At 50.1% G+C, this 64,525-nt stretch overlaps 3 protein-coding genes across 3 annotated transcripts in view; all 3 read right to left on the minus strand.

Annotated features, from left to right (window-relative positions):
• Window positions 1-1,415: 1,415 nt before the first annotated feature.
• On the minus strand, window positions 1,416-22,567 carry PPP1R2 (protein phosphatase 1 regulatory inhibitor subunit 2). The gene is given in 6 exon segments (XM_056851144.1): window positions 1,416-1,459; window positions 7,820-8,002; window positions 10,711-10,797; window positions 13,453-13,553; window positions 19,426-19,533; window positions 22,359-22,567. Coding segments are annotated over 6 exon segments (732 nt in total).
• Window positions 22,568-30,212: 7,645 nt separating this feature from the next.
• APOD (apolipoprotein D) lies at window positions 30,213-34,470 on the minus strand. Its single transcript, XM_056852089.1, has 4 exons — window positions 34,348-34,470; window positions 33,567-33,688; window positions 32,267-32,355; window positions 30,213-30,448 (listed from the first exon to the last, which is right to left on the minus strand). Exons 1-4 carry the CDS (start codon window positions 34,468-34,470, stop codon window positions 30,213-30,215), a joined length of 570 nt encoding a protein of 189 aa, XP_056708067.1.
• Window positions 34,471-54,348: 19,878 nt separating this feature from the next.
• The window catches only part of LOC130478902 (zinc finger protein ZFP2-like), a 21,158-nt gene continuing 10,981 nt past the window's right edge, over window positions 54,349-64,525 (minus strand). Inside the window, exons 2-7 of the mRNA XM_056851146.1 lie at window positions 61,957-62,144; window positions 61,677-61,725; window positions 59,570-59,643; window positions 57,142-57,268; window positions 55,474-55,607; window positions 54,349-55,392 (exon numbers count right to left, since the gene is read on the minus strand). Coding sequence (XP_056707124.1) covers window positions 54,349-55,392; window positions 55,474-55,607; window positions 57,142-57,268; window positions 59,570-59,643; window positions 61,677-61,725; window positions 61,957-62,144 — 1,616 coding nt within the window. The remainder of the gene's footprint in view (window positions 55,393-55,473; window positions 55,608-57,141; window positions 57,269-59,569; window positions 59,644-61,676; window positions 61,726-61,956; window positions 62,145-64,525) is intronic.

Raw genomic sequence — 64,525 nt, forward strand, 5'->3', positions numbered from 1 at the left:
GCAATAGTCATTTTACCCACTTTCAGTGAGCCCCTCGGTGCGAACTCCCCCCCTCTGCACCTGCCACCTACACAAAGCCCAGTAAAACTTTAAAATTAGTTTCAGTATTTTATTCAGACTTCACACACACACATGGCAGACAATAAGTTACCTTCAGTAAGATCCATAAAACCGTATGGAGATGGACAGACCAAATTTCAATCAAAATTAAGGAACGAAGAGCCAAAGCAGAGCTTTCTACACTTGGGAGTGTTTGTGTGTGTGCGCGTAACTAGAATGTGGTGAAACCAAACCCTCACCCACCCTCCCCAAATTGGACACCACTGCTTGGGGTCTGCAACAGAAGGACCTTCGACCTCTCCTCGCCCAAATCCTGCTTGCAGCTTCTTTAATAGGTGTGCATTTCCCAAGCCGGTTGGACTGGCCATGCGCGCATTCAATAGAGGGACAGAAGAGGCTGGCAGCTCTGAGGAACAGACAGGTACTCAGGATTATCTCAGCGTTTTCTTCAATGTGGATTGTCAGAGCTGGCTTCCCTCCGGAGGCTAGAGAGATGCTCGCCGATGTGGAAGGGCACACGTCCAAGGGATTCTTGAGTGGCGCGTGGTCTGGATGGAACAGCATGATGGAAAAGCCACAAACCAGGAGTCCAAACCCAAGCCCACCACAGACAGAACAGAGGAACAAATGCAACGCTGAATGCTGAAGTCTTCCCACCGTTTTCAGATTTGGGTTATCCCACACCAAGCAAGGGGGAGGGAGGGCCCAGGAACCATTGAGGGCCATGCAAAAACCATTCTTTTTTTTAGCCACAAACATGAATGCAGCCCCCTTCTCTACCTGAGCAGAACACCTTTAGGGCATAGTGGCTTGCTTGATTAATAAAACGAGGGGTGAGTGGGGGGAAGGGTGCTAGGAAATTCTACCAAAAAGGAGAACTACTCTACTAATCTAATCCCTTCTTTAGTAGATCTTGAAAACTGCCGAGAAGAAGTTCAAATACACGTGCAATTATGCTTGGCTGTACAGTTGGGCGCATCAATGCCGCCGGCCCTTCTGAGTCATGCAACCGCTTTAAAAACAGAACAGAACACCAGAGTGACTGTTTTGCGTGTTTCAAAACCAGAAAGAGGAGCGACATAGATGTTCCAAGGTCACCAACTCTGCACCACATTCTTCTGCAGGTGACGGACGACGCAGTCCTCTCTGTGAAGAGGCACAAGGAAAAACCAGCGTGGCAAAACTCCCACCTGCCCGACAGACAAGCCCCCAACAGTCCCCCACCATTCTTGGCAATGCAAAAGTCAGAACGGACATGCCCCTCAGTCCTTGAGAGCCATAACTGCAGAGAAGTCAAGCCGGGAATACAGACGTACGGCCCGAGGAGCAGTTATGAGTCCCCAGCAGACTTCTTCTCAGCTGCGTGGAGCGTTCTCGAGCGGATCGGTAGGCGCAGACACTGCAGAAAAGAGAAGAGCAGACATGGTTTCCCAGGAGGGAACGCTTGCTCGCATAACAAAACGGCGGCACCTCTTTGGGACACGGTAGCCGGGCCTGAAGCGGGTCCACCAGTCTCAACAGCTGGCAGGTGAACTTGTTGTTGGAACACAGTAGAAGGGGAGCCCAACGTTTGAAATGCTTGAAAAATAGGAGCATGGATCCTTGCTCCTCTCTGGGACCCAGATCTCCCAAGAATGAGCCTTGACTCAGGTGGAACCAAAGCCCAGGTCATTTATGCATGGGTACTTTCACTTACGTTCGCCCCCAGTCTGTCTCAGTTGTTCCTTGGGAGTTATGCATCCGTTAGAGATGACCTTGCTGCCAGCCCTCACAAATCCCGGGACTTCCCGTTCCTCTGTTACCCCGATTCTTCCCTCTCCCCTGAGCTCAGCCCAGGTGAAATCTCCATGCATTAGGCAAAGAACGTGACACAGAAGCTTGGTTTCTCTCACAGCCAATTACAAAGCAGCATGTCCAGAGGTGGGGATTTAAATGCTTCCTCCTTCCTGGGAGCTCTTTCTGAGCAGAAGAAAAGGCTTTTTAAAACCAAGGCTTGAATCCCCCCCACCGCTTCCTTTTAAAACTGAGGCTTGAATTTCTCCCTACCCCTTTCCAATTGCTCAAATGTTTGTTTTTTGTTCTTAAAATGCTTTTTTATGTGGCAATTGGGTTTTGTGGGACCCTTACTTCTCACAGTAAGGACTACAAAGTAAGCCAATTACAAAGCAGCATTTAAAGGGGCAGGGACTTGATCTGAGCTTGGAGATTGCTGGTGCAGAGATTCCCAACAGGAAAGTGTGGGTCCAGCGAGCAACGAACTTCAGGTAAAACTCCCATGCATAAACGACCCCAGTCTCCTCCTATACCTTTATCAACAAGTCCACAAAAGTTCTGAGCATCACTGAATTAAGACTTCTGGCTACACAGCAGCAGATCCAAGAAAGGGAACACATCAAACAGGAAGGGGTTTAGAGCTCCTCTTCCACTACCTTAACCTACAACATTTACATCATGCCCAAGGTCAAGGCCACTGACCGGTGGGGGACAGCAGGCAACGCAGCTGCCTCCCAGGCTCCTGAGAAACCGCTTGTGCCGCAGGTAAGGAGGCAACATCCAACGGCAGAGCTCTCCGCGCAATCAGACACAGAGGAACACCACCAGACATCTCCTTTGGCTTGCAAAAGGTGACATCTTTACACCAGCTGCTCTCCAGTTCTCACCAAAACTCCAACCCTGCTGCAAGAGCATAGAACTCCAGTGCTGAAACAACTGCACTGGCTCCAGTTGGAGCATCAGATCAGGTTCAAGGTGCCGGTTTTAACCTTTAAAGCCTTACACAGTCTGGGACCATCGTACCTACGGGACTGCCTCTCCTGGTACGCCCCCCCAGAGAGCTTTACACTCAGCAAATAACAACTTACTGGTGGCCCCCGGCCCGCGGAGTGTGTGGCTGTCCTCGACAAGGGCCAGGGCTTTTTTGGCCCTGGCCCTGTGGAACAGTCTTCTAAGTAACATCAGGGCCTGTAATCAGTGAGGCTTGTAGGGGGCAGCATTCTTGGTGGGCCTGTAAAACAGAACTCTTCCGCCAGGCCTACAACTGAGGGCAGCTTCCCAGAAGCCATGGCCTCCCTTCCCCAGCCCGGCATGAGGCCAGACTGAAAGGTGTTCGAGGAGGTGCTTAGCCCCCCGCCCCTTCTTCCAGCACCTAGCCAACGAAGGCGAAATCTGCTCAGCTTTCTTGGGAAAGGTTTGGTTATTGTCGAAGGCTTTCACGGTCAGAGTTCATCGGTTCTTGTAGGTTATCCGGGTTGTGTGACCGTGATCTTGTTATTTTCTTTCCTGACGTTTCGCCCACAGCTGTGGCAGGCATCTTCAGAGGAGTAACACTGAAGTTACACTGAGAGACACCATCCTTCAGTGTTACTCCTCTGAAGGTGCCTGCCACAGCTGTGGGCGAAACGTCAGGAAAGAAAATACCAAGACCACGGTCACACAACCTGGATAACCTACAAGAACCGGTTTGGTTATTGTTTCCTTTAGTTGGGTCAGGAAAGAGACCCTCCGTTAGAGCAGCGTCGATAAGCTGGTCACGGGGCACTCTCGCTTTCTCAAAAGGTGATGTCACCAGGAACCGGACGCAAGCTGCAAGGAGGGGCCCGCACAGCCCCTAGAGAATCTGAGCGATGCCGATCAGGGATCCCAACGCTGTCCAAATAACACAACGGTGCCTCAGGCTCCTCTGGTATACAACGAATCTGCATCCCAGCTGCTTTAGTTGAGGTTAAACTCCAAGAGATGGATTGGCTCTAGAAAGGAAGCCCCGGCCACCAGTTTGCAAGACCTGAGCAAGGCTGTTAAAGACAGGATGTTTTGGAGGACATTGATTCATAGGGTCACCGTGAGCTGGAAGGGACTTGACGGCACTTAACACACACACAAACTGACAACTTCCCCCCACAAACACACACATTGCTTGGAGACCGAATGGGGGCAAGTACCCGCATGCCCCCCCCCCAAGTCAACATTCCTCCCACCGCCATACCTCCATCTCCAGTGCAATACTCACTCTAATTGTTTAACCCAGCTGAAGCCTCGCAACCCTCCGAATAACCAAGGCCTGGCCTGGCCGATTGCTAGAAAGGGCTTCCCAGCCCCAGCCCCCCAGTCAGAAGGGTACGCAGTACCTCATTACGGTGGGCCTTTAGGTTAGCACTGCAAGCTCTGTGAAGGGGAGTTTTCTTATAGATGCCGTCAATACAGACTTACTCAGCATGAAGCCCTGCAAAGCTCATGAGGACCTCTGAGCCAGCTTGCTAAGGACTGCTCTGCTAGTGATGTATCTTTCCCCCACATGTCCAGAAAGCTGGACCCCGTGCTCTAGCTGAGATCCTGCCAAAGTAACCGGCAGGAAGCCCCATGGATTGAAGAAAAAGAAGAGTTTTTATATGTGGACTTTCTCTACCACTTAAGAAGTAATCAAACCGGCTTACAATCGCCTTCCTTTCCCCTCCCAACAGATACCCTGTGAGGTGGGTGGGGCTGAGAGAGCTCTAAGAGAGCTGTGACTAGCCCAAGGACACCAGCTGGCTTCATGTGGAGGTGGGAAACCCGGTTCTCCAGATCAGAGTCCGCTGATCCAAACGGCTGCTCTTAACCACACCATGCTGGCTCTACACCGTGCTCTTAACCAATACACCACACTGGTTGGTGCCTCTGCTAACACTGGCTGCCTATTGGTAATGCCCGGCAGATGCGGCAGACCTGCCCTCTCTCTGGCCAGGTGGAAACTCTCCGGCCCTCCCTACCAGCTGGTACTGGAAGGCTGCTGCTGCAGTACTTCACCATCACACTGATTTTCACAGACCCTTTAAAGGTTCCCAGTGCCTTCTCCAGCCCAGTTTCCCAATTTGGGTCCACTTGTGACAAACAAGATACCTCCCATTTCTAGGCTCGGGATACATAGGAACAAGTCCCAGGTGCACCTGAGAGGGAAGACGAGGGCGCTCCAGGCGTAGTAAAACACTGGAAAAATGCCAGCAATCCCAACGCTGCTGCTACTCCTGTATTCGCCGAGGAGCAGGGTTTGTGGGTGAGACTACCGAGCTGGTGCCTCTGTAGAGGCCGGACATAAAAACATAGAATCACAGAGTTGGAAGGGGGCATACAGGCCATCTAGTCCAATCCCCTGCTCAATGCAGGATCAGCCTAGAGCAGGGGTGTCAAACATGTGGCCCACGGGCCAGATCCAGCCATCTTGCCCAGTTCTGATTTGGGCTAGCGAGGAAGGCCCAGCCAAGTGACATTTGTCATGTCCGTCCCGTGTAAGAAATGAGTTTGACACCCCTGGCTTAAAGCATCCCTGGCAAGTGTTTGTCCAGCCACTGCTTGAAGACTGCCAGTGAGGGGAGCTCACCACCTCCCTAGGGCAGTCGATTCTACTGCTGAACTACTCCTACTGTAAAAAAATTTCTTCCTAATGTCCAGCCGTACCGTTCCGCCCATGACATGCACCCGTTATTACAAGTCCTATCCTCTGCTGCCAAAAGGAACAGCTCCCTGCCCTCCGTATTTTTATTCCACTGACATTCACCCATTGACTTCTCAAGAGAAAGTGCTCAGTTTATTCACGCCAACGAGGCTCCCAGCAGAGAATGAGAAAAGAAAGGGAGTCAAAGGACGGGGGCATGGAAGAGAAAGTTCTTTCCCTCTCCAAACGGCAGAGCTTAAGATAACAAGCGGACTCAATTAAAGGTGAAGCAGAAGGAGACATTCCGAGGGCGGGAGGCTGCATCTGGAACGTAAATACAAACGTGAATGGTGTGTTCAGAAGACAGACGCCAGCCAGTTCTGAGGCGCAAACTCGGTCTCTGAGTGGGAGGAGCATTCACGTGCTGACACGTGGGAAGCCTTGCCTCTCTGAGCTGGAAGGGGAAGCTTTGGAATTGACTGTCCTAGGGAGGTGGTGAGCTCCTCCTCGCTGGCAGTCTTCAAGCAGCGGCTGGACAAACGCTTGTCAGGGATGCTCTAGGCTGGGGGTGTCAAACTCTGAGTTGGAGGAGCAGGAATTCATGTGCGTCCTGCACAACTCCCCAAACCCCAGGCCCACCTCCCAGGGGAAAATCAGAATTGCTGTAATCTCTCAGCCGCCGTCTCCACAGCTTCCCCTTCCTGCTCAGAGAGATGAGGCTCCCTACAAACTGTCAGCTTGTTGGCACAGAAGCGGAGCTGGTCTGGAGACAACCAGGATGCCAACTCCTGGGCTGGCAGAACCAAGAGCACCGGCCGGACGCTTAGCAGCACAGACCGAGAGAGGGGTCTGGGCTGGAAGGATCCAGGGTACCCAAGGTTGGGTGGGATAAATAAAATATACAGATAGTGAAAATATAATTTAGGGCACTAAGATAAAAATTATTTTAAACAATTGTTAGAACAGCACAATGGCATCTCCTAGGGTTGATATACTATAACCACACACCAGACGCGTTGCGATCTATTTATATATATATATATATATATATATATATATATATATATATATATATATATATATATATATATATATATATATATATATATATATAATTATATAATTATACACACACACACACACAGCCCGGATAACCTACAAGAACCAATATTATATATATTGTCTGTACATGTTTATATATCTGCAAATATATGTGTATGTTTTACATGGGTTTCAATTGACCACTGAGGAAGGCCAAATAGGCCGAAACATGACTGGCATGTGGTTACAGTATCAACTTTAGGAAACGCCATTCTGCTGTTTTAACGATTTTTTAAATTTTTATCTTTAAAAAAATTATTCATTTTTATAAGGGGTACAGAAAAGAGAAGGGGACAAAACAAATAGGGGAAGTTTACACTTCATTTTATGTCCGTGCCCAGGATGACCCGTCTACATGTTCTTACCCCAGAGTAGAATCTCTGATAACAAATATAAAATCTAATATGATTCATAACTCTAGTACTTCATTTCTATTTTCTTCTATACTTCACTGATCATTGCTAAATAACTATTATAACTATGAACTTCTGCCCTTGTGGCAACAATTGTATTGAAATGGTTGCTCATGTCTTATTTTATTGTAGTTTCTACACAGAATCTCGCAACGAACTTTTAAGCCCCCTGTTGGTTAATAGAAAGAAAGTCTCAGATTCTTTTATCGTTTCCTATTTACTGAACAATTGTTTGCCCCATATATTGGAGACTGTGGCACAGTTTTTAAAGTTTGTTTTAAAAGCCCAACAAACGGTTAATTAGATGGCAGTATTAACAGACAGCGGTATTTGATGTTACTGTCTTTTAACTATTCCATAAAGGGCACTTTTTAATATCTCCATTCTTTTTGTACCCTTTTTGTATTATGTTTTTATGCCAATAAAGGAATGATGATGGGTGTGATGATGGGTGTGAACTATGAACTTAAACTAATAACTAATTCACAACTCCCTTTATAAGAAACTGGACCGATTATTAAAAAATAATTTTTATCTTGACATGGCGCCTTAAATAAATTATATTTTCATTATCAATATATTTTATTTATCCCACCCAACCTTGGGTACCCAACTTCTGTTTTCTAGGTTGGGTTTCATTCCCCTTTTCTCTTTTTTCTTCTGGGAGGATCCAGGCCAGGAGCTCGAAGACCTTACCCCGGCAACGAGCAGCATGGAAGTGACTCCCACCCGCCCTGGGCTCTCCCTGGCCGCTTGTGGATTTCAAGGGGCAGAAGCGAGAGGAAAATCCTCTCAAGTTCCTAACCGAGAGCGCTTGCTTCGAGAACCAAGAGCTCACCAATCTGTGGGCTCCTTTGTCCTGAGTTTGGCGCATCCACCATCTCTTCATCCTCCTCATCCTCCTCGTCCTCCTCGGCTGCGTCCCCCCGCAGTTCCTTCTCGATCAGCTGCCGCGCCAGCTTGATGTTCTGCGCTTCGTTGTAGTGCCGCTTCCGCTTCATTTCGAATTGCCTCTTTTTCTCTGCGGACACAAATATTCAGTCACGGCATTCTTCGCCTATTCAAAGTGCCCCCCACCCCAAACCACGGCTTCCACACTCCACGAGGTCTCACTCTCTTACACCTGGCTGCTGTCAAAAACAGGACACTGAGCATGAAGAAAGAGAGAGCTGCCATAGCAAAAGGCGGTAGCCCAGGGGGCGGGAAATGATTAGAGGAGACTAGAAGAAGAAGAGTTGGTTTTTTATAGGCCGACTTTCTCTGCCACTTAAGGGAGAATCAAACCGGCTTACAATCACCTTCTCTTCCCCTCCCCATTAGGATTACTCCTAATCAATGAGGCACAATTGGAGCATATGCATGATAGGACTGGGCCAAGTTCTTAAATAAGATTCTTATTTACTGCCGTAGACTAAGTAGCCAGTCAAGGATCCAAAGTAAACAGATCAGGAAAACAGATCCAAAGTAAACAGATCAGGAGTGGTGTAGGGTTAAAGACTTTCTCTGCCACTTAAGGAAGAATCAAACCGGCCTACAATCACCTTCCCTTCCCCTCCCCACAACAGACACCCTGGGAGGTAGCTGGGGCTGAGAGAACTGTGACTGGCCCAAGGTCACCCAGCAGGCTTCATTTGGAGGAGTGGGGGAAACAAATCCAGTTCACCTGATTAGCCTCCACCGCTCATGTGGAGGAGTGGGGAATCAAACCCGGTTCTCCAGATCAGAGTACACCGCTCCAAACCACCGCTCTTAACCACTACACCACGCTGACTACCGGTAGATGTGCCTCCATACCAGTATCCGTATGGATCATCTATTCCAAGGCTAAGGACAGACACAAAACACAGCCCAAAGCAAACTGCACAGATTACATTACCATTAAATCAAAATGAGAATCAAATTTCCATTTCCCTACTCTTTGCAGACTTTAATAATCCCCAAACCCGCACCAACAGGGAGGTTTTGCAAAGCGTCTGAAAAGGTACTCAGACCAGGGACTACGATCAGGGAGACGCAGGTTCAAATCCCCACTCTGCTACGTAGCTTGCTGGCCCATCACTCTCTCTCTCTCAGCCTAACCTATTATATTAGGTGCTGTGGAACATAGGCAGGATGGTGCTGCTGCAGCCGTCTTGTCTGTGGGCTTCCTAGAGGCACCTGGTGGGCCACTGTGTGGACAGACTGCTGGACTTGATGGGCCTGGGTCTGATCCAGAAGGGCTCTTGTGAGAAAACGAAGAGGGGAGAACCACCTACGCAGCTCTGAACTCTGTGGAAGAAAGGAGCCAGCGTGGTGTAGCGGTTAAGAGAGGCGGACTCTAATCTGGAGAACCAGGTTCAATTCCCCACTACTCCACATAAAGCCGCTGGGTGACCTTGGTGACCACTTTTCTCTACCTTTTGGAGTCTCAAAGTGGCCTACAATCACCTTCCCTTCCCCTCCCCACAACAGACACCCTGTGAGGTAGGTGGGGCTGAGAGAGCTCTAAGAGAGCTGTGACTTGCCCAAGGTCACCCAGTAGGCTTCATGTGGAACGGGAAATCAAACCTGGTTCTCCAGATCAAAGTCTGCTGCTCTTAACCACCATACCATTATACGCTGGGTTTAATCAACTAAACCTTCAAAACAGGGGTGTCAAAACATAAGGCCCGTGGGCTGGATCCGGCGCCTCGAGAGCTCTTATCTGGCTCGCGAGCCAGCCCCCCCCCCAAACTCTCGATCTGGACTGGCAAGGCATGGCCGGGCCTGACCAAGTGACGTTGATGTGATAGTCGGCCCTCTTAACAACTGAGTTCAACACCCTAACTTTAACTTTCCATATGAACAAAACATTTTGAAAAACACGCTCACGCACACAATGGCATCATGGCAAGCAACATCTCATCAGAGGAGAGGGAATGCCAAGGATGGAAGTTGTCGGCCAGGGGCTTTAAGCCAGCGTGAGCCAGCATGGTGTAGTGGTTAAGAGCAGTGGTTTGGAGTGGTGGACTCTGATCTGAAGAACCGGGTTTGATTCCCCTCTCCTCCACATGAGCAGAGGAGGCTAATCTGGTGAGCTGGATTTGTTTCCCCACTCCTACACAGGAAGCCATCTGGGTGACCTTGGGCTAGTCACAGCTCTCTCAGACCCACCTACCTCACAGGGATTATGGGGAGGGGAAGGTGATTGTAAGCCAGTTTGATTCTGCCTTAAGTGGTAGAGAAAGTCAGCATATAACAACCAACTCCTTCTTCTTCTTAAAAGTACTTCCCCTTAATGAAGAAGAAGAAGAGTTGGTTGTTATATGCTGACTTTCTCTACCACTTAAGGCAGAATCAAACTGGCTTACAATCACCTTCCCCTCCCCATAATCCCTGTGAGGTAGGTGGGTCTGAGAGAGCTGTGACTAGCCCAAGGTCACCCAGATGGCTTCAGGTGGAGGAGTGGGGAATCAAACCTGGTTCTCCAGATCAGACTGTACTGCTCCAAATCACCGCTCTTAACCACTACACCACACTGCCCAGGCAGCTGACTAGTCCAACCCCACCTCTGAACTTCATTTGATGGCCCCAGTGTACCCTCTGCCTCAATTTCTCATCTGAAAAAATGGGAATCATCATCGCGTTCCACAGCTGCTGTGAGGACGACCCAACAGAACTCTCTGGCTCTCGGCACTCTCTTAGTGCTCAACGACAACCTGCTTACTGTTTCCCGGCTGCTCTTGCATGGCGGCTAGCGACAAGACGTACCGAGCTCTTCCGGGGTTAGCTCTTCCTCATCATCCTCCTCTTCGGAACTGCTCTGATGCCGAGCGAGGACCTTTGGGCCCTTCCCTTCTGCTAACCTGCACAAACACATCACAAGAAGGAGCTACAACTCCTGACACAATACAGGCAAATGCGATCTTGGGCTGCATCAACAGAAGTATACTGTCCACATCACGCGAAGTGATGGTATCGCTTTACTCTGCTCTGGTTAGACCTCACCTAGAGTATTGTGTTCAGTTTTGGGCACCACAATTTAAGAAGGAGGTAGACAAGCTGGAACGGGTCCAGAGGAGGGCAACCAAGATGCTGAGGGGACTGGAGACCCAGTCCTATGAGGAAAAGTTGAAGGAGCTGGGTATGTTTAGCCTGGAGAGGAGAAGACTGAGAGGGGACATGATAATCATCTTCAAGTATTTGAAGGGCTGTCATACACAGGATGGTGCCGAGTTGTTTTCTGTTGCCCCAGAAGGTCGGACCAGAACCAACAGGTTGAAATTAAATCAAAAGAGTTTCCATCTAGACATCAGGAAAGATTTTCTGACAGTTAGAGCGGTTCCTCGGTGGAACAGGCTTCCTCGGGAAGTGGTGAGCTCTCCTTCCCTGGAGGTATGTAAGCAGAGGCCATCTGTCAGCAATGCTGATTCTATGACCGTAGGCTGTTCATGAGAGGGAGGGCATCTTGGCTATCCTCTGGGCATGGAGTAGGGATCACTGGAAGTGTGTGTGTAGGGTAGTTGTCAATTTCTTGCATTGAGCAGGAGGTTGGACTGGATGACCCTGGTGGACCCTTCCAGCTCTATGATTCTACAGAGCAGAGAAGGGGCAGGCAGTTCCAGGAGGACACCAGTCCCACCCAAGGGCCAAAGTAACGGTGAGTGGCTGCCAGCGGCAAACACAGCACTGCTGGGTGACCTGTGGCACAATGCAGGAAATTCACAATTACCTCCCCACTACACCCCCAGTGACCTCTACTCTGTGCCCAGAAGATCATCTACACCTCTCACCAGGTCTTGAACCCTGCTCAGAGCCAAGTCCAAGATCACTACACCTCTCGCTGGCTCTGTGACCGACTGTTGCAGTATCTGAAGAAGTGAGCTGTGACTCACGAAAGCTCTTACCCTACCAGGAACGTTGTTAAGCCTTTAACATGCTACCAGACCCTTGCTCTTTTCTGAAGTTGCACAGTCATTTATGAGGTCTAGCAATCTCATTTCTACAGCAGGATGAGCATGTGTTTACCGGGTCAATATGAAGGTAACTGAAATCACCCAGTATCACAACCTTATCTGCTTTAGCCACCTCCCTTATTTCCTTCTCCATATCGAGATAAGCCTCAAGGGTTTGATCAGGCGGGCGATAGTACACCTCCTTTTAGGCAACCCTTAGAGCCCAGTATTTCTACCCATATAGTTCTGTTGGGAAGCCATGACGTGGGTGGCCCAGGCAAGATCTCGGAAGCTAAGCAGGATCAGCCCTGGTTAGTATTTGGATGGGAGACCACCAAGGAAGACCAGGGTTCCTGTGCAGAGGAAGGCACTGGCAAACCACCTCTGTTTGTCTCTTGCCTTGAAAACCCCATAAGGGGTCGCCATAAGTCAGCTGCAACTTGACAGCACTTTACACACACACACACACACACAGAGTTATGTTGGGAAGTTCATTCCCCTTACATTTTCTAACCTATTTAATTCTGTGCCCTCTTTGATGCATGATGCAAAACCTCCCCTAACCATTCCATCCCTGCCTTGCCTATGGAGCTTATACCCAGGGACAACTGGATCCCACAAATTTTCCCCATTCCATCAAAAGAAGCAGTTCTGCATGGCATGTGAGCTTCACTACTGAGGGGGGGCTTGAGATGAGGCGCCTGAATTACATCAAGGCTGCATTGAGTAGCTAAAAGCCAGGGTAACAAAGCTGCTCTTCTGATTGGTTCGCATCCTCATTCAGAAAACAACAGGGAGAAGAGCAGCGGAGAAGGCAGCAGAGCATCTTCTCAGACAGGGAGAGGTCCCATGAAAAAATGCAGTTTGCCTTTTTGGATAAAGCTGGTTACCCCTGGAAACGTGGACGGAGTCAAAGACTACATGGAAGAGGAGGGATCCTGAGGAAGGGACACAGTCGTGAAGGAGTCACGAGATAAAGAACAAGAAGAGTTGGTTTTTATATGCCGACTTCTTCTACCACTCAAGGAAGAATAAAACCGGCTTACATGCACCTTCCCTTCCCCTCCCCATAACAGACACCCTGTGAGGTAGGTGGGGCTGAGAGAGCTCTAAGAGAGCTGTGACTAGCTCAAGGTCACCCAGCTGGCTTCTTGTGGAGGAGTGGGGAAACCAACCCGGTTCTACCAGATTGGCCTCCGCCGCTCATGTGGAGGAGTGAGGAATCAAGCCCAGTTCTCCAGATCAGACTCCACCACTCCATACCACCGCTCATAACCACTACACCATGCTGGAAGAGACTGCAGCTGAAAGGTGTTGAGTTGGAGGCATGAGGATCAGGGGGTGGGTGGGTTGAGGGATACAAATAACCCTTAAGCCTCAAGACTAGATGAACTTATCCCGAGGGGAGAGCAAACAGGAAGAGCTTCCCTTGGCGGAAATTTCAAGTGAGCCACTAGACAGAAAGCAGGACAGCCAGCAAAGAGCAGAAATTCCCAGGAGCCAGCGATGTGAAAGGGGTGAAGAAAAAAGGGGGTCAGTCCTTGATCTCAAGCTCAACCCGCCCCGCTGCCGAGCGCTTACTTTTTTGCCAGCACTTCTGCTGTCAGGGCCTCGCCGCCTTCACTGTCGCTGAGGGCATCCTCGTCGTCTCCCACCATGCTAACAAGATAGAAACAGATACACGGTCAATTGGGTGCTGAAAATCATATGTGTCAAAAACCAAAAGAAGTGCTCCACGTTCCTTGATTCCATCAGGTCACCTGACAGGTCGTGGTGACACTGACGTTCTTGGAATTTATTTATACCAAATCCCCCCCCCAAAAAAAGGATTAAAAAAAAAACAGTCGGGTTTAAGCATACACGTAACCACAGAGAACCAGCAGAAATCAGCAGCCTGGGACAACTCAGTCCTTGGTCCAATGCAAAAAAACCCAGCTAATGCTGGAGACGTTTATAGAAGACCTGCGCCTGAACGGAGACCCCTTTCAAAAAGGGCAGGAAATTTGTTAACATGTGCTGGAGGACTGGTTTGTAGAGCTCTGAAAACACCATAAATTATTTACAGGGGTGGGGTGGGGAAACTGATTATGCACATTATAGACCACCAAGGGCAGGGGTCGGCAAACTCATTAGTCAAAAGAGCCAAATATCAACAATACAACGATTGAGATTTCTTTTGAGAGCCAAATTTCTTAAACTTAAACTATATCGGTAGGTACACTGTTTATTAACTTAATAAACTTTAATTAAAGTTTTAAGTCTTAATTAAACTATAGCTACACTGAAAAAACTTGATATCATACTTAATAGTGATCTTATTTATTGATAAAAATTAAATTGTAAGTCCCTGCCATTTCCCCCTCCCCGTCCGTAGTCCTCGTCTGGAGGCCACGTCTACCCATTGGCTTTCTTGGCAGTAGACCTGGCCTCCGGAGGCCCTTAGAAGCCAATGGGTAGATCTAGCCTCTGAAGGGGGACTTTTTCCCCTCCTCGGAGTCCAGGTCTACCGCCAAGAAAGCCAGTGGGTAGACATGGCCTCCCAATGGGACTCAGCCGGAGGCCAGGTCTACCAAAGGAAGCCCGCCCCGCCCAACAGCTGATAGGCGGGGGGGGGGGCAGGAACCGCCGAGCCGCCCGCCCAGCAATCACGCGGCTAGAGGGGAGGGGAGGCTTTAGCCTCCCAACCATTGAGGGCAAGGGAAAGGGGGACCCGGCCATTCTCCACGGCGGGGGGGGGGGGGAGACAGTGCGCCCGCTCTCTCGCTCTCAGGCGCGCCAGCTCCGCAGCCCGGCTGCCGGCACGAGCGGGCGCAAGAGCAGGGGCTCCGAACCAAGTTCGGAGAGCCGCACTCAGCGGGCCAAAGAGCCGCATGCGGCTCTGGAGCCGCAGTTTTGAGACCCCTGACTAAGGGAATCACGAGGATTTAAGACGTCTTTAGCCCACATAATCCCAGTGGCTGAACTTGGGAGAAAAAAGAACAGCTTTCTAAAAAGCAACAAGAAGTCTTGTCAGCCACACTCTCTTTTGCCACATGGCAGGACAAGGACCGCACAAGTCTGAGTTTTCCCACAAATGGCACAAGCGAAGCGGCGCACTGAACTGTCTCCACACCCATCACTATCTGTCTCTCACGACGCCAAGAGAGCCCCAGCAACTAAGATGCACAGGGTTCAGGCAGACTCAAGTTCTTCATGCCCGGCTGTTAGTTAGATCACATCTGTTTATGTTGTGGTACCACATGATTTATGTTGGTACCACATAAATCCACCCTATTCTTAGAGCAAGGTGACTGTATCCCAGCCCATGTGCACAACCAGAAACAAACAACAACATTCATAATTTTGAAACCACCAATTAGACATTTAGCACTTCCGGTTGGAAGTCGTTACGATGCATGGAACTCAAAGCACCGCATAACAGAAATCCTCAACAATTTTCAAACATTTCAGAACTTCAATGAACAATTTGCTAAGTACAGTTCAAAGTGTTACCAAATTTGGGCAGGGGGGGCCACACACATTCCCTAACTTTTCAGATTGTTTAAACAATAGACAAATCCACACACATTCACCACATCCCAGCACTGACGCAGAGTGCCGTACACAAGAAGGTGACCATCTCCACGCCATTTGCAGGAATTAAATTATTTATTATTTATTTTATTGGATTTCCCAACTAGTTCGGGCTCAGAGCGCCTTACAACATTTGAACAATTAAAACAATGATAGCATTTCAATAAAACTATCAGCAATTATGTGCTTATGCCCTGTACTTAGATTCTCAGAAAAACCTATGAGTTTTTTTTTTACTCACTTCAATGAGAAGAGTTGGTTGTTATATGCAGACTTTCTCTACCACTTCAGGAAGAATCAAATCGGCTTACAAACACCTTCCATTCCCCTCCCCACATGATACCCAGTGAGGTAGGTGGGGCTAGAGAGTGTGACTAGCCCAAGGTCACCCAACTGTCTTCATATGTAGGAGTGGGGAAACAAATCCAGTTCACCAGATCAGAGTCCACCGCTCCAAACCACTGCTCTTGGCTTTGGGATGGGTGCTATTTCATTTGTGCATAAATGATTTGGAACTGTATCTCAAAAAGGTTATTGCAAAGGTGGGAAAAGTACAGAACGATTAAAATGTTGGAGCGCCTTTCCTGTGGGGACAGGCTGAAGAGTCTGGGACTTTGTTTACCGATGTGCTAAAAGAAGGTTGCAAACCCATCAGAGAACCAATGGAAGAAGACTCAAACTGAATCAGAAATGGAGCACGCCGGAGAGCTCATGTGAAAGAAAGCCCTTGAAGTGACAGTAAAGAAATCAGTCTTTTCTGCTGTGACAGCGTCAGCAGAATCTTAGCTGGTTCAATCATTCAAAATTGTGGGTTGCCTGGCAATCTTAGCCATGAGCTGGCTGAACTGGAATCTGAGATTAGCAGTGATGTTTTTGCCAGATTCTTTGCAGATAAAAATCTCACTCCTTTGGTCTAGCTTGGACTCCAGATCAGGTGGCAGAAGCACCCTCTGGCCACACTTCTCTGCCTTCCATGACAGATGTTGACCAGAACAGACCACAGGAGTTGTAAAGCTTGTCCCAGCAGGCAGGGGAGGTGTGTGCATGAGAGCTCACCCCACACGGGGTAGTCCGGGAATGCCACTGCCCAAGTGGATTCATCCTTTCCCTCGCGTACCAGTAGTTTGGGGCTACCTGGTTGAGCTCCCTGTGACTGCATGAGTGGGCTGTGGCTGCTCCTAGATGCCCACTCCCATTTTCTCCTTTTCCTACCCAGTCATAAGAACATAAGAAAGGCCCTGCTGGATCAAGTCCAGCAGTCTGTTCACATAGTGGCCAACCAGATGCCTCAGTCCAGCCTAGCCAGGAGATAGTAGCTTAAGGCATAGAAGAATCAGTCAGGTGTGCAGGCGAGGCTCCTTGAAAACCGTCTCAGCTCTTAAAAGAAAAAGAGCTTTATTTACTATAACACAACTTTACACTCTAGAGCACAAATACACAGGGAAAAAGTATACCACAGCACTAAAGGACTACAGCAGAACTAAGAAAGAAAATAAACCACGGACTAAGTTTAAGTCACAGGTGTTACCCTAGCATCCCATCCTCGGGATGGACACAAGCCTGCTGGAATTCATGAAACAAGCGAGTCAGGGCAGGAATCGCTATTCCCTCCCTGGTTCCTGGCCTGAGCCACTCTGACAGGGTGGCCGGGTCTTTTAACCCTTCCTGCCCCACCCGGGTGGCCTTCCCTTCACTAAATTCTTAGTTTGGGGAGCGAAGCCCTTCGCGGGTCTCTCGGCACCCTTTCCCCCAATCAGCTTGGAGCGCACGTCTCCCTCCTTCACCGCCTCACTCAGGTCACAACAAACGTAGCTTGCTGCAAGTCAGAACCACGTCCATCCTGGCTAATTAAATAACACACAGAGAAATGGAAGGTTCTGGTGGCTCAGTTCTTCCCACGACCTTTGAAGGAAAACAGGACATTGCGAGAAAAGCCCTCCATGACAGAGAATGATCCGGCCAGCCACAGGGCAGCCTCTCACCTACCCTTGTATTTTAATTTATTTATTGCATTTATCTCCCGCCCTTCCTGGCAGGCTGGGCTTGTAGGGCAGGAAGATAAACCGGGGAGTTACAGGCTCCTCCTGGAGGACTCCTCTGCCTTTCTCAGCCTGCAGGCCACACTTTAGGACAGAGATGGCACTAGGGGTGTCAAATGTAAGGACTGCGGGCCAGATCCGGCCCCTTGAGAGCTCTCATCCGGCCTACAAGCCAGCTGAAGCAGCACCCCCACACACACACACACACTCTCAATCTGGCCTGGGGAGGCAAGGCCTGGCCTGAACAAGCGACATTTTTGTCATATCCAGGCCTTGTAACAATTGACTTCGACAACCCTACACTAGGGGCTCTGGGAGACATGCTGTGTACGCAGCTAGAGAGAGGGATGCTTCGCTGCTGATTTTGTTACATCCGTTGGTGGTGTACAATGCAGTAGATCATGAGATCCCTCTGTATCACCTGGCACACCAGGTGGGCATTAGAGACAAGGCCCTGAAATAACTCCAATGTTTCTTCCCTTCTTGGCACAATGAGGGGAGATGTGGAAATGGTGCCCCGGGAGTTAACATGCCCCAGAATACAATAGTTAACTTATCTGCCAGCATGGCCAGATTTGCTTGGCTAGCAATGAAAATAAGGCAGAAATTGCTTAAGACTATACAATAGCTGAGGAAACAGAGAATGGGTACCGTATATATCTATCTACTTAATGTATGATTATTTTTGATAGATTTATCCTAGCAATCTTTTGCTATTATCAAGCATTCCAATTTTAATAATATACAGCATTCGTTCTACTTTAATTAGCCTCTGCAACTTTCCCCATTTTTAAGCATTTAAGTTTTAATTGCATTTTATACTTGTTTTACCCTATATTATTCAGTTATGTACATTTGCTTTGCTTGATGATCTATGACTGTAAATAAAATGATGACGATGATGACATGCCCCGGGGTCCATCCAAAGCTGGGGGTAACTGTAGATCTGAGAAGGATAAATGTACCACCACTGAGTGGTGTAGTTGCAGCTTGGGCAGGTTCATTTAAGAGTCTGGGGGCATTTCTGAACCCGACCTTGCAAATACAGAAGGCACTCAGTCACGTGGCTGGGAACATTTTCCCTTCAGATACAACCTGGTTGAGAACCGAGACCTTGGTACTAGCTGGACTGCCTCTGCCTTGGGACGTGCCCTTGAGCATGCAACCCTCATCACCACTAGGGATGCTCATAAGTCCCACCCCGGCTGCGTTGGCAACAGCCACAGACCTTTGGCGAGGGCTGCCCAGAGGAGAGAAGCGGAAGGGAACCGGCAAGGCTGCATGATTTAAAAGGGCCTTTGGCCCTGCCGTTGCCTTGAGTCCCTGAACCCACTGCTAGTTTTTTTTCCTTAGCACTAGTTTTTAGACTACTTCTATGATCTGGCTAAATGAGTCATATACCTAGGGTCACTAAGCCAGTTCTTAATGACATATACTTAAGGTCAGTAAAGCAGTTCCCAACAACATTAATTATTAATATGACACATAAATAGAGATAAATAGACAGCTAAAAATTAGATCTCTTTAATCTCGTGTGAGATTAAAGGGACTCTAAGAACTTGTGACTTGGTATGTATAATGACTACTTTCTTATGATAGATATTTGCATCAAGATCTCTTCAACTAGTTTACATGTAGGGTTTAAAACTTAATAGAGCTTGCTCGTATTTTGTTATATAGTTTTTAAGACTCGTACAAATATTCACATTGCACATATATTCTGTTTGAAGCTTTGACAATAAAAATAACTTATTTCAAAAGTCGTGTCCTGCTTATTGTAGATGGTTAAGCTGAATAAGATAACATATCTTTTCTCAGGAAGGGGTGATTCTATGAGCCTAATCATTGAAAAGTATAGATCGCTTCAATATCTTTGGAACCCCCTGTGCATGGGAACCCTTTCAAAGGCAAAACGGCACCTGTGGTAGGGCGTGCTGGGCTCGTCGATCTTCATCAGGCCGTAGTCCTTGCCAACTGGGTGGTAGGTGGCCAGGATGTTCATTTCGTCCCATTTCTGGCTCTTCTTCCTACAAGGGAAGGAAATTGGAGGGGGGGAGAGAGGAGGAGAGTCTCAATCAGCCCTCCCACCATGGTGGGGTCTCACAGGGCAGGGGCAACCACTGCCGCCAACGACCGGGATGCCAGCCTCCAGGTGGGACCTGGGGATCCCCCAGAAGTGCAGCTCCTCACCAGACTAGAGATCAGTTCCCCTGGAGAAAATGGATGCTTTGGAGGGTGGACTCTATGGCATTTGTAGCCCAACAAGGTCCCTGTCTTTCCCCAGGCTCCATCCCCAAATCTCCAGGGGTTTTCCCAACCTGGATGTGGCCCTATGGCCTCATCCCCCGCTGGTGGCCAGAGGGGACATGGCAGCGTCCTGGGAAAGAAATCAGAAAGAAAAGCCAGAATCCAAGTGGGATTTGCAAATGGAGGGGCCATGGCTCATTGGAAAGAGACTCTGCTTGGTATGCAGAAGGTCCCAGGTTCAGTCCCCGGCATCTCCAGTTAAAGGGACTAGGCAAGTAGGCGATGTGAAAAACCTCTTACCTGAGGCCCTGGAGAGCCGCCTGCCAGTCTGAACAGACAAGACTGACCTTGATGGAGCAATGTCCTGTATAAGGCAATGTTCATAATATGGGGAGGGGCCGTGTCTCAATGGAAATCAGAAAGAAAAGCCAGAATCCAAGTGGGATTTGCAAATGGAGGGGCTCAGGCTCATTGGAAAGAGACTCTGCTTGGCATGCAGAAGGTAGGTGATGTGAAAGACCTCTCTGCCTGAGACCCTGGAGAGCCGCTGCCAGTCTGAGTAGACAATACTGACTTTGATGGACCGAGGGTCTGAGTCTGTATAAGGCAGCTTCATGTGTTCCTGCATCCATTCTTTGGGCTGTAGCTTAATGGCAGAGCATCTGCTTTGCATGCAGGAGGTCTCAGGTTCAATCCCCGGCATCTCCAGTTAAAGGGACTAGGCAAGTAGGTGATGTGAAAAGACCTCTGCCAGTCTGAGTAGACAAGACTGACCTTGATGGAGCGATGACCTGATTCAGTATAAGGCAGTGTTCATAATATGGGGAGGGGCCGTGGCTCAGTGGAAGATAATCTGCTTGGCCTGCAGAAGGTCCCAGGTTCCATCCCCGGCATCTCCAGTTAAAGGGACCGGGCAAGTTAAAGGGACTGAGACCCTGGAGCACCGCTGCCGGTCTGAGTAGACCAGGGGTGGGGAACGTAAGGCCCGGGGGCCGTTTAAGGCCCGTTTAAGTCATTTGGTCTGGCCCTTCATGGGTCCTGGCAGATCTCTAGCACAGAAGGATCTAAGACTGGCAATCTGCCCCCTCCCGCGGACAGGAATAGCCTCTATTCAAGGCGGATGTGAGTTTGTTTTGCTGAGAAAAGGAACCTTTTTTCCCCCTTGAAGAAGAGTCCTTAGCTATGGAGCTGCAAGGACCGCCCAAGAAAGCTGCCTGCTTGGGGCTCGGTTGGCTTTTTTAAGTTGATAATTTTGTATGGCCCGCGAATGATGTTATAAAAATCCAAATGGCCCTTGGCGGAAAAAAGGTTTCCCACCCCTGGAGTAGACAATACTGACTTTGAGGGACCAAGGGTCTTATTCAGTAGAAGGCAGCTTCATGTGTTCAGAACTCTATTTGGGGAAGGGGCATGCCAAGAAGAGGCCCTGTTTGGTAGAGCCTCTGCTCAGCATGCAGAAGGGCCCAGGTTCAATGGCCGACATCTCCATTTAAAAAAGGGCCAGGCAGTAGGTGCTGAAAGACCTCTGCCTGACACCCTAGAGAGCCGCTGCCAGTCTGTGCACACAATACTGGCCTTGATGGACCAGTAGCCTGAAGCTGTGGCTCAGAGGTAGAGCCTCTGCTCAGCATGCAGAAGGGCCCCAGGTTCAATCCCCGGCATCCCCAGTTAAAGGGACCAGGCAAGTAAGTGATGTGAAAGACCTCTGCCTGACACCCTAGAGAGCACCTGCCAGTCTGTGCACACAATACTGGCCTTGATGGACCAGTAGCCTGAAGCTGTGGCTCAGTGGTAGAGCCTCTGCTCAGCATGCAGAAGGGCCCCAGGTTCAATCCCCAGCATCTCCACTTAAAGGGACTAGGCAAGTAGGTGATGGGAAAGACCTCAGTCTGAGACCGTAGAGAGCCATGGAGAGGGGCCGTGGCTAAGGGGTAGAGCATCTGCTTGGCATGCAGAAGGTCCCAGGTTCAATCCCCGGCATCTCCAGTTAAAGGGACCAGGCAGGTAGGTGATGTGAGAAACTTCTCTGCCTGAGACCCTGGAGAGCCACTGCCGGTCTGAGTAGACAATATTGACTTGGATGGACCCAGGGTCTGGTTCAGTATAAGGCAGCTTCATGGGGACAGGCCATGGCTCAGTGGTTTGATTCTTCCTTAAGTGGGAGAGAAAGTCGCCATATAAAAACCAACTTCTGCTACCTCACAAGGTGTCTGTTGTGGGAAGAGGAAGGGAAGGAAGGCTAGGGCCATGGCTCAGTGGTAGAGCATCTGCTTGGCACGCAGAAGGTCCCAGGTTCAATCCCCGGCATCCCCAGTTAAAGGGACTAGGCAGGTATGAGATGTGAAAGACCCTTTTCTGCCTGAGACCCTGGAGCGCCGCTGCCGGTCTGAGTAGACAATACTGACATTGATGGTCCAAGGGTCTGATTCAGTATAAGCAGCTTCATACGCGCATGCGCCTAGCCCACCTCGCGGGGATGTCGTGAGAGGCGCAGGGAAGGCGGAGGATGAGGGGTGGGGTCTCGGCCGGGGGGAGTAAGCAGGCCTGCCACCCACCCGCCCCCTCCCCCCCCCAACGGGCGCGGCCCTCCGTCCGCCTCACCCACCCGTCGGGCGCCTCGGGGGGCGGCTGCTGTGGGGGGCCCCGCCGGACCCCCGGGCTGAGGCGGGTGGGCGGCGTCGGCGGCGCCGCGGCATAGAGGCTCCCTCCGCTCTCGGCGCCCTCCAGAGAGATCCCTCCGCCGGAGCGGTTCTTGAGGATCCCCTTGGCCGGCCGGCCGGAGCCCGACGACGCCGCCGCCGCTCTCGGATCCATCGCGGCCCGGACCCGCCTCGCTCGGCCCGGCAGTGCGCAGGCGCCGCCGCCGCCCTTCCCTCCACTCCCCTCTGCGCAGGCGCAGAGGGGCGGGCGGCCGTGGCTTCACAATTGGGCGCGCGAGGGAGGGAGGAGCCGGCCCAACGTCAGAGAGCCGCCGGTAGAAAGGGGCGGCGCGGCGCCTGCGCAGAAGCCCCGGAGGAGGCCAGGACAGCCGGGCGGAAGCGTTCTTGCCTGCTGGTGATCTTGCCTTCTGGTGCCCGGGCTGCCTTGGACGCTTCGGCTGAAGCCCCTCTCCGGCGGGGTGAGCGGCTCTCCCTTCTTCTCCGTAGGCGGAAGGAGGAGCAGCGACCCGTCCCCCTCCCCTCCTCGCTCCAGTCTTGCACAGCGACCCTGCGAGGAGGAGCAGGGAACCGAAGCCCCGTGGATTGCCCCTACCGTTGACAACCTCCAGGTGGTAAAATAGCAAAATGGGGTTCAGGAACGTAGACCACTATACAAAATTAGTGCCACATACAATATTAGTGCAATTACGTTAAATAAACATAGACATAAATAGACCAGCTAAACAACACCATAATATAAACATCATTGCACTAATATTGCACATTGCACTAATTTTGTGTAGTGGTCTATGTTGCTGAAGCATATTTTCCTGTTTTGCAACCTCCAGGTGGTGACTGGAGATCTGCTGCTGTTACAACTGATCTCCAGGCGTCAGAGATCAGTTCCCCTGGAGAAAACGGCCGCTTTGGCCATTGGACTCTGTGGCATTGAAGCCCCACCCCAAACCCTGCCCTCCTCAGGCTCCACCTGCAAAATCTCCAGGTGTTTCCCAACCTGGAGCTGGCAACCTTAATTGCCCCCAAGCCCGAGAGGCTGCGTCCAGGAAGACACACAGCCATGACCCCTCTCTTCCATCCCTCCCTAGGTGCTGTCAAGGATGCTTCTAGGGTTGCCAGGTCCCTCTTCGCCATCGGCGGAAGGTTTTTCAGGCAGAGTCTAAGGAGGCCGGGGTTTGGGGAGGGACTTCAATGCCATAGAGACCAATTGCCAAAGTGGCCATTTTCTCCAGGGGAACTGATCTTTGTCGGCTGGAGGTCAGTTGTAATAGCAGGAGATCTCCAGCTAGTACCTGGAGGTTGGCAACCCTAGATGCTTCACACGGAGCGTGCTTACCTATCACTCCACACGCACATGCACCAAGGGGTTGGGTTAGGAGGGGGGGGTTCACTTGGAACAACGGTTGCCAAACAGGCTGGATTCACTCACCCGAGCAAGACCCTCTGTCAAGTGCTACCCTGCCAATGGGCAAGATCAACAACTGCCCGTACAGGTGCCTTCTCCGTCGTGGCCCCCCACCTTATGGAACAGCCATCCCAAGGAGGTCAGGAAGGCTCCCACCCTCTTGGCTTTCTGTAAATGATACAGGATTGAACTACTCATGAGGGCTTTTCTGCGCAGGGAATAGAGGTGCATGGTACTAAATCAGTGGTTCCCAACCTTTTTTTTTGTCCAGGGACCACTAGGACTTTTTTGTTCGGTGCAGGGACCCCAAGGTTCAAAATAAAAATTCCGAGAATTTGAAAATAAACTTTAATCATAACTGTTAGTTAAACATTAAACTTAGAATAATATTTGAATATATTTTAATAGAGAACTTTTAATTGACAATATTAATTTATTATGGGTTTATAACTTTGTTTCGCGGACCTTAATTTAGTTCTCGCGGACCCCTGGGGGTCCATGGACCCCTGGTTGGGAACCAGTGTACTAAATGGTTCACAAAGTGACTTGGATGATTGATTAGGGACTGGGGTCTATACCAGTGGTTCTCAACCTGGGGCCATATGGCCCCCCGGGGGGCCCCAGGATATTCCACGGGGGGGCACATGTGAAAATTGCGTAAATGGGGGGCCATGGCACGAGACTAGGGGGCCACAGAGGGAAGTGAGAAGTGAAGAAAACAGAGAAGTGACAGAGAAAAGAAAACAGAGAAGTGAAGAAAATACAAAACAGTGGTAGAGGCTTTGTTCTTCCTTATATGTGAACATTGTTGTTTACTAGCGTGTTGTATTCCCTTTTTGTGGGGTATTTGTTTTTGTAAATTTCAGTTTCCCAATAAGAACTGCATGTGTGCATTTTGTGTGGCTGCTTATGCTTCTTTGTTCCTTGGCTATTTACAAACAAAACATTTAAATAGCCACCTTTCTACCAGTAGGACAGGGGGGTTGCAGGAAGGAAACAAGGTCGGAAGGGGGCCACGGTCGGAAAAAGGTTGAGAACCACTGGTCTATACTGCTGCGTATAGCCTACTGTAGGTAGGTTCCTATTATATATCTTCTGCACCTCGTAATGTATCATGTGAATACTTCTGCTTGGCTTCTGTTCCCGTTTTTTAAACTTATGGTGGGTTCTGCAAACCTAATCCTATTGCATTGTTCATTGAATGTCCCATCCCGTTGCTCTGTGGGATTCGCCTTGAGTCCCTGTGAGGAAGGCAGACTATAACTAATGCAAATAAATAAATAATGGCCTGCCCCTTTACTAGCTTCGTAATGGGCGGCAGAAGCTTTTCATGGCTGAAAGGAAAAAACCTCACCTGATAAATAACAGGTGCGTGCGATTTTGCCATCAAACTGACTTATGGCGATCCTGATGGGTTTTCAAGGCAAGAGGTGTTTAGAGGTGGTTTGCCATCGCCTGCCTCCATGTGGGCAGAGAGAGAGTTTGGAGACAACTGTGACTGGCCCAAGGTCACCCCAGCAGGCTTCATGTGGAAGAGCGGGGAATTGAACCCGGTTCTCCAGATTTCAGTCTGCCACCCTTAACCACTGCACCCCTGCTGGCTGTCATTATGTCTCTATGAAAAGAACAGGCTGGGTTTTTCTCTCTAGGCCAGGGGTAGGCAAAATGTGGCTCCAAAGCCGCATGCGGCTCTTTGGCCCCTTGAGTGCAGCTCTGGGCTGCAGGATCGCGGCCGCCCACCCAAGAGAAGCCACCTTCCCCGGGCGCGGGGGGGGGGGGCTGGCTTCCTTCGGCGGAGGATCGGGGCTGCATGTCGCAGTGGAGGAGAGCCTGGCGTCCCTTCCCTGCCCCGGCTGGGCTCTGTGTGCACGCAGAAGTCCCTCAAAAGTTCTCCGCCTTTCCGCCAGCCCAGAGCCGCCACAGTGCCTGGGGGGCCCCCCGATCTTTGCAACATACTGGCCCGAGCACCGGGAAGAAGGAGGGAGGCCCCGATCCAGCACACACACACCCTCCCCCGCCTTCCTCACCTGCAAGCTCCAGCGCGTCGCCCTAGTGGCCCCTGATTAAAGACTGCCAGTGAGGGGGAGCTCACCACCTCCCTAGGTAGCCGATTCCACTGTCGAACTACTGTAAAAAAAAATCCCTAATATCCAGCCGGTACCTTTCCACCTGCAATTTAAACCTATTATTGCAAGTCCTATCCTCTGCTGTCAACAGGAACAGCTCCCTGCCCTTCAAATACTTCAAGAGAGGAATCCTGTCCCCCCTCAACCTCCACTTCTCCAGACTAAACATTCCCAACTCCCTCAGCCTTTCCTTGTAGGGCTGGGTCTCCAGGACCCTGATCATCCTCGTCGCTCTCCTCTGCACCCTCTCAAGTCTGTCCACATCCGTGCATAGTGGGAAGATAGTTCCCATACTACTGGCAGCTGGAGGGGCAGGAGGTGGTGGTTCCATCAACAACGATCAAGGTTCCCAGATGTGCTGTCAGAACAGCTTTAACCAGCCAGGCATCCATGATCTTTACAAGGGTCTCCCCGCAGGCGAGGCAGCAGGAGAGCAGCTGGCTTCCCGGCAGAGCATGCTTCCTGGCATAGCGTGCTTCAGGTAGGGCTCCACCCGTGCCTACGCTTGCAGCAGCTCTTGTTGTTTATTCCAAGAGGGACAAGTGCATCACCTGGTTGAAACAGCAGAGAGATTTGCGGGGAGTGGGGTTGATAACAGCTGGGTGAAGGATGCATTGCACCCAGCATCTGTCTGCTCCTGGACAAAATTGCCAGGCGGTGCAATTGCCTGTGCTCTGAATTGCTCCTAGCTGGGGCATCTTGCTGACTCCCCCCCCCCATGACAGTGTGGTGTAGTGGTTAAGAGCGGTGGTTTGGAGTGATGGACTCTGATCTGATTCCCCACTCCTCCACGTGAGCGGAGGAGGCTAATCTGGTGAACTGGATTTATTTCTCCACTCCTCCACATGAAGCCAGCTGGGTGACCTTGGGCAAGTTACAGTTCTATTAAGAGCTCTCTCAGCCCCACCTACCTCACAGGGTGTCTGTTGTGGGGAGGGGAAGGTAATTGTAAGTTGGCTTGAGTCTCCCTTAAGTGGTAGAGAAAGTCAGCATATAAAAACCAAGGGCAAAAACGCATGGGAGATTTTGCCTTGGTTTTCTGCTCTCTAGATGCACATTTCCCCCATCTGAATTCTCAAAACTCTGAGTGGGGGCTTATTTTTGAGAATTTGGCTAGGTAAAATGTGCATTTCGAGAGTGGCAAATCCAAGGCAAAAGCTGCCGCGCTTTTTCGCCCCAACTCTTCTTCTTCTTCTTAAGAGCAGCAGACTCTAATCTGGAGAGCTAGGCTTGTTTCCCCACTCCTCCACATGAAGCCTGCTGGTGATCTTGGGATAGTCACAGTCCTAGGGGATGAGTCCTGTGTTCATCCCTTTGAGCCTGCTCCCCCAACGCAGGAATCACATGCTGACTGAGGGCATGCAGGCTAAGGGAGAAGGTGCCACCAGGGTAGGGAAGGGCACTCAGGTCATCAGAGGTCTCTCAGTTCTTGGCTCAAGATGCGGCCTTGTGTAACAACCATATGCTTTTTTTGTAAGCCATGTGCAGGAGACGTCCTGCACATGTGAGGACGTGTGGAGACCAACCCCTGCAAGGAAAGGCTTGAGGGACTTGGGAATGGTCAGTTGAGGGCCAGCATGGTGTGGTGGCTAAGAGTGGCGGGCTCTAATCTGGTGGACCGGTTTGGTTTCCCCCATCCTCCACATGAAGCCTGCTGGGTGATCTTGGGCTAGTCACTGCTCTCTTAGAGCTCTCTCAGCCCTACCAACCTCACAAGGTGCCTGTTGTGGGGGGGTGGGAGGGAAGGTGGTTGTAAGCCGCTTTAAGACTCTTTAAAGGTTGAGAAAAGTGGCGTATAAAAACCAACTCTTCTTCTTTGTGGGGCTCCCAGATGGCCTTGCCCTATAAGATTCTGTACATCGCATGGGTTTGCTTTGGTTAGGCTGACTAGGTTCCCACCTCTGGGACTCAGGAAGTTCAGAAGAAGAAAAGTTGGTTTTTATATGCCGACTTTCTCTACCACTTAAGGCAGAATCAAACCGGCTTACAATCCCCTTCCCTTCCCCACAACAGACACCCTGTGAGATAGGTGGGGCCGAGAGAGCTCTAAGAGAGGTGTGACTAGTTCAAGGTCACCCAGCTGGCTTCGTGTGAAGGAGTGGGGAAACCAACCCAGTTCACCAGATTAGCCTCCGTCGCTCATGTGGAGGAGTGGGGAATCGAACCCGATTCTCCAATTTAGAGTCCACCGCTCCAAACTCCTGCTCTTAACCACTGCACCGCACTGGCCAGGGGTTGTTGTTCCTCTTTGGGATGGGATGGCAGCTTAGCATCCCAAACGGCGCTGTCCTTCTCATCTGCTCTGGAGGCATCAATTACAGCGGCTCTCCGGTGTAAACGCAGCTTTGGTGCCTGAAAAGCATAGAGCTCGTCAGCTCTTGGTGAGAAGACCAACAACGAGGGACCAAAGAGTCCGTTGGCAGCAGTGTTTTTGTTGGTGGGCTGCAGATAGTAGCTCTTCCTAGCTGGGGGCTGAACTGGAACAAAGACTGCTGAGTAGGGGTCAGGAAAGCCCCACCTGAGATTGAAGAGGCCGCCAGCAAACAGGAGGAAATGTCAGGGGAAGGAGGCGAGGGACTTCAGCGGGCTGCCGCCTTAGATCACTTTTATTGTACGTGGTTTGTAATGGCTGTGAAATGGTCTGCTTTTATTGTCAAGAAGTCTTAATTAGAACATCTATACCCCGCCTTTGCTTGTGGTTCAAAGTGGCAGTTTTCAGCTGCTGTAAATTGCCTTATTATATGTAATTGGGAGGAGGGATGAGTATGTAAGCCAGATATTTTTGGCTGGGCCAGGCTGAGCCAACTTCCCAGGGTTTCCACCCCACCAGTTTTTGCCAGGAATTGACTTAGGGTTGGGGGAAAGATGTACCACAGGGGCCTGAGTTTCTTCTATATGCACATCAAGGTTGGAGACCAAGTCCTATGAGGAAAGGTTGAAGGAGGGGGGAAAGAACTTGTCTCCTTGGCAAAGCAGCAGCTGAGCTATGAAGGCTGGGGTGGGGGGTTGTTGAGCAGCCCCTTCCATGGGTAACCACCTTTCTAGCCTCTGTATCTGCAGGGTACCCTTTCCCTGCCATCTCCTCCAGCTGAGCTGCGGAAGGGAAATGCTCACCAGGGATCCTCCACTCACAAAGGAGAATGGTGAGCCAAAGGGTCGCCCAGTGAGCTTCAAAGCAGTGTAGGAACTTGAACTTAGATCATCCAGGGCAGAGTTCAGCATTCTAACCACACAACAATACACTTCCCCACCCCCATAATATGTAAGGTTGCCAGCCTCCAGGTACTAGCTGGAGATCTCCTGCTATTACAACTGATCTCCAGCCGATAGAGATCAGTTCCCCTGGAGAAAATGGCCGCTTTGGCAATTGGACTCTATGGCATTGAAGTCCCTCCCCAAACCCTGCCCTCCTCAGGCTCTGCCCCTAAAGCCTCCCGCCGGTTGTGAAGAGGGACCTGGCAACCCTGGTTCACCTGGAGAAAATGGCCGCTTTGGCCATTGGACTCTATGGCATTGACGTCCCTCCCCTCCCCAAACCCCACCCTCCTCAGGCTCCGCCCCAAAAACCTCCCACCAGTGGCGAAGAGGGACCTGGCAACCCTAGGTCAGGGACATATCTGTGCCTCTGCTCTGGATGCCTTCGCATGCCCGGGTGGCACAACTCCGCAGGGATGTTCTCCAGAAATCCAACTCAGCAAGAATACATTAAACAAAGTTAGAAACTATGTGCAAACAGCTTGGTTTATTCTGAGCAGATAGACTGAAGTTTTCTGGCAGGGGGATTTGGAATGCCGCTTTATGAAGGTACACCCCAATGCCTGGCTCCCTCTTGGGGCCTTCACCCTGACCTGCCAGGGCCAAACCATATGAAATCCTGAGATGCCCATGTCTGGAGAGCCCAGCAGTTTAAAGAAAAACAATTAGGAGATATGCTAGGGCAATAATTAGGTTTTTTAAAATGTTGGGAGCTCCAGCCAGAACACCCACGGTTTCATCTGGTTTGTCCCCAAGCATTGAGGAATCCGTAGGAGCAGCTGAACGTCAAGGCGTGGAAGTTTTCCTGCGCTCGCCTTGAATTAGTGACTTGGAAACAAGCATGGGAAAGAGGCAAGCGTCTACGAAGCCCCCGCAAGCACCAGAGGCAGCAACCGGCCACCCTCCCATCTCCGCATCCCAACAGCTGCCGGGGGACCAACCACGTCCTTCAGCCACTGCTCTGCTGCTTGGAATCAAAAAGCTGGAAAGCCGGGGTGGCGATGAGCCCGGGCACGCTACATGTTGGCAGGGCAGTTCAGTTGCTCGATGGGCCTCATCCGCTCCGTGCCGATCTCGTAGGACAGGAGGATGTCTTTTAGGTGCTCCACCGTCTCCGGGTGCAACTGGGGGGTCCTTGACAGGATCCAGGCGTCGTCCATGTGGAAGAACCAGAGGAAAGTCACGCAGGAGTACACCAGAGCGTAGTTGCTGTAGTCGGTGGAGATGACCAGGTGGGGCTCTGCAGGCAGGACTGGAGGGGGGGGGGGAGAAACCAGGAAGGCCAATCAGATCACCTGAAATACCCCCTCTAGGACGGTATGAACATAAGAACATTAGAAAGGCCCTGCTGGATCAGACCAAAGTCCATCAAGTCCAGCAGTCTGTTCACACAGTGGCCAACCAGGTGCCTCCAGGAAGCCCACAAGCAAGACGACTGCAGCAGCACCATCCTGCCTGTGTTCCACAGCACCCAAGATAATAGGCATACTCCTTTGATCCTGGAGAGAATAGGTATGCATAGAGTCTAATTGCCAAAGTGGCCATTTTCTATGCTAAGAGATACAGGGCGCCATCTTGTTATATTTAGGGTTGCCAGGTCCCTCTTCGCCACCGGTGGGAGGTTTTTGGGGCGGAGCCTGAGGAGGGTGGGGTTTGGGGAGGGACCTCAATGCCATAGAGTCCAATTGCCAAAGCAGCCGTTTTCTCCAGGTGAACTGATCTCTATTGGCTGGAGGTCATTTGTAACAGCGGGAGATCTCGAGCTACTACCTGGAGGTTGGCAACCCTAGTTATATTAGAGATTCGGGTTTTAAATTTTGAATGTTGTTTTATATTGTACATTTTAGCTGTTGGAAAGCCGCCCTGAGCTCTGCTTGGCGAGGAAAAGTGTGGGGTAAAAGATGAATGAAATAAAATAAATAGGAGATTCCACCCAAGAAGCCTCTCCCACTTCTTCTTCTTTTTTAAACCAGCTGTCCCAAACGGCTGTTGAGTTGTATGGGGTCTTTGCTCTTTAACTTCGTAAAGAAAAGGGCAGAATGGGTTTCATGCTCCTTTGCATAGCTAAGCAAGGCTTTTCTGCCAGGTGGTGGCAGGAGATCTCCTGCTGTTACAACTGATCTCCAGCCGATAGAGATCAGTTCACCTGGAGAAAATGGCCGCTTTGGCAATTGGACTCTATGGCATTGAAGTCCCTCCCCTCCTCAAACCCCGCCGTCCTCAGGCTCCATCCCAAAACCTTCTGCCAATGGCGAAGAGGGACCTGGCAACCCTATTTGCAGTCCCTGGTGGACTGCTCCGAGGCTTCCTTTGCATTATTCATGATTTTACCGACCTTCTGATGTGACTTCGCTCTGGCCTCGCTCTTCCCCTGCAGTTCTAGGATCCTGTTTTAGGTCGAATTTAAATACTGCTTCGAGGCAAGAGCGACGCAAATCCCCCGTTTCCATGCAGAGCTCTTAACTTTGGGTTTCTCTCCCCAGGCCCATTTTGGCTTCTCCCTCCCACGTGTCTGTCTCTCCCATCCAGCCCCTTCCCTCAAAGCAGAGCACAAAAGAGGGAGTTAAACCTTCATGGAATGTGCAGGAAGACCCTGAAGAGAGGCTGCAAAGGTTGGAAGGCAGCTCCCGGCCGGAAAGGAGCTGTTGAAGAAAGGTGGGGAGGAATACCTAGCAAAAGCACACGCAGCCCCTTGAAGAGCTGACCCGCCCCTCCGAGTAAAGTGCAACAAGGCTCCGTTTTCAGGGGGGAGGGACTCAGAAGCTCTGTGATTCACTAGGGATGCCTAATGAATCACAAGGTACTCCTGGAATTGGGGGGGGGGAGCCCTCATGCATATAGTGTTTGAGAATTCGGAGCAGAAAACTGTGCAGCAAACCAAACGCAAATTTCCCCTGCATAAATGACCTATAATTAAGGTCATAAATCCTAATCTAACCTAAGCAGTCCCTCTAATATAATTTGCTGCATTAGCCTGTATTGCAAAGGGAGTCGTCACCTATATGGTGATGTTGCTTAAGGGCCCCCGCCAAGTCCAGGGGCAGCCGGTTTTTAATCTTAAACCACTTACACCAGTTAAACTTGACATGCAGCTTGGCTGGTTCGTTGGGATCCATTTGCCAGGCTTCTCCCTCCGACTCTTTGACGGTGCCATCCGAGCTGAAAGAGGGGCAAGAGGTACGGAGCGTTACCAGCCACTGGGGGAGAGCGGGCAGCACCCTCTGGGGTGGGGGAGAGGGAACGGGCCCTGGAGGTGGGACGTGCTGCTTCGTGCGCACCCCTTCAGCCGCCTTGAAGCCCTCCGTGTGACTTCGAGCAGGCCTCGGTCCCAGCCTCTCGGAAAATGAGAAAAAAATGCTTTGTCAAATGCATTGTGCGTTGAAATGGACCACAGTCCGAGAATCATAGAGTTCAGTCCGAGAATCTTAGAGTTGGAAGGGGCCATACAGGCCATCTAGTCCAACCCTAGGCCTTCTCCAAATAGCTGCATGCTGGTTGTCCCTGGCGACCCTGCCAATATACACCCAAGTCCTGGAGAATCACGCAGGTGTGGACTTAACAGGGTCAAGATGTGGAAACGTGCTGGAGCAGAGCATTTCAAAAGCAGGCCGATGAGTGAAATCACAAGGCAAAGTCAAAACTCTGCTCGGCTCTTTGCATACAAACTGGGTGTGCGAATCGGCCCCTAATGAATCGGAGAGCCAGCATGGGTGTAGTGGTTAAGAGCGGTGGTTTGCAGCGGTGGACTCTGATCTGGAGAACCGGGTTGGATTCCCCACTCCTCCGCATTAGCGGCGGAGGCTAATCTGGTGAACTGGATTTGTTTCCCCACTCCTCCATATGAAGCCTGCTGGGTGACCCTGGGCTAGTCACACTCTCTCAGCCCCACCTACCTCACGGAGGGGAAGATGATTGTAAGCCTGTTTGATTCTCCCTTAAGTGGTAGAGAAAGTCGGCATATAAAAACCAACTCTTCTTCTTTCCCAGCTCTGCTGAGGACTCCCTGAATTCTTTCACTCGTCCTGAGAAATGGGCCCAATGGACACCCCCCCCCACACACACACATCATTTCCATGGGTCTGTCAGTGAAGTGATCCTGCCAGGGTCCGTTACAGTTATGATACCCAGGCCAACGTGGGGAATAGCGAGTTATTCTGGAACAGAGTTATTCTGAGTGGTCAAGGTGTGAAAGACAGGAGGAGGCCTGCAGTCGTCCCCTAGATGGAGGGATGTCCCCTCAGCATCCGTCCGAGCTGCGCCCAACCGGGCCAATGTTTGAGCCACACATTGGAAACGCGCATGCGCACGCGCTCCCGCACATATCCCAGTTCTCAGTCCTCAAACTACACCCCCACCCTGGAGACACTTACAGAAGTTCTTTCTTCACCACTTTAAACTTCCCGTTCCCCTTCCAGGAATAATTTGTCTGGACACAGTCGCTTTTCTCCAGATTTGACAGCAGCTTTTCGATCATGTACCATTTCCCCAGATACTAGACAGAAAGGAAGGCGTTACTGTTTTGAACATTGTGGGGCGGCCGGGAAAATGGCTGTGGCCCCACTCCTCCGAAGCAAGGCAGTTCAAGTGAGGGTCTTTAAGCCCCTGACCAGTCCTTACTGCCCCACATGGGACGGTGCATTTCTGCCTCACCCTTGTGTCTGTTGACGGGGGGGGCTGGCATAGGGTTGCCAATCTCCAGGTGGTGGCTGGAGATCTCCTGCTATTACAGCTGATCTCCAGGCAACAGAGATCAGTTCACCTGGAGAAAATGGCCACTTTGGAAGGTGGACTCTATGGCATTGTATCCCATCAAAGTCCCTCCCCTCCCCAAACCCCACCCTCCTCAGGCTCCACCCCCAAAATAGGGGGGAAGGGGGAAGAACCCAACCTTAAAAAATCAAAAGCTGGGTACCCAAGGCTGGGTGGAAAAGATAACAATACAGAAATATATTTTATTTTATATAGCGCCTTAAAATATATTTCTCTATTATTATTTTACCTTCTCCACCCAACCTTGGGTACCCCAGCTTCCACCCCCAAAATATCAAGGTATTTCCCAGCCCAAACCTGGCAACCCTACTCTGGCCCTTTTCAAGCTGACTTTGCACTTCTTGCAACGATACCCCCAAACTCAAGAGGTGTCCCTCCTACCTTGGAGACGTCAAACTCCTCCTGAACAGGTGGGTCTGGGCACTTCCCCATGTGGAAGGTTTGCCCCCAGGTCACGTGGAGACATCCCAGGAGGAAGGGCACGAACGCCAAGCGTCCCAGCATGGTGGCGAGGAGGAGCCGAAAGACGGTCCTGGAAGGAAAGAAAGTTCGCTGGACTCAAGAGGCTTATGTGGCTGGCTGGCTGGCTGGCTGGCTGGCCAGGGTGCGGCAGGGGCAGCCCCAGCCCAGACAAACAGGCAGATGTCTAGCAAGGATCACAAGGCAGCCTTGCTGAGCAGCCTTCCACAACGAAGGGGAGCTTCACCCCAAAGACACTGTCTTGAATCTGACCTGGAGAACAGGGTTTGATTCCCCATTCCTCCACATGAGCGGCGGAGGCTAGTCTGGTGAGCTGGATTAGTTTCCCCGCTCCTACACACGAAGCCAGCTGGGTGACCTTGGGCAAGTCACAGTTCTGATAGAGCTCTTTCAGCCCCACCTACATCACAGGGTGTCTGTTGTGGGGAGGGGAAGGGAAGGTGATTGTTAGCTGGTTTGATTCTCCCTTAAGTGGTAGAGAAAGTCAGCATATAAAAACCAACTCTTCTTCTTCTGAGTCCCCGCATGCAGGAAAGTGGGGCCGAGAAGCAAAAAGAGAGGGGATCTTCCAGGAGGAGCAGGAGGAGAGGGAGAATCAGTGTTATTAGTTGTGTGTTTTGGCAAAATGCCTTCCTTGGGGGGAAATCTGTAGACATCCATGCATGCATGAGGAAAACAACACCTCTGTTCAGTGAAAGCTCTCAGTTATATCCAGTAATAAATAGTGAAGCACCAAGTGGATAAAATGGGGAGCTGAAATATCCCCGGGGGGGCTGAATGTTCCCTCATGGAGAAAACAGCAACTCAGGGAGGGGGCTTGAGATGAGGAATACAGCACAGGGTGGGGGGAGTTAAACCCCATCTAGCCTCCCCAGCCCTGGTCCAGACTGGACCTCTCCCGGCTCCTTTCAGCCTTGAAGAAGAGTTGGTTTTTATACCACAAATATTCTCTACCTTTAAAAGTCTCAAACCAGCTTACAACTGCCTTCCCTTCCTCTCCCCACAACAGGCACCCTGTGAGATAGATGGGGCTGAGAGAGCTCTTAATAGAACTGTGACTAGCCCAAGGTCCCCCAGCTGGCTTCATGGGCAGGAGTGGGGAAAGCAACCCGGTTCACCAGATTAGAGTCCGCTGCTCATGTGGAGGAGTGGGGAATCGAACCCAGTTCCCCAGATTGGAGTCCATCGCTCTTAACCACTACATCACGCTGGCTTTCACCTTGGAAGAGCCCTTAGACATGGGAGAGCCTAGCCACACCTCTCCTGCCCCCCCTCCTCTGTGACAACCTCCCTCTTGATCCTCCGCCACCCTGCCCCGAGGTTAGCCAAGAACCAAGGCCATCTGGCTGTTTAAATATTTCCCTTCCCTACAACCCCCCCCCCATTTTTCATGGGCTTATCCTGGGGTTCTTATTCCAGGAAAAAGGATTATTTGGAGTCTGGCTCCTTTCTGAATGCCAGAAAATCTATGCATGTGCGTAAGAGAGTCCAATACCTCTCTGTAGTTTCAGAGCAGTCCCTTTTCAGCACTGACAAAACTGGTCCAGCCTCAGCCTCATGGGTGAGATTCTTCCCCCCGTCCCGCCCTAGTAATCTTCAGCAAACATCCAGAAATTATGAGTAAAATCAATCTTAACCAGAAATCCTAGAATGCACAGGTTATTGAGAACCATCACAAAACACACTTGGGGAGAAAAAAAAACAGTGATTTGCTAGTGTTGTGCCTAAGTAATCATACCTGCATCACAGGTATGACATACAGGCAAGCATGCATGCAAAAGCTGTTAGCTGGCAGAAGCCGCTTCCAGTTAGCCCCCCCTTTCCTTTAGCACGTAGCACGTAGGCACACACGCATTCCAAAGGCTGGAATCTTTCCTATCGCATAAGGGAAGGCTCCAACAGCCTCTCTCCCAACTATTCCTCCTTTTTGATGCTTTCGCTTCACCCTGCAAGGGAACCCTCTGAACTGCTCAATAAGATAGGCTCCATTCATTAATGTAGCAAGGCTCACGCAGGCGCTGTAGAAACTAATGACAAGCTAACACTCGGATGTTAAGAAAACGTATCATTGTTGTATTGGAATGCCAAATGTCTATAAAACCTCTTGCATTTGCCCCGCTTCGGGGGGTGACCGGATCGCAGAGCTGTTTGTCTGGATCCTGACTCACCCAGCTATGACTTCTTGGCCAATCAAGCAAGCTGTAAGCTCGAACCAACCTCCTGGCCCTCATTTGCTCTCATCGGACTCTATGAGAATGGGGGGAGGACTTCACTCGCTCATCCTGTGCTTACAAGGAGCCTCAACAGTTCTGAGCTTGGAAATGGATCCAAGGTGGGGCAGACTGGCACAACGTTACAGCGCCTGAGTTCAGCACTTTGACACACAACTCCATACTGGGAGGTTTGTTTTTCTGAACCCAGTCAGAAACTATGGCCATTTATGTACGGCTGTTTCCTCGCGGTCACCCTGCCTACTACTTCGGGGCTTTGCTGTAATTATGCATGTATTTTCTGACGGTCAGAGGTCGCCTCGCTCTCCCCCTACGTTTCCGTGCATTTTGCCCACGTTTTCTGGATTCGTGTTTAGCCAGCATCCAGAAAACGAAGGCAAAACATGCGGAAACTTGGGGGGGGGAGGAGCAAGGCGACCTCTGACGGTTGGGAAATTCATGCATAGTCAAAGCAAAGGTAGCCAGCAGGGTGACTGCAGGAAAAAGCCATGCATAAATGGCCTATTGCTCAAAGTCTCCCTCCAAGCTAGCTGCTGACTAGTTGCTTCCCAAGTCTGGAGAATGGAGGTGCCCAGTGACATAAATGAGAAACGATCCATCATAGCTCTTCTGACAGCTTGGCCCAACGGTGAGATGAAAAAGAAGAGTTGGTTTTTATATGCTGACTTTCTCTACCACTTAAGGCAGAATCAAAATGGCTTCCCCTCCCCACAACAGACACCCTGTAAGGTAGGTGGGGCTGAGAGAGCTGTGACTCGCTCAAGGTCACCCAGTTGGCTTCATGGGGAGGAGTGGGGAAACAAATCCAGTTCACCAGATTAGCCTCCGCCGCTCATGCGAGGAGCGGGGAATAAAACCTGGTTCTCCAGATCAGAGTCCACCGCTCCAAACCACCGCTCTTAACCTCTACACCACACTGGTTCAATGAAGGTGAAGAAGAAGGTCACGCAGCTGGCTTCATGTGTACGAGTGGGGAAACCATCCCGGTTCACCAGATTAGTGTCCGCCGCTCATGTGGAGGAGTGGGGAATCGAACCTGGTTCTCCAGATCAGAGTCCACCACTCCAGACCACCATTCTTAACCACTACACCACACTGTAGATGAGCCCCCAGATTCAATCCCGCTCTTAGCTCCATCAATCACCACATTCCTGTCCCTGCCCTCCCACGGTGTAAATTCAGGATCTAACTGCCCGCATCCCATGATTTGGCCTCTGTTGTTCTAAGGGCGCATCTTACCCCTTTCAAAACAACATCTGCTGTGGATCTGATGTGATGGAGCACAAGACAGTCTTTGTACCAACACTCATCATCCAGAATCCCAAATCTTTCCATCAGATCTGGAAGCCAGGCATTGGTCAGGCAGGCCGGCACTCCCTTGCTCAAGCGCGTAGCCGCCCGTGGGTGTTGAGTGGCTGAGCAAGAGAGGCAGCCCCTGGCATGCCAGGACCAACCCCCCAGGACGGTGGGCCTTCCTTCCCCACAGTACTTGAGCCAGGGAGATACTGGATGCTCGGATCTCAGGCACAGCCTACCTTAGCTGAACAGGCACCTTCTGGAGTCCTTGTCCTGCGGAGCCTTACCAAATGTGCCCTGGGTTCTGCCGCAACAATGCCCGGCGGTGGGGCTCCACCCTTTTATAAGCATCCTTGGGACCAGCGATAATCCAGCGGTTCCAGAAGCCACACCCCCTCTCCTTTCATGCATTTGTTTGTTATCGGGAGGCAGGGATGGGTGCCAAGCTGGGGTGCCAAGTCATCTGCCCGGCCGTGAATCTCTGTCCAGAGCACTTCCCGCCCCCTCTGCATGACTGAATCTGCCATTTTCAAAGGAGGCTGTGTACTCTTTCTGCACCCACAGCCTTGCTGGTACCAGGCAGTCATTCAGAAAATGCGAGTCACGCCCAAACCATCCTCAGCCAGACAGAGCAGCACCCCTAGGAGGTTGGCCTGGCTCTTGAGCTAACTGCTCCCCCCAGACTCATTGAAGAGGTGTGAAACCCCCAGGGCAGGGGCCACAGCCCTCCAGGGATACCCCATCTTTTATCAGTGTAGTCAAAGACTACAGGTGGGTTTGGGGAGGGGAGGGACTTCAATGCCATAGAGTCCAATTGCCAAAGCGGCCATTTTCTCCAGGTGAATGGATCTCTGTTGGCTGGAGATCAGTTGTAATAGTGGGAGATCTCCAGCTACTACCTGGAGGCTGTCTGAGAGGGCAGCACATGGCTCAAAGAAATAATAATATCAAAAATCAAATTGCAAGAATATATATTGTACATCCATAGATAAAGAATTCAAAACCAAACCAAAAAAATGTTAATTCACACAAAAGCCTCCCAGGGCTTAAGACAAATTCTTATAACAGTTATAACAACCTAAATATAGCCACTCCGGCTCAAGAACTTAATTCACAAATTCTTAAATATGAGACGCAATCACAAAGAGTAGCGAAAGAATAGCGAGACCAATTAACAATACGCAAAAAGGTCCGCGATAGGGTCTGTCGCAAGGATGCGGCGCGTTTCGAAAGAAGTCTTCTTCAGCTTACCGACCCTGTGAAATTTAAAGGGACCATAATAATGATAGAAATACACTTCAAATCATCTGTATCAAAAGCAGTGTGTTAAAAATGAGAGCAGAATAAACATACTCTTAAATCTATATGTAAAAAGCAGGCTTACCCAGTAACTCCTAAAGAAGGAAGGTATTATCACGGAAATTCAATGGGGTGAGGCAACCCTAAAGCATAGGAATTAGAAAGTTAAGTTGACATGAAATTATGAAAGAAATCCTAAAAAAATTCCTAAAGAGAACGTTATGGAAAATAAGAAGGGTCTTACCCATGTGGTAATTCAAAATTGAAATTAATAAAGAGTGAAATGCCACAATGGGCTATCAGGTTGCATTTCTTTGGAATAATGACATGAAACACTTCTGTGTTGAAATACCTACAGCTGTGGGGTGTAACGACTACTAAAAAAGTTTTTAAAGTGATATTCTTTAAAGGAAGCAGGATAAATCAAATTCTGTATTTAGACCACTAGGGGTCATAGTTTTGAATAAAAAAATGAAGCGTCTTTCCAGTTTAAGATCTTTTTCACATCTTGGACTTGATAGGCACGTGGTTGGTATTGCCAGATAACGAAGAATTTAAGATCTTTATCTGTGTGGCCTGAATTTATGAAATGACTTACGACAGGTGCGTCCATGACTTTTGTTCTGATGCATGTTCTGTGCTCACCAATGCGAAGGTGAAGGAAGCCGTCAACCTATAAGATTCCCTTTTGGGACGGCTTTCTTCATCTATAATCACCTCTCCTATGATATAAAAAGGATCTTATTACGCCATTGGAATGTCATTGAACATATACCTGGTTGCAACATTCTGCCACTTTTGGGCTTAAGAAAAACATCTGCTGTAAGGGACAAACTTATAACAACTGATTCCTTGCCGGGTAAATCTCGAATTTCAGCCTTTGGTCATTATAGATGCAGTGGCTGTGCGGTCTGTGCCTTTAGCCTGCCAGTGAAACAGGTTACAGCACTGGTTCCCAACCAGGGGTCCATGGACCCCCAGGGGTCCGCGAGAACTAAATTAAGGTCCGCGAAAAAAACTTATAAACCCATAATAAATTAATATTTTCAATTAAAAGTTCTCTATTATAAAAATATATATTCAAATATTATTCTAAGTTTAATGTTTAACTAACAGTTATGATTAAAGTTTATTTTCAAATTCTCTGAATTTTTATTTTTGAACATTGGGGTCCCTGCACCGAACAAAAAAGTCCTAGTGGTCCCTGGTCAAAAGAAGGTTGGGAATCACTGGGTTACAGCAATGGATGGTTCTTCTTTGGCCCCTGGTAGGTATTCTGGAGATGCTGGCTCTCTGCAGCCCAGGATGAGGGCAAGTGGCAGAGCCCTACTTGGGGAGCGGGGGTTGCTATCTATCCAGCACAAATGATTGGGAAATATCCCCCCTCCCTCTGAAAGGAAGGGCAGCCCTGCCAGGCAAGGCCATGCCACGCTTCCCCTTGACTAGACCCGGGGAATCTCTTCCCTGGGGGCACGTTCCAGGACGTGCCTGCACAGCAGCCCTGTTTTGGTGCTGAACGCACAGAGGCGGAAAGAATGCCCCCCCCCCCGGGGCATTGGTCTGTTCCTTTTTTTTTGTCCTTCAAAGCCCCCTCCCCACGGCTGCCAGCCTTCAAGTACTAGCTGGAGATCTCCTGCTATTACAACTGATCTCCAGCTGATCGAGACCATCAGTGGAGAAAACGGCCGCTTTGGCAATTGGACTCTATCACACTGAAGTCCCTCCCCAAACTCTGCCCTCCTCAGGCTCCACCCTAAAAATCTCCAGGTATTTCCCAACCTGGAGCTGGCAACCCTACCCCCCACACACCGACAGCGGCAGCGGCACAAGGGCCTTCCTTGCTTCGGCCACCCCAGGCAGAGCCGCCTGGCCGGGTGTGACACACCAGAGGCACCCAAAGGGTCATTCCGAGCCCCAGTGTGGCGGGACTGCGGCACGAAGTCTGCAAAGGTGCTGGGCAGGGGGTCTGAATCCCCAAAAGTAGATTACAGCAGGCCCCAGAATGGCTTCAGGGCCGCCTACCTATTCTCAGGACAGAGAAGCAGGCCAACCTGCCTGCCTCCCTTACTATTCTGCAGTGGCAAAGAGCCCTTTGCCTCTGTGGCAGCAACCCCAGCCTTTGCCCAGCGTTCGCTTGTCCTCATCCCCAGAGGCTCCAGTGCCTGCCTGGTGGCGGCCCCCAGCAGACCTCCCAATGGTTTCCGAAGGAGCGAGGCTTTTCCTCGGCGGCACGGCACCAGACACCGAGGCAGCTTGTTTTCAGCCTCGTTGAATAGACATGACGCCTCCCAGTTCAGAAGACCAGTGGATGGGTGGCCGCAGGTCCCTCGTTTTGCACCAGGGCATCTGAGATCAGCTTCATGTTGGCAAAGGATACCCTCCTGCCTGGGAGACGTTGCTTCCTGCAGAGCTGACCATACCAGCATCATCTACTCAGACTGGCAGTGGGTCTCTATAGAGTCTCAGGCTGAGGTCTTTCACATCACCTACAGCTTGGTCCTTTTAACTGGAGAGGTCGGGAATTGATAGGATTGCCAACCTCCAGGTACTGGAGAGAATGAAGGCTCAGTGCTGTATAGATGATGGAAAAGATCCAAACAGCACTACAAAGTAATATCAACACAAGATAAATTTATAAAGGTGCAGGTAAGTGCAAGGAGTGAACATATGTACAGAAATTAAGGGAAACACAATCAGGATTTTTTTGCAATTAGCATAAATAGTCCAGCAAGATATGCAAAATGACAAAAGAAATTGTCCAATGGATCACATAAAAACAATATAGCTGTCCATGAAAGACTTTCCTTTACTTCTCGGTAGCTGGACACAAAATGTCAAGAATGAGGACCACAGCGAGGAGGTGCCAGAAGAGGTGCCCGGACGTGTCGTCTAGATCATGCACACCTCTTCTGGCACCTCCTCGCTGTGGTCCTCATTCTTGACATTTTGTGTCCAGCTACCGAGAAGTAAAGGAAAGTCTTTCATGGACAGCTATATTGTTTTTATGTGATCCATTGGACAATTTCTTTTGTCATTTTGCATATCTTGCTGGACTATTTATGCTAATTGCAAAAAAATCCTGATTGTGTTTCCCTTAATTTCTGTACATATGTTCACTCCTTGCACTTACCTGCACCTTTATAAATTTATCTTGTGTTGATATTACTTTGTAGTGCTGTTTGGATCTTTTCCAACCTCCAGGTACTGGCAATGCGTGATAACAATGATATATTGAATATAACAACGTGCTACAAAGCCAAACAATTGCACATAAAAAAATATCTTAGTCCTTGTACAGTAACAATCAATCCAAGGTCGATGTCTTCAAATGAAGAAAAGTGGAAAGGGAGACAATCGTTTCAATTCTTCCTCAGTCCTGTTTCTGTACAAATATATGAATGTTTTAACAGTATAAAATACATAATCTATAATAAATATTCAATCCTATACAATAAAGTTAAACTTACAATTAATGGTGTCAAGCATTTACTTATTTCAATATAAGCTTCTGTAGCTTCAATAATTCCTATAAGATTCTTAATAAACCCCCTTCAGGGATCAATATAGCAACCATGCATATTTCTATATTGATCCCTGAAGGGGATAACGTTGTTATATTCAATATAACATTGTTATATTCAATATATCATTGTTATCACGCATCGCCATTAGCTTTTTCTGTACATTTTCTAACCCTAGGTAATGGTACAGAGGTGTTATTTTTGATTGCTAAGCTCCAGGTACTAGCTGGAGATCTCCTGCTATTACCACTGATCTCCAGCTGATAGAGATCAGCTCACCTGGAGAAAATGGCCGCTTTGGCCATTGGACTCTATGGCATTGAAGTCACTCCCCAAACCCTCCCCTGCTTAGCCTCCGCCCCCAAAATCTCCAAGTATTTCCCAGCCCGGAGCTGGCAACCCTAGGGATTGAACCGGGGTCCTTCCGTATGCCAAGCAGATGCTGAGCCCCCAAACCACAGCGCCTCCTGTGGAATTGCCAAGCTGCCAATCCCAGGGATGCTGGAACCAGGGTCAGCATCTCCTGGGGAGAAGGGGTTGGCCTCTGGGACTTCGTCAGCCCAAGCACCTCATAGGTACTCCAGACACTGGTTGTGCTGTCTAGTCCAGATTTATAAAATCATTTGGCTGGAGAGATCCTGTTCTCCCAGCCCTGTCCTGCTGTCTTGGGCAACAGGTGGTTTAGTGCCCTCCTGGGCAGGACCAGCAAGGGGTTTTCCTGCCAGCCTGGGCCCAGTTCAGGCACGAGCTGCTGCAGGCGCTTGTGGGTCAGCTGCCTCTGGGTCATTGAGGGGTAATTAACTCAGGGCGGTAGAGCCTCTGAGGAGGTTGGGGCCAGGTGCCTTGGAGAGCAGCCTAATCCCCCGTAATTGCAGCTAATGGGGATGAGGGGCGGGAGAGGAGAGGCATTCCTGTCTGCTCATGCCCACCAAGGGCTTCAGGCCCAAGCCCTGCAAATAGAAAAATGGAGCGAGAACAGGGGAGGGGGGTGACCAGTAAGTAGGGCTGCCAGGTCCCTCTTTGACACCGGCGGGAGGTTTTGGGGCGGAGCCTGGGGATGGCGGGGTTTGGGGAGGGGAGGGATTTCAATGCCATAGTGGTGGCCATTTTCTCCAGGTGAACGGATCTCTACCGACTGGGGATCGGTTGTAATAGCAGGAGATCGTATCTTGCAACAAAAAGAAAAGTATTTTATTTCTTTGTTGAACACTCTGGAACCAAATGGTCTCAAGTCGGAACTGGGCCTTTCGTGCTATTTGTAAGGGACTGTACAATATCTGTTCCTTTAATTTGATTCCCCGTTCTTTTCTGTAAGCAAATTCAGGATACGGGACACACCTGTAAATGTTGAAATATCGAACTAAAGTTTCTAGGACAGGACGTTAGCTCACTTTGTTTCTTGTATCTTAATGAGATGACACGCAATTGAGTGCTTTGTGAGAATGAATGTAAGGTAAGAAATATAAATAGATATGGCTACATTAATTTTTTAAAAAGAGGATCCATTGGATTTTGATATGGTACGTCTTATCTTTAGTAGATAATATTGCACACTGATACCATACGCTACCTGGGATGACAGTTTGTGCATTGTAGTAATACTACTCTGTCTTGCGATTATCACTGTGAAATCTACAATGACTCTTGTGCTACAGTATTCTGCGAACACTGTTGTGGAAGCTACAAACCAAAGGGGGAAACTGATTTGTGAAATTCTGTAACACAAGGAGGAAGACTACTTATGGACTTCTTTAGATACATTATAAGAACATTAGGTGTACTTGCTTTTGGTTATTGAAATCAGACTGGATCCTTTATGATTTGTATATAGTGTGGTAAAGAACATAATATGATAATTTCTTTTTGAATATCAATAATAAGTATTGTTGAAGACTTCGCTGTGGGCGAAACATCAGGAAAGAAAATACTAAGACAACGGTCACACAATCCGGATAACCTACAAGAACCAATCAATAATAAGAATTGTTTGAATGAAGTGTGATACAGTATCTTTGTAATCCTAAGAGAGCCAAGGTGGTGTAGTGGTTGAGAGCGGTGGTTTGGAGCGGTGGAGTCTGATCTGGAGAACTGGGTTTGATTCCCCACTCCTCCACATGAGCAGCCGAGGCTAATCTGGTGAACTTGATTTGTTTCCCCACTCTTACACACGAAAGCCAGCTGGGTGACCTTGGGCTAGTCACACTCTCTCAGCTCCACCTACCTCACAGGGTATCTGATGTGGGGAGGGGAGGGGAGGGGGTGATTGTAAGCCGGTTTGAGTCTCCCTTAAGTGGTAGAGAAAGTCGGCATATAAAAACCAACTCTTCTTCTTCTATACTGAGTTTTGCAAGTACCTGGAGGTTGGCAACCCTACCAGTAAGGAGCAACAAAAGGCACTGAGGAAGAATAAAGAGGTCCAGGAATTGTGTGTGTGGGGGGGGACTGCACATGCAAGGCCTGTCGGGACAGAACCAGCACCCAGCCAACTGGGGGGATTTCAGGAAGTGCTACGGTTGGGAGATGTTGGGAGGCGGGTATAGGGGGGCGGCAATCGGCATCCATGCATGATGAAACAGTGTCACATCTGTAACTGTTGTTCATTGAGTTTGTCTTCTGTGCAGACACACATTGGGACTACACATGTGCAGAGCATTTTCCAGCTTCATAGGAGCAGGAGGGGGTGCCTCAACCCAGCATGCATGCACGGTTGTTTCCTGCCTAAACAGAGTGTGGCAAAAGGGGAGGCGCCCCCTCTGCCTCAATTCTTCTCCTGCCCGAGTAAATGAATCTCCCAGGAGGAACTGCGGGGATGAGGTGAGCGGGGAACAGGCTGGAATTAGGGAAAGAGGCACCACAAAGCTAGATGGCCATCGGACAGCAATGCTGATTGGCAGACCATGTTTGCAGGATGGTTTTGCCAGTGCCTTCCCCAGTCATCTACACTTTACCCCCCAGCAAGCTGGATACTCCTCTTACCAAGCTCGTCGGGATCGAACTCGCGATCAGAGCTTTGACTGCAGTACTTCAGGATTCTCAATACGGAGCAGGACGGTGCTGCTGCAGTTGCCTTGTTTGTGGGCTTCCTGGAGGCCCCTGGTTGGACACTGTGTGAAACGACTGCTGGACTTGACGGGTCTTGGTCTGATCCACCATGGCTTTTCTGATGTTCTTATGGGAGCGTGCCCACAGGTGGCTAGCAGATACCAGGTGATTCTCAGCCTTGGAAGGAAAAGGCGGAAGAATGAGTCCCCCAGCAGGAACTGCGGAGAGGAGGTGAGCGGGGAACAGGCTGGAATTAGGGAAAGAGGCGACACCAAGCTAGATGGCCATCAGACAGCAATGCTGATTCTGTGAACTTGGGCAGATCGGGAGAGGGAGGGCAGGAAGTGAAGAGTCAGTGCCTGGTTCTCGTGGCCCTTTCTTACATTTCCCTCAAGTCCAGAGATCCTGGAGGTTCTTTGCCATCTTCTGGGCATGGAGCAAGGGTCACAAAGTGTGTGTTGGGGGGGGGGTAGTTGAGAATTTCCCGCCTTGTTCAGGGGGTTGGATTAGATGACCCTTGAGGTCCCTTCCAACTTTCTGAGTCTATGATTCTGTGAAAGCTGTGATCATGGCAAGCTGACCTCAGAAGGACATGCTGCTAACAACTGGAAAAGTTATAGGTGGTAGCTTTTATTTGAAACTAGACATGTCTGAATACCGAATAAGCAGCTCTGCCCAGGGTTGCCATCTTCCTGGTGGGGCCTGGAGATCTCCTGGAATCCCTCCTCTCCTTCCTACAGAGATCGGTTCCTCGGGAGAAAACAGCCTCTGTGGAGGGTGGCCTGTACGGCATTAAACCCCCCCTGAGGTCTCTCCCTTCCCCAACCCTGCCCTCTCTATCCTGCACCCCCAAATCTCCAGGAGTTTGCTAACTCTCAGTTGACAACCTTAGCTCTGCCTCCTGAGAAAAGAATGGATGCAATACCAAATGAACCAACAGCCTCCAAGATCATCCTTTCCTGGCAAACTGTAGGCTAAAGGAGATTGATAACCGATGCCAAACATTGCCTTTCTCTCCAAAGGGGCTGACATTCTTCTCGGCTGCATTTTTCCTCACCACAACCCTGTGAGGGAGGCTAGGCCAAGAATGTGTGCCTGGCCCAAGGTAATCAGCAGCATTCAGTGGTAAAATGAGGATTGGAAACTGGACCTCTGAGACCCTAGTCAGCCCCTTTACCCACTAAAGCACACGGGTTCTGAGAGCCGAGGGAGGTTCTTAAACCCTCTTGGCTTTCTATAGAGGGGGATCTTTTCCACAGTCCCTGTCTGTGCTGCTTTTCTCCCTAATAGGAACACAAAGCAGCTTAAATTGTTCCCCCTTCCATGTAACTGCACAACAGCCCTACAAGGTAGGTCTGGCTGAGACTGTGTCCCTGGGCTGAAGCCAGACAGCAGCCTTCTGCAGCAAAGTGAGAATCGGAACCTGCATCTTCCATCCTGACCCTCGTCTAACCCTGACGCCACACTGGCTGTCCGAGATCAGGGAAGTGGTTCCACCCCTTCTGCTTCTTCAGAGGGGATATTTCCCACCCTCCTTGCCTGGGCCACTTGGACTTCCCTGGCTTCTCAGGAGTAACCCTTGGGTTCCACAGTAAAGAGTAGAGGGGTGTTGTGGAGCTGATCTGTGCCAGGACTTTCTGATTCCCTTTGTTTTGGGCACGGAAACCCTCATCATCACCCTGAAGCTAGGGGCCAATTTAGCTTTCTTTCTGGTTGAGTTATGCCTGCGACAACCACTGCTTACAAAGAAGAAGCAGCGGAGGGTGGGGGGGGTTTCCTGTGTATCACGGGGTCCAGGATGTCTGGATTCCTTTCATGTTTTGCTCTGCAACTCCCACAGGTATTCAGGTTACTGCCTTTGAACATGGAGGGTCCACAAGGCCTATCAGAGGCTTTTAGCCACAATAGCAATCTTTCACGAATACACCCAGTCCCCTTTTAAAGTCAATTAAACCCATGGCCATATTAACATTAACATAAGGGCTGCCCAGACTGCCAAGGAAGTGGGGAAACACACTTGGAGGGAATCATTTGCACAAAGGGGATGTTCAATCCCAGAATTGCATGACTTCCCCCCTCTTCAAATCACACTGCAAATATGTGGAATCCCCTCCATTACATGTGGGAAAGGTGTTGTTTTCTGTTGCCCCAGAAGGTCGGACCAGAACCAACAGGTTGAAATTAAATCAAAAGAGTTTCCATCTAGATGTAAGAAACAATTTACTAACAGTTTGAGCAGTTCTTCAGTGGAACAGGCTTCCTCGGGAGGTGGTGAGTTCTCCTTCCCTGGAGGTTTTTAAGCAGATGCAAGATGGCCATCTGTCAGCAATGCTGATTCTATGACCTTAAGCAGATCATGAGAGGGAGGGCATATTGGCCATCTTCTGGGCATGGAATAGGGGTCACTGTGGGTGTGGGGGGGAGGTAGTTGTGAGTTTCTTGCATTGTGCAGGGGGTTGGACTAAATGACCCTGGTGGTGTCAGGATCAGGTGTCTGTCTCTAGCATCCCATAAGCAAACTCATCCAGGCAGGTAGCTCTGAAGCAGTAATACTTTATTAGGAGCAAAAAGACAGATTAAAGGACTGACTGCCTACAAGCGGGTGAGTCTGGTAATGGCGAAACATAGGCAGGTTACATGTTTAAAAGCACTATAGGCTGTGAAGGTAAACATGGCTAAGCAACCCCGAGATAAGCGATTCCCAGGAAGGAAGACTAAACATTAGAGAACAATGTGGCAAACAGGATGAGCGGAACTGTACACAGAGTTTACACGCATGAGAACCAAGGACTTGACATGTAGCCAGAACCTGGTCTACTCATGTCAAGAGCCTTTACTCCTGCTAACAGCAAAGGCCTGACATTCTGCTCCCCCCTAAGGCCCCCCTCCCTCCCAGCAATCGGGCGAGGTTTCTGGGTGTGTGTGTTGTGTGTTAAGTGCCGTCAAGTCCCTTCCGACTCATGGCAACCCTATGAATGAAAGTCCTCCAAAATGTCCTATCTTTGATTCTGCAAATTGAAGGCAGTGGCTTCCTTTATTGAGTCAATCCATCTCTCTTCTGGGGGTAAGCATCGTGAAATTGGTGAACTAGACGGGGGCAGTTACATGGTGTTCAGCCACCCACTCATCATGACCAGGACCCAAGTGCTTCCAGTGAACCAGATAGTAGAGCACCTTACCGCAGAGCCAGGAATCTAGGATCTTGGAAACTTCGAAATGTTCCTCCCCGCCCCCCGCACCAACACCAGGAGCTCAGGAGCAGGACCGGGGTGCCATTCTGGTGCGGGCACGTATTTCTTTAGCAAATTGACATGAAGCACTGGATAGATGCCCCTCAGGGACTTCGGAAGGCTGAGTTCCACTGTGACTTCATTAATGAGCTGTGAGACATACTTTTCACTGAGTTTCTTACACGGGAGTGGGAACAGAGATTTTCTGTGGACAGATATACCTGGTCCCCCACCTTGATGTTCCACCCCGGAGAATGCTGTTTGTCCGCTGGTGCTTTGTATTTACGCTTGGCCCGCTCTAAATTCTTTTGCAACCAGGGCCAAGTGTTTTGTACTACGTTCACCCAGTGTCAGCCCCCTCCCCCAAAAGATTCACGTTACCAAAGGGTTCGAAGTTTTTACCATACACTACTTGGAACGGGCTAAAACCAGTGGACTGATGGGAGGCATTATTATAAGCATACTCAGCAAAAGGCAAGAGATCCACCCAATCACCTTGATGGTAGTTTACATAGCAATGCAAATAACATTCTAGTACAGAGTTGACACGTTCAGTCTGACCATTGGTCTGGGGATGATAGGCACTGGACAAATCTTGTTCCACCCCCACCAACTCAAGAAAAGCTTTCCAAAATTTTGCTATGAATTGTGGGCCCCGATCCAAAATTACCTTGCGCGGAAAATTGTGATATTTGAAGACATGTGATACAAATATTCGAGCGAGTTTTTGAGCAGTGGGAAGTCCCATGCAAGGAACCAAATGAACCTGCTTAGAAAAAAGGTCTGTGACCACCCATAGTACCGTCTTCCCCCGGCTGTGAGGAAGATTGTGACAAAGTCCATGGCAATAACTTCCCAAGGAGCAGAAGGTGTTTCCAAAGGTTTCAAAAGTCCGGGTGGCTTCCCCACCACTCTTTTGGCTGTAGCGCAAGTGGGGCAGCTGCAAATAAAAGAATCCAAGTCCATTCTCATCTCTGGCCACCAGAATTGCCTGCGCAAAAGATGCAGGGTTTTAACAAAACCAAAATGCCCCGCCACCTTGGAACCATGGCCCCGATCCATCACCTCCCTCTGAAGAGAAACAGGAACGTACAGTTTATTTTCTTTAAACCAGAACTCCCCCCACTGAGTCATTTTGTTGGGCAGACTATTTGCAGCTCCCTCTGCCTGGCAGGCTTGAGTCAAGGCAGTTTTGAATGAGTCCGGCAGCCCTTCCAAGGGAGGGGACTCTCGTGCTTGGGAGCGAGTAAGAACAGCCAGGCCAGGCAAATCCCCCCGCTGATCGGGAGTAAACAACGAGTCTATGGGACGATCTACCTTGCTCTGATACTGGGGTAGTCGAGAAAGCGCATCTGTCAATTGATTCTGCTTGCCGGGCACATGCCTTAAAACAAAACGGAACTTAGAGAAGAATTCGGCCCAACGCACCTGCTTTGCCATGAGTTTGCGCATTCCCTTTAAAGCCTCTAAATTTTTATGGTCCGTCTACACTTCAAACGGGACGTCAACATGAGAGCACATTTAACTGTGGCCACCTCCTTTTCCCAAATGGGCCAGTTCACTTCTGACTGTGAAAACTTTTTAGAAAAATACGCACAGGGTTGAAGTTGCCCCGCTTCCCCCACTTGCAGTAGTGCTTCCCCCATCGCTGCATCGGAAGCATCTACTTGAACAATGAAAGGTTTCTCACAGTCAGGGTGTTTGAGTATAGGCTCAGAAGTGAACAGTTTTTTCAGAGTATCAAAAGCTCGCTGACATTCTGGCATCCAATTCAACCGGGAGGAAGGCAGAGTCGCCGAACTCCCCTTCTCTTTCGTTTTCAATAAGTCCGTTATGGGTAATGCCACTTGCACAAAATTGTTGAGAAACCCTCTGTAAAAATTGGCGAACCCTAGGAACTGCTGTAATTGTTTGCGATTAGCCGGTGGCTCCCACTCCAACACTGCCCTCACTTTCTCAGGATCCATGGCCAGACCCTTGTGCGAAATCACGTACCCCAAAAAGGTCAGTTTATCTTGATGAAACTCACATTTGGACAACTTTGCAAACAATTGATTGTCCCAGAGGCGTCTCAGTACCTCTTTTGACTAATTTCACATGCTCCTCGTAAGTTTTTGAATAAATCAAAATGTCATCTAAATACACAATCACCCCTTTAAAAAGTAAGTCATGTAACACCTCATTAATCATTTGCATGAAGACACTAGGAGCCCCTGAAGACCAAAGGGCATGACCAGGTATTCAAACATTCCAAAGCAACTAGAGAAAGCTGTTTTCCACTCTTCCCCATTCCGTATTCTAATGCGATAATATGCTTCGACTAGGTCCAATTTGGTAAAGATGTGACCTTCCTTCAGTTGGCTGAGCAGATCTGGAATCAATGGAAGGGGGTAGACATTAGTCTGGGTGACTGCATTGAGTCTGTGAAAATCAATACATAGGCGAAGATCTCCCGTTTTCTTACGCACAAAAAAGGAGGGAGCGGAGCAAGGAGCCAACGAGGGTCGGATGAAACCACTGGCTATATTTTTATCTAAAAATCCCCGCAACACCGATTTCTCCTTCAGACTCATGGGATAAACCTTCCCCTTTGGTAGTTTGCCCTCTCCCACCAGCTCAATGGCACAGTCTGTCTTGCGGTGGGGAGGTAGAACATCACACTCTTTCTCATTAAACACATCTGCAAACTGGGAGTACTCTCCAGGTAGTTGGGGGGGTATAGGATCATGATTCCTCGAAGCCATGGCAGCACACCCCTGGACGGCCACCTCTCTCCAGTGGCGGTTGCACTGCGGCTGGGCGAAGGCTATAGTTCGGGCCACCCAATCTATGGTGGGACCATGTCCTTGTAACCAATTTGCTCCAAGTACCACCGGGTACTGGATGCTTGGAACTATTGTAAAATGGATCTGCTCCCAATGAGTCCCAACTCCCAACGCTACTTGGCCTGTACGCCGGTTAACGCCCCCCTAAAGTCACTGCCATCCATTTGAGTGAAGTGGATGGCTTGGGGCATGTCCACTGCTTTCACTTTTAAAGCTTTAAAAGTCTCCTCATTGATCAAAGTTCATGCGCACCCCAAGCCAACTAAAGCTTCCACTGAAAATTGGGGTCCCCCCTTGGGACTTTGTAAAACAACATCTAAAAATAAAGTCTCTCCTATATCGCTCACCATCACTGGAGCTCCCTGCTCTTTGTCGGAAGAGGTCTGCTGCAGAGCCCCAGTTTCAGCAGATCTGGGATGTTTTTTGGCTGGCGACTCCAAGCCTCTTCCTCCTCCAAGGCTGACGAGCTGTCCTGGTTCGGCACTGGCACATTTGTAATCCGCAATTCCGTTGGATCGAGTTGTGTAGTACGCTGTCCCTCTTGGCTAGTTGGTGCAAGGTTGAGAGCGGAGAGTCCTCATCTTTTGGGAGTCGCACTCTTTCGACGATCCTTGCCTCCTGCCCGTACTGCCTCCTCCTTGGCCTGGTGCGGGGCAGCTGAGGAACCGGGAAGGGCAAGTGGCAGCGAAATGTCCCATCCCACTGCAAACCAGGCACGCCCTGCTCTGAAAATGCCTCGCTCTCTCCGCTGTCGGGGAGGCCGCCCTCCCTGGCAGTCTGGAGCCCCCACTTGGGACTGCCCGCTCCGGCCGCGGCCCCAAGTCTCGTGCTTTGCATTGTTTTGACAAGTTCAGTAACTGCTGGCAGTTTTCCACTTCCACCGCCAGCAGAATCCACCCCTCAAGATCAGGTGGGTCTCCTTGCATGAAAGCCCAGTGGAGAACATCTGAGTTCAGTCCTTCACGGAAATATTGCACACGCGTGGCTTCGCTCCAATCCATAACTTTGCTTGCCAGCAACTGAAACTCACTCGCATACTGAATCACCAACTTGGCACCCTGGCGAAGCTGTAGCAGAGCCATCTTGGCCCGCTTGCTCTGGTGTGGATCCTCAAAACGCCGTCTGAGTGCAAACATAAAGTCATCTAGGGTCCTCAACGCACGGGAGCGAAGGTCGTACTGCTGGACCATCCAGCTCGCTGCCTCCCCTTCCAGCAGTGAAGCTATGTACCATACCCAACTCTCCTCCGATGCGAAAGTGGGTCCCTGCTCTCTCATGAAACCGTCCACCTGAATCAAAAAGTACGGGAGCTTCTCCCCTGAGCCATCAAAGGAGGCTTGCAATTCCCTCCACAGAGTGGATGGCTGAGGCTGGGGATCCAATTGACCTGGAGGTGCGTGCGCCTGCGGAGCTTGCGGTTGCTGAGGCGGCAGCGGCAGTTGTGCAGGCTGCGCTTGACTCCAGCCAGAGCCGCAGACAAACATCCGGAAGTCCGGGCGCTGCTCCGTCTGCGCCCCAAGGCCACAGTTGTCCCAACGGCAACTTGGGGGCCTCCTTTAGCTTCTCCGGTTGCTTAGGTTCCTCGTCCGGTACCTCAGGGTCCACCGGGTCTTGGTCAGGAATCAGCGATCCCGTGGTATTGGGCACTTTGGTGTCCGGAGCTTCACCCATGGTGGTGGGAAGAACACGGCACCGCAGCCCAAAAATAGATTACCAGCCTAATGTCAGGATCAGGCGTCCGTCCCTAGCATCCCATAAGCAAACTCATCCAGGCAGGTAGCTCTGAAGCAGTAATACTTTATTAGGAGCAAAAAGACAGATTAAAGGACTGACTGTTTACAGGCAGGTGAGGCTGGTAATGGCGAAACATAAGGTTACATGTTTAAAAGCACTACAGGCTGTGAAGGTAAACATGGCTAAGCAACTCCGAGATAAGCGATTCCCAGGAAGGAAGACTAAACATTAGAGAGCAGCTGTGGAAAACAGGACGAACAGAACTGTACACAGAGTTTACAGACATGAGAACCAAGGACTTGACGTGAAGCCAGAACCTGGCCTACTCAGGTCAAGAGCCTTTACTCCTGCTAACAGCAAAGGCCTGACAGGTGGTCCCTTCCAACTTTATGATTCTATGATGCTAAGGGTAGGACAAGTCATGCACTTGTTGCACTTGTTATAGCAAAACCGGAATCCAACAGTTTTTATTTCAGAACTGAATATATCTTATGGGCAGTAAACTCTGTACTCTGAACAAAGCCCGTTCCACAGTCGAAGCATTTATATGGTTTCTCCCATGTGGACTTGGCGATGAGCAGGAAGCATTTTACTCTGAGCAAAGCTCTTTCCACACTCGAATTATTTATAGGGTTTCTGGCCAGTGTGCATACATTGATGGGCGGTAAAAGTACCTCTTCTAGCAAAGTTATTTCAACACCCAAAGCATATACAGGGTTTTTCCTCAGTATGGATACATTGATGGGCAGTAAGAGCAGCACTCTTGCAAAAGATCTTTCTGCACTACAAGCATTTTTATGGTATCTCCCCTGTGGATACGTTGATGGGCAGTAAGAGTAGCACTCTTAGAAAAGCTCTTTCCGCACTCCAAGCATTTATAGGGTTTCTCCCCTGTGTGGTTACGTTGATGGGCAGTAAGAGTACCACTGTGAGAAAAGCTCTTTCCGCAATCCAAGCATTTATAGGGTTTCTCCCCTGTGTGGCTACGTTGATGGGCAGTAAGAGTAGCACTGTGAGAAAAGCTCTTTCCACACTTCAGGCATTTATAGGGTTTCTCCCCTGTGTGGATACGTCGATGGGCAGTAAGAGTAGCACTCTTAGAAAAGCTCTTTCCGCACTCCAAACATTTATAGGGTTTTTCCCCTGTGTGCATACGTCGATGGGCAGTAAGAGTAGCACTCTGAGAAAAGCTTTTTCCGCACTCCAAGCATTTATAGGGTTTCTCCCCAGTGTGGATACGGAGATGGGCAGTAAGAGTAGCACTCTGAGAAAAGCTCTTTCCGCAATCCAAGCATTTATAGGGTTTCTCCCCTGTGTGGATACGGAGATGGGCAGTAAGGTATACATTCTTAGCAAAGGTCTTTCCACACTCCAAGCATTTATAGGGTTTCTCCCCTGTGTGGATATGTTGATGGGCAGTAAGACTAGAACTCTTGCAAAAGGTCTTTCCGCACTCCAAGCATTTATATGGTTTCTCCCCTGTGTGGATACGTTGATGGGCACTAAGACTAGCACTCTTAGAAAAGCTCTTTCCGCACTCCAAGCATTTATAGGGTTTCTCCCCTGTGTGGATAAGTCGATGGGCAGTAAGAGTAGCACTCTTAGCAAAGGTCTTTCCACACTCCAAGCATTTATAAGGTTTCTCCCCTGTGTGGATTCGTCGATGGGCAGTAAGAGCAGCATTCTGAGAAAAGCTCTTTCCGCACTCCAAGCATTTATAGGGTTTCTCCCCTGTGTGGATACGTCGATGGGCAGTAAGAGCAGCATTCTGAGAAAAGCTCTTTCCGCACTCCAAGCATTTATAGGGTTTCTCCCCTGTGTGGCTACGTTGATGGGTAGTAAGGTGTACATTCTTAGCAAAGCTCTTTCCGCACTCCAAGCATTTATAGGGTTTCTCCCCTGTGTGGATACGTCGATGGGTAGTAAGATTAGCTCTCTGAGAAAAGCTCTTTCCACAGTTCAGGCATTTATAGGGTTTCTCCCCTGTGTGGATACGTCGATGGGCAGTAAGGTTCTCACTCCGAGCCAAACTCTTTCCACACTCCAAGCATTTACATCGTTTCTTCCCTGCATGGATTCTCCAGTGTACATGAAACACTTGAGATTCAGCACCCTGAGAAGAAGAGGATTCAGTTCCCCTCTTCCATTTTCCCTCCGTGTTTCTTCCCTTCTGTTTTTCTTCCAACGAAAACAGTTGTGGTTCTCCCTCAGACTTATTCTGGAGACCACCAACCTCTGGAATAAAGAGAAAAGACTATCAAGGAAAGAAGGACATTAACGGCTCTTGATAAGGATAGAAGGGAAATCACTGAAAAGGGAGACAAACCCTGCAATATATTAATCAGATTTTGATTCTTCCTTGGAGGGTAGTTCCATCAGAAGCAAAATTGCTCATGGAACCTCCATGTTTAGAAGCAGTATCTCTCCAAAGGCTGGTTGCCAGTAGGGCACCCCAGGGGGAGAATTGGGCTCTGGTCCTCTGCTTATGAAGCTTCCAGAATTGCAACTGGCCACTGTAGCAAATGGCAGGATGGATTAGAGTGTCATCAGGCAAATCTCTCCCTGCATTTGAACACAGAACACAACAGCTTTAGCCGGAGTGCCAGAATGCAACAGGGTTTTACACCTGAACTATGGAGACCCCTGCTGAGCTCCCCGCTTATACAGAGCACTGGAGAGGTCTTGGCCTAATCACTCTTTCCCACTGTTTTCTGCATCACGGGGACGTTGTGTAGGTGGATCCCCAAAAGGCTGAACTCTTCCTAACATTCCCACATTTCTTTTTCAAACTTTTCAATCTGATTCTTCTGTGTAAAATACTTTAAATCTCACCCTTCCTTGAAGGAGCTCAGACCTGCCGATGAGCTGGCCCAGTGAAAAAGCCTCAGTTTTGGCTCTCTCCCTCCCTTCCCCCGCCCTCCGCCTTCCCATGGGCATTCACTTGCTCGATCCCAATGGCCCTTTGGGGGATGTTCTTTTGAGTTGACAAAGGCCATTTATGCACAGCTGTTTCCACAGGCAGGATGGTGCTGCTGCAGTCGTCTTGTTTGTGGCTTCCTAGAGGCACCTGGTTGGCCACTGTGTGAAGACTGCTGGACTCTGATGGGCTTTGGTCTGATCCAGCAGGGCCTTTCTTATGTTCTTATGTTTTCGCGGTAACCCCGCCGACTGCTTCGGGACTTTGGTTTGATTATCCTTGCATTTTCTGATCGTCAAAGTTCACTTTGCTATCCTTGCATGTTTCCACTCGTTTTACCTGCATTTTCTGGAGTCATGTTTAGCCAGCATCCAGAAAATGCGTGGAAATGCAGGGGGAGAGCGAGGCGACCTCTGACAGTTGAAAAATGCAAGCATAATCAAAACAAAACCCTGAAGTAGTTGGTGGGGTGACTCCGAGGGAACAGCCATGCATAAATAGCCAAACTGTCATTTTACCTCACAGACTTGGGGAGTGCACAGCGTATGTGGAGGCCCCTCCCTTGCCTATGTGTGTGTGAATGGAAAAAGGGAGCCTCACTCAGAAAGGCCACATTCCGACGATTGTCCTCCATGACTTCCCTGTGAAGGCTTCTTTGATCCGGACCCAGAAGAGTCCACTCCTCTTCAGTGAAATGAACAGTCACTTCCTCAAAGGTCACCGGACCCTGAAAAGAGAAACAAGAAACCCCTCTATCCTCTCAGCAATCTTTTCTTTTTAAGGGCGGTCCAAAAGAACTGTGGTTAGATGGTTGAGCATTTGAACCTTTATCACAGGGGTCCCCAACAAGCACATTTGGAATTCTGACATGGAACTGTGGGAGAAGGAACAAAATGGCTGCGGCCACAAAAATGACTGCCACAGCTTCACTTCAGTACGACAGTGTAGATCAGGGGTCCTCAAACTTTTTAAACAGGGGGCCAGTTCACTGTCCCTCAAACACTGTTGGGGGCCGGACTATAGTTTGAAAAAATTATGAACAAATTCCCCACGTGTGCGGGGGAGGAGGTGGTGGCCGAGGGGGCTCTCTGGAAAAGCATCCTCCTCGCAAGCCAGGACCTTCCCCCTGTAGTGGTTAAGAGTGGCGTTTTGGAGCGGGGACTCTGATCTGGAGAACTGGGTTTGATTCCCCACTCCTCCACGTGAGAAGCGGAGGCTAATCTGGTGAACCTGGTTGGTTTCCCCACCTCTACACACGAAGCCAGCTGGGTGACCTTGGGCAAGTTACAGCTCTGTTAGAGCTCTCTCTGCCCCACCTGCCTCACAGGGCATCTGTTGTGGGAAAGTATGGGGAAAGGATTGTAAGGCAATTTGAGTCTCCCTTTAGTGGTACAGAAAGTCGGCATGTAAAAACCAAGGCCATTTATTCACTGGAGGTTTTGCCTTGGATTTGCCGCTCTCCAGATGAACATTTTCCCCATCCGAATTCTCCAAACTCTGCCCGGGGGTTGGGGGAGCTTACTTTTGAGTTCTGAGAATTCGGATGGGGAAAATGTGCATCTGGAGAGCGGCAAATCCAAGGCAAACCTCCTGTGCATAAATGGCCACAAGTCTTTTTCTTCTTCTCCCTGGAGATATGCCCACCCCCCAAGGGGCCCCTACAATTACCTCCAGGCCACAAGAATACCCCCGGGAGGAGAGAGAGCCCCGAGCCGTGAGAACGCTGCCCGACTGCGGCCAAAACAGGAACGCCAGGGCCACGTTGGGCTGCATCGTGGAGGGCCCCGAAGGACCAGGGGCCTCTGCATGGAGCTCGAGGAGGCCAGGCCCAGCCAGGCAACAAAGCTAGGGAATAAGAGAAGTCTCCCGGTGGGGCGTGCTGCGGAAGAGAAGGGGGCGACTGGGCCCAGGAAAGGGGGTTTTGGGCCGGGGAGGGTGAGAGGGGGAAGGGGGCGACCGGGAGGCGCGCGAGGCAGCAAGACGCCTCGTGCGCCCAGGAAAGCAGGTTTTGGGCCGGGGAGGCTGGGAGGGAGAGGGGGAAGGGGGTGACCCGGCGGCACGTGAGGCAGCAAGATGCCTCATGCGCCCAGGAAAGGGGGTTTTGGGTTGGGGAGGCTGGGAGGGAGAGGGGGAAGGGGGCGACTGGGCGGCGCGTGAGGCAGCAAGATGCCTCATGTGCCCAGGAAAGGGGGTTTTGGGCCGGGGAGGGTGGGAGGAAGAGGGCGAAGGGGGCGACTGGGCGGCGCGCGAGGCAGCAAGATGCCTCATGCGCCCAGGAAAGGGGGTTTTGGGTTGGGGAGGCTGGGAGGGAGAGGGGGAAGGGGGCGACTGGGCAGTGCACGAGGCAGCAAGATGCCTCATGTGCCCAGGAAAGGGGGTTTTGGGCCAGGGAGGGTGGGAGGAAGAGGGTGAAGGGGGCGACTGGGCGGCGCACAAGGCGTCTTGCCGCCTCACGCCGCCCAGTCGCCCCCTTCCTCCCACCAGGAAAGGGGGTTTTGGGCTAGAGAGGGAGCAGGGAAGGGGGCGACTGGGGCGGGAGGGAGGCTTCCGGCTGGGCGCATGCGGCCAGGAAGCCCAGAAAAGCTCTGGGGAGGGGGGCAAGGGGGGACTGGCTTTCTCGGTCCCCGGGCCGGACAAAAGCCCTCCGGGGGCCGGATCCGGCCCTTGGGCCGTAGTTTGAGGACCCCTGGTGTAGATCCTTATGGTGTGGTAGCAACTACTGCCAAAGCCACATTAAAAAAAATATGCACAGCCAATCAAATCTGCAATAGTCAATCAGAAGCTGTGCTGGGAAAAAGTCTTACCTGGCCCCACCTACTTCCTAAAAACTTTTGCCAGGCGCCAGAAAACGTATCAGAGGGCACCGTGGTGCCTATGGGCACAAAGCCGGGGACCCCAGCTTTATTAGATGCCTTCATTTTCTGTCAAGTTAGCCCGGCAGCGGCCAAAGGAAAGAGGAACAATCTCTCAGGCCTAGAGAGGGGTGCGGGGAGGCACTCAGGGGCAAGATTCACAGTCCCACACTTACCTGATCTGACTTCACAGGAGCTGATTTGTCACAAAGAGATGACAAAGAATATATTGCCAGTTTCATTGCATCACCTGTGAAGGATAAAAAGGTCAACTAGAGTACTGTGTTCAGTTTTGGGCACCACAATTTAAGAAAGATGTAGACAAGCTGGAACAGGTCCAGAGGAGGGCAACAAAGATGGTGAGGGCTCTGGAGACCCAGTCCTATGAGGAAAGGTTGAAGGAGCTGGGTATGTTTAGCCTGAAGAGAAGACTGAGAGGGGATATGATAACCATCTTCAAGTACTTGAAGGGCTGTCATATAGAGGAGGGTGCCGAGTTGTTTTCTGTTGCTCAAGAATGTCGGACCAGAACCAACGGGTTGAAATTAAATCAAGAGTTTCCATCTAGACATTAGGAAGAATTTTCTAACAGAGCGGTTCCTCAGTGAAACAGGCTTTCTCGGGAGGTGGTAAGCTCTCTTTCCCTGGAGGTTTTTAAGAAGAGTTTGGATGGCCATCTGTCAGCAATGCTGATTCTGTGACCTTAGGCAGATGATGAGAGGGGGGGCATCTTGGCCATCTTCTGGTCACTAGGGGTGTGGAGGGGGAGGTACTTGTGAATTTCCTGCATTGTACAGGGTGTTGGACTTGATGGCCCTGGTGGTCCTTTCCAACTCTATGATTCTAGGTACCTTGAAGTCTTTCTGTCCTTTTCATTTTTGTTCCTTGAGCACAGGGAGTAATAACAGCTCTGTATATTGGCTCATGCGCATAACTGAAAATGCTGGTAGGGCTGTCAATTCGGTTCGTCCCGAACCGAAAAACGGCTAAATTTCCCCTGATTCGGCGGTTTTTAGTTCGGATGGAACCAAACTCAAAAAAGGCGGGAAAACGACGAACCGAACTCGGCAAGTTTGAGGTGTTCGGCAAATAAATTCGGCAAATTCAGGGTTCAGCGCAGCAGCATAACCGTCAGTTAGTAAGCAGCATTCTCCTGCGGCCAATCGGTGGCCAAGCAGGGTCTTCTTCTGGCCAATCAGTCGTGATTGAGTACGTGAGCCCTGCTGCAGCGCAGCGCCGTATTGGTTGGAGAGGTGGGTGGTGGTGCTGGTGAGACTTGCTTGAGTTTGGTGGGGTCGTTTGCATAAGGGGGGAGCATCCCTCCACCATGAGAAGAAGGAGCAGGGCAGAAAATACAAACTCTGGTGTTTTTTTTGCATGGTCTGTTTTGCTGCTCGCTCAAAAATGTTTTTGCAAAATCTGACTCTCACAATACATTTGCTCGTGTGTTGCTTTGCATTGCAATGGTTAGCACGGGAGGTTTTGCCTTGGATTTGCCGCTCTCTAGATGCATAGGATTGCCTGATCCCATTCATCCCAATAGGGAATGCGCCCCCTGCAGCCATGGAATGGCTCGAATGTGTGCTGTAACTGGAATAAAAATGCACATTAGGGGGACCCCTTTTGGGGCCCATATCTCGGGACCCCCTGACCCAATCTTTACAAAACATGAGGGTTCTTGCAAGTAGGGTCCCTCAGAACTACCCTGAAAGTTTGAGACATCTACCCCCAAAAATGCCCCCCCCTGGAGCCGTGGAAAGGCGCCAATGTGCTTTAAGTGGCTTTATTCCTGTGGGTGATTTTTTTTGGGGGGCAACCTCTTCCAGGCCCCATATCTTGGAACCCCCTGACCCAATCTTTACAAAACTTGGGGGTTCTTGCAAGAAGCGTCCCCTCAAGCTACCCTGAAAGTTTGAGACCTCTATCCCCAAAAATGCCCCCCCCCCAGAGCCACGGAAAGGCACGAATGCATTTTTAATGACTTTATTTGGCCAAATTTTCCCCCAAACTTGAACTAAGCGCCGAATTCCACGGATCCAAATCGGGGGAGTTTGGACTTCGGCATTTCCTGAATTAAAACAGGCCAAATTTTGACGAATCCGAATTTTACTGATTTTTTTTTCCAACAGCCCTAGATGCTGGTTGAGACATGGAAATGCCCGTACAAAGAAACTGAGAAGACAGAGTGGAGAATCTTTCCCACCCAGGACCGGGATTCAGAGAAGCAGCCCTCATTTATTCAAGGGGGACATCCAGTGGGAACGACAGCCCTTTCATTCTTACCGGGAAAGGTTGTTCCGTGGCAAGGCTCCTGTGCGATTTGCTCCTGCCCCTGAAACAGAAGGGAGGATCCCAGAAAGAGGAGACTGATGAGAAAAGGAACAGGAAACAGGGGGAAGAGTTTCTAAAGAAGTTGGGGCATTTCGTATCGATTTTGAGGGTATCCTTGATCGTATCCTGTGCCCCCTCTCACCTGCTGGTCCTTGTCCTCTGCCTGGCTCAGGAGGAAGCCTTCTGCCAGGGCCACCGCCTGGGAAGTGGTCTCCGGCCCACATTCCCTGACCCAGCTCTCCATCTCCGGGGGCAGGACGGCCAGCAACTGCTCCAGGATCACCAGGTCCAGCAGCTCCTTCTTGGTGCGCCTTTCCGGCTGCAGCCACTGGCGGCAAAGACGGTGGAGCAGTCTGCAGACCTCTCGGGGGCCCTGAGCATCCTCATAGGAGAGGCACCTGAATTGCTGGCGATGCACATCTGGAGAAAGGACATTTTAAAAATTTTATTCTATTTAATTTCTATCCTGCCTCAGGGCGGCTAGCAACAGTACAATACCACGTTTATTAAAACACCAGGCAACTTTTCCCACAGGAGGAATCAAAGCAGGGAGTGACTCTGCAAGTCATATAGCCTTCTTTGTTTGAGGCCCCCTTCTGTTTACCCTTTCAACAAACCTGATCTTGCAAGCTTCACTCCCAACATCATAACTAAGGATCAGGGGCATAGATTTCTCAATTTCCGGGGGGGGGGGGTGGTGTTAGAGGGATGTTCTATACTTAGCAATCTATATTAAATGTTTTCAATAGGAAACTATTTATACCTCCCAAAACCATATGTAATCAACAATTAAGCACGTAGTTTTTAAAATATTTTTTTTTCTTATCGTCATAGTCTGGATCTCAGTCAAAGAAAGAAGATTCTGCGAGAGGAAAAATGTCATGAACTCCTTCACTGCGACAGTCTGAGTATATATCTCATTCATGTATGAAAGGAAATAGTTCCCCCCCTTTCTCTTTTCTCAGCTTAGGCTGAGTTTGTGACTGGCCCAAGGCGTGCTTCTTGGCGAAGTGGGGATTTGAACTTTGGTCTCCCCAGGCCTTATGTGGGGAGGTCAGCAGATGCAGCACACTGGGGCAATTGGGCCCACAGAGGGCCCAAAGAGGCGAAAGGGAGCCAGGGGGGCTCATGAGTTTCCTGGAGTCCCATAAAATGTTTGCATATGGAGACTAGTATTTATAACTTACGTCAGCCTACATAGCATAGTTTTATATATCCTTTACCTTGTTGTTACATTGTGTGCTCAAGATCTTCCACTTTTTGGATAAATACTTTTATTTTCTCTGCCCATCAATCTTTTGAGAGCAACTTTGGACAGATAAGTTGAAGGTATGTTGTAATTCTTTTCCTTAATTACTTCAGTGACATTAAGCTACATTTTCACTGGTTTATTCATTTTAAAGCTTTGTAAGTTTGGGCTCAGGATTTTTTGAAGCGATATGCGCTGCCTTGGAGGGTGGTGGAGTCCCCGTCTTTGGAGGGCTTTAAGCAGAGGCTGGATAGCCATCTGTCGGGAGTGCTTTGATTGTGGGGTCCTGCATGGCAGGGGGAGGGTTGGGGATGTGGGGGGGTAGTTGTGAATTTCCTGCATAGTGCAGGGGGTTGGACCAGATGACCCTGGTGGTCCCTTCCCACTCTACGATTCTACGATATGGTGATTTGATCAGAGCTGATCAGGAATTAAATTTCCCCTTTCTAAATATAAAAGAAGGAATTATAAATCGTCCATCAAAAACGTTGCGAGCTCCCTCTTCCTCACTCTCCGACCCGGGCGCTCCAAGGTCGGCCCTACTTCGAAGGGAGTGCCTCCCACAGCTCCCCTGAGATCCGCCCTGAGATCTGCTGCCCCCCCCCCCCGCTCTTTGGCTCCAGCTCCCTCTGGCCCTCGCGTGCAGCCAAGCCCATTGCGGTTGAAAAGTGTTCCGTGCTTATTGCTATTATTACCTTTGTGGATTGTTAATTTATTCGCACTTGGAATATTCTTGTATATTTATTCTGTATTCTGCTGCACATTGTTGCCTTTGCTCTGTTGTCTACATCTGTGGATGTGCTTAAGCTTGTTTTTTTCAGAATACAATTGTTAGCATACGCTGTTCTCGTGCTTTATTGAGTTTATACAAGTACAGATTTTGATTTCCTCTCTTCCGTTTGTACTTGTAGCCAGGTTTTTGATTACCAGGTCTCCTAGGGTTGCCAGGTGCCCGCTGGTGGCGGGCAAACCCCCGGCAATCACCCCCTCTGCCCGCCGACCACCTGAGGGTAGGCGGGCAAACGTGCAAGCGCGCGTGCATACCGTGCGCGGCACTTCCAGTTTACAACTGGTAGTTCCGCCTCTCGAGGAGCCTTATACGTCTTAGTTGGAGTGGTAAAGGGCCACTTTACCACTCAAACTAAGAGGTAAAGGCCCTTTGTGAGGCGGCACTTCCGGTTCTAAACCGGAAGTGCCGCATGTGTTATGCACGTGCACGTTTGCCCGCCAAGCATCAAAACACAAAATCCTCCTGCCGGAGGAGAAGAGGGACCTGGCAACCCTAATGTCTCCATTTCGTCCCCGGTCACCGCCTCTTCCAACGTTGCGGTCTTCCCTTCCCTCCTGCTCCCTCGCACCGACCCCGAATCGGAGCCCCGCTGACGCGCCTCTGCAGCGCGTCCAAGAGCCATGCCCTCTCTCACTCAAGCCACCGATGCCCCTTCTGACTCCTCCGCCCGCATCGCGTCCGCCCCGCCCTCCAGTTGGCTGGCGGGTGTCTGTGTGCTGTGTGCCTTGCCACCCCCGTCGCCTTTTGTCCCAGGCGGTGGCC

Source organism: Euleptes europaea, chromosome 6, assembly GCF_029931775.1.
Source record: "Euleptes europaea isolate rEulEur1 chromosome 6, rEulEur1.hap1, whole genome shotgun sequence".
Lineage (NCBI taxonomy): Eukaryota > Metazoa > Chordata > Lepidosauria > Squamata > Sphaerodactylidae > Euleptes > Euleptes europaea.

What these genes read in the sequence shown, in the direction of transcription:
- APOD (XM_056852089.1), bottom strand. Translation starts at nt 34,470, where the DNA reads ATGCTGGGACGCTTGGCGTTCGTGCCCTTCCTCCTGGGATGTCTCCAC. An exon ending in GTGGTGAAGAAAGAACTTCT is followed by an intron (nt 32,356 to 33,566) that starts GTAAGTGTCTCC and finishes CCCCTCTTTCAG; the next exon opens with CTCGGATGGCACCGTCAAAG. An exon ending in GCATGTCAAGTTTAACTGGT is followed by an intron (nt 30,449 to 32,266) that starts GTAAGTGGTTTA and finishes CCCCCCCTCCAG; the next exon opens with TCCTGCCTGCAGAGCCCCAC.